We start from the raw sequence: 71,831 nt of genomic DNA on the forward strand, positions 1-71,831 counted from the left end.
ATCATACAGTACGTTTTAGACAAAAGTGTGCTGTAAGCTTTGTGTCTACAGTTTGAGGAAGGTTTTGGATAGATAGATAGATAGATAGATAGATAGATAGATAGATAGATAGATAGATAGATAGATAGATAGATGCTGCAGAAGCAGCATTACACACAGTGAAAAAAGTGAAAAATTGTGAAATAGGACTATAAAGAACAAACTATACATAATAAAAAATCAAAATAGCGAGCAGTAACAATTATTTACATAATAATAATAATACAGAGCCAGCCTTCTTGATGATCTTATCAAGTCTGTTGGTGTCGCTGGCTCTGATGCTGCTGCCCCAACATACAACAGCAAAGAAAATGGTGCTGGCAACAACAGACTGGTAGAAGATCTACCAGTTTGTCGCTACAAACAATAAGCTCATGCAAAAAGGTGGAGACCTATACATTTACACTTTTTTTCAATAACAAATCATTTGTTCAGTAGTTCATAAAAGTAATAATCACATTTCTACACTATGTTATTTAATCAATGTAAAAAGATGATTAATTGTCATGTTCCAGGTGACACATCCTTTTTACTACTTATTCTTTACATGGAGAAACAGTAAATGTTAAAGCAGTGGACAAATGAATTAGTGGATGGAATATAATTTAAAAGCCTCAGAATATATATTACAAACATGCAAATCACTGCTCATATGATAATGCATCAGTAGTAACGATCCAGTAATGTGCTATTTTAACACTGACATGGCTCATTCTGCATAGTGTGTACTCATACATCTCATACTTCATGTACATTCTGCTGATAAACAAATAAGTAAAACCTGAATCCAAGACTTTTGTATTTGTATTAGTACTACTGCTGTTTTTGTCATAATGAGTGAATGATGAAACATAAATGATGGTGATTGTTTATAGTGCAGTGGTTACTTTGATAACATTATGTTGATGTGAATTTCAGTACATGTGAATTATTTATTCTGCCATTATTTTCCCAATTGTAATGAGTAACTGCAAAAGTTTATAATCTGTTTAATGTGATTTATAATCTGTTTTTCAAAAACAGCCCCAGTATAGTATAGTATAGTATAGTATAGTACAGTAGTGTATATGTATAGTATAGTACAGTACAGTATAGTATAGTATAGTATAGTATAGTATAGTACAGTAGTGTAGATGTATAGTATAGTACAGTACAGTATAGTATAGTATAGTATAGTATAGTACAGTAGTGTATATGTATAGTATAGTACAGTACAGTACAGTATAGTATAGTATAGTATAGTATAGTACAGTAGTGTATATGTATAGTATAGTACAGTACAGTATAGTATAGTATAGTATAGTACAGTAGTGTATATGTATAGTATAGTACAGTACAGTATAGTATAGTATAGTATAGTATAGTACAGTAGTGTATATGTATAGTATAGTACAGTACAGTATAGTATAGTATAGTACAGTACAGTATAGTATAGTATAGTACAGTAGTGTATATGTATAGTATAGTACAGTACAGTATAGTATAGTATAGTATAGTACAGTACAGTATAGTATAGTATAGTACAGTATACTATAGTATAGTACAGTAGTGTATATGTATAGTATAGTACAGTACAGTATAGTATAGTATAGTATAGTACAGTAGTGTATATGTATAGTATAGTACAGTACAGTATAGTATAGTATAGTATAGTACAGTATAGTATAGTACAGTATAGTATAGTATAGTACAGTAGTGTATATGTATGGTATAGTACAGTACAGTATAGTATAGTATAGTATAGTACAGTACAGTATAGTATAGTACAGTAGTGTATATGTATAGTATGAATAGTCTGCTGTCTGTAACTTACTGACACACAAAGTCCAAACACACTGATTGAATTTAATAGTTTATTAAGGGTCTGGTAGACTCGAGCATTTTATGATGCACATGATGCAAAATAATGTCACATTTGTATTGAACACAAATATATGATGTGGTGTTGTCATTACAGATTATATATTACATGTAACAAAGGATTGACACATGCTGCATATCACACCTCGCAAAGGATGTGTACAAAACCAGATTCTCCGTGAAAACACGTCAATCTGAAATTCCCTGCCAAAAATTCAGCAACTTATGAAATCACATGTAAAAAAACATGTTCTGTACTTAATTCATGTCACTGACACACATATAACTCCAGCTACGACTGTTTCCACAATGAAATTAAATTATTATTTAGCCTATCATAAAGGTTGGAGTTATATAAATACATCAAAATATATAGAGAGATAAAATAAATCTATTTATATAGTAAAAATTAGGTTGTTGCTGAAAAAGTGAGTCCTAATTATATGACCTATATATTAACTATTTTCTCTTCTACCTCTGCTGCTGTAACTCTAAGTGCTCCGACATGAAGGACTGATGCTGGTCCTGACGTCCGCTGGTCATTGTTGCTGCTCACTGACACACGTGCATCCCACAGCCAGCCTGTAGGGACACCTGCACCACACGGAGCCGCTGCTGCGGACGATCACCTTGTAGACAGAAATGCCGAGGTAGATGGGCTTGGCGATCATGTTCTTCACGGTGCAGTCGGTGCACACAGCATACTTGATGAGAAAGGGCTCCCTGCCCTCTTCAGTGTCATTACTGAACAAATGAAAAACAAAACATGTGTGAATAAACGGAGGCGTACGTGGAAGGCTGGAGGGTTGGTTGATGTGAGCTCTGGATTTCATCTTTAACACATTTTCTTGTTCCAGCACTTCATTCAAGTTCTGACACAACTAAGAGATTATTTCAGCTCTTATTGCTCCGCGCTTGCATCGACCTCTATCATTTTATAGAAATTACCTGCAATTATCACCATATCTTTAGTAAAGTTAGTGTCAGTGGATCTGATATCAGCAGCAGTCGTCCACCACTTCAACATACAGCAAATAAACCACACTATGAGTTTACATCATTTCATGTCCAACATATTTCATAAACAGGCTTTCAGCCTTCTCTCTACAATCTTGACTCGACTATTTCTGTCAGTTTTCTCGAGAATAATCAAGTACGACACCATGAAGACGTCCAGGAAAGACTGTTCTCCCTTATTTAAACAACACTCGCTGACTTGCAGAGCAGCTGTTTGGAACAATTATAACCACTTTTGATTTGTCACACGGTCGAGCAACTCTTCATTTGAACTAGTTCTGTTCAGTCATAGCCAGGCTCTCAGTCCTGCTGCAAGCTTAACATGAAAATCGACTCAGTGACTTCCAGACATTGTGTATTATATCATGAATTCACACAGCACTAATTGCAGCCCTCGTTAAAAAAAGCTTCGACAAAGTAACTCTGCTCCTCTCGTCCTTCCTGGCCGACAGGAGGGAAACTCACCGCAGGCTCCAGGGTGCAACTGAAGAGCTTTGGAGGTCCCATATGTGTTTGAAGAACTGCTGGTGATGTGTTTTTGCATCTTCACATTCACCAGGACAGACAGGGCTGCTGCCCGCTGTCGCCATCAGTCCGAGGAAAACCTTGACGCACAGATACACAGATGCAGCACATTAGAGTCGAACTTTTTGAGATCAGCGAATCACCCTTCTGAATGAAACAGCTTCCCAGGTTTTGTGTATTAATAACTTCTGCAGTTAAAGTTAAACTTTCAGGTGTAGCACGCCTTTGTTTTCAGGCGTCCTGCTGGGCTGAATCACTGCTCCCTCTGACCTCTCTCTGGAGGCAGAAAGCATCCCGTCTGACGGTACTCTGCTGCGTGCAGCAGCCACAAACAGCTCGTCCGTCATCTGATGTTGTTTTAATTATCGACTCACCAGCAGAGAAGTGAAGTTCATGCTGAGGCTGACACGCTGAAACGAATGCCGTGAAATGAGAGTGAAACGCGAGGCGTCCTCCTTCTTGTCTTCTGTGAGCGTCGTCTGGTTGGGTGGTAACCTCTGCCACACAGCTGAGCTGTCTACCTCCCTCAGTGCAGGTTAGCTGCTTTTATAGTCCATCACCGCAGTGACTAAAGACACATTTGCATCGAGGGGAAATCAATGGAGGCGGTTCATCATGAGCCACAGCCGACAGTATACTGTCACTGTTTGTGTGTGTGTGTGTGTGTTTTGTCTGTCTCATTCCTCTGTTTTGGCTGCACTAAGTTTGTCTGCAGGTCATTTAAAAATCATACATTTATTGTCATCAATCAGGGATTCACAGTTATTCAAATGTTTCACCTGTTCGTTCCGTTAATCGTCTTTATTTCCTCCGTTTCTCATTTTATCTGGTTTGATCATTTATTTTGTGAAGTATTTTGTAAAGAGAAGCGCGATATAAATATATAAATAAAGTTTATTATATTACTTAACCATAAATTATTTTTAAACAGAGATTTATGTTTTTACTTACAACCCAAACCTGCAGTGACCTCAGCTAACCTAACACAGCCATTATAACAGGTTAAACCATGCCCCCCCCCACGACATGTTGGAAGATGTCTTTGAAACACTGCACACACACATCATTCTGCACAGTGAAGCCCAGAAATGCAACTGGAGGAACCAGAAGAAAAACCTGTTTTTGAGTGACAGGTGACTTTAAATGATTACTAATTTATAGGAGCTTTGATTAATTTATAGATGCATTCATTTGTTTAAGTCATTACTGTCTGAAGTAGCACGAGTGTGGCGTAGCACACGCACACATAACCAGACAAATGCATGTGGAGTTGAAGCCTTGATGTCGGCCGCCTGGTTTCCTGCTTCCGTACAATAAACCTCCGCGGCCTCGGGGGAAACTCGCAGGGATTTCTCCTGAAGGAGTGGCAGGGAATCACGCTGCTTTCACCGCTGAGCCCTGTGTTCCTCTGAATTCAGCCGGGGAGGCTGACACGGACGCCCACGCGGCAGGCTTTCCCTTGTTGCTGTCAACAGGCGTGTGGCGACCAGTCCGCTGCCTACGCCGTCTCATGCTCGCGCCTGTTTTGTCTTCAGCTGGTCTGTTTTGTGGAAAGTCAATATGAAGGGAACTACTCAATAAGTACAGAATAAATGGATGGTAAAGCTTTCAGTGGCAGAGTTTGGACAGTAAGCAGGTACAGGTTGATTTGAGGAGGGTTGTGGTTGAAGCTGCGCGCTCTTAGTTTATATTCAACACACATCCAGCCGATCCGACAGGTTCCAGCTCTCAGGCAACAGAATTCACAGATAGTTTGGTTCTACTTGTCCAGGCTTTCAGATATTCTGCTCAAAACTTCTTAGGAAATAAAAAGCAGCAGCTCAGAGGTAGCCAGACTAAAAGAAGAAACCAGAGACTCACAGCTACACACAAACAGTTTACACATGAAGCGGACACATAGCAGCATTAGCGCTCGTCTGAGTCCAGTTCTCCCTCTGCTGGGAAAAGTACTGCACATGTACATTTGCTTCACCTAGTTGTTGACACTGCTGATGGGTGTTGGGGGGGTTTATCAGAGCCGGTTTGCTGGACAGAGATGGCTGGAAATGTTGCTGCAGGGAGCCTGAATGAGTCCTAAATGAGCTGCAACACCAAAGCAACACGTTCAAAGAGGCTAAAAACAGCTGGTCCAGCAGCAGCTGTTTGCTGACAACATATTTATTTGTTTTCCACCAGAATCTTGCAGTGTGCCCCCCCCTCGCAAACAACTCCAGCATTATTCCACTTCCTCCTGGTTCCTTTTAGGCCCTGGCAGCAGTTGCTGTTATTTCATTCAAGCCTGAGACTGGTGTAATGTTTCTGTTCACATTCAAATTCAAAGAACTTTATTTATCCATTTGTGCAGAGCGTCAGCGCGCGTACAGCTCACATCCCATCAACACGTCACAATGTACCACACACACGTCCAGCAGCAAGACGTTAGCAAAGCTCAACACATGATGAGGTAATAAACATGACAAAATGAGACGTGATGGTTGAATAACTCACTGAAACTGTTAGGAAACTGGTCAGAGCCGCTGATTCTCTGAATCTGAACCCAGGAGAGCGGGGGCTCGCAGGCCTCCCTTCAGAAGCTCAGAGAAGCTCTTGCACTGCACCACAATTTTTATCAATCGTTATTGATGACGGGAGGAGAAACTGATAACAGGAAGTTGAATTTTAGTGAAATAAAGGCCCCCTATGCACCTTCAGGACCTTCAGCCCCCGATTTCAGATTCTATTCCAACTGATTTAAGTCATATTATTGATTGCTGTTGTGCTTTGCAGTATTTTGAGCAGCTCCTGGCTCCTCTGTGCCTCTGAAACTAGTCTTACATCACATGCTCTGAGGGGAGAGTTTTGGCTGCTTGTGGTTTCTGTAAAATGAGCCGCTGTTGCCTCACACAATAAATAACTTCACACTGCAGTTTCGTGATCGATTGCGTAACATTAAAGATGGAGAGAAGGTTTTATTCTTTTTTCAGAGTCGACTTTCAGTTTTAGGTCCAAGTCTCAGTTTTATTGCTCATCTGTAGTGTGCGTGTGTGTGTGTGAAATGAAATGTGCTGGACAAGAAAACAGGTGAGCAGTGACGAACCTGCAGGGTGGACTGACTGCTTCGTCATTACATGTGGGTGAGTGGAGCTGCTGCTTCATGTAAAATTTCCATCTGAAAGTTTTCCTTTAGCAACAAGGAACCAGGATCCAGCCTCGGCCCCCAGCCTCGGCCCCCAGCCTCGGCCCCCAGCCTTGGCCCTTTGCTGCTCGTCTTTTGCAGCCAGTGAAGACTCCAGGGAGTTACTGCTCCAAGCCAAGATTGGTCCCGGTTCTCTGCAGGTCTGCAGTCCTGCACTCTGCATGGCAGCAGGACGCTTCACGCTGTCCCCCCTCACTACAGGACACCGCTTCCTGTGTTGGCGTAGAATATTTGCATTGGATGTAAATTGTGAGGTGCAGTAACTGTCCGCTATGGATGTAATTCCTCGGTTACTCCCCCGAGGCACTTCTGTATTCTTCTCCTCACTGACATCACGATAATCAGGTCGCTGACAGCAACTCCATTAGTGATGAATCAGCGTTTTCAAAGGTAACTGCCCGGGGGGGTGAAACCCTGACGATCAGCACACGAGTACGGAGGTGAAAAATGGCCGTCTTTCAGCTTTTGTGGGCTGTTTATTGTGGAGGTGGACACATTTTCCTACCTGTGAGCTGTGTGAAGCTGCCTGAAGCGTTGATTTTGTAACTTGGCACTCGGCTGCCGGTGAGTCAGGCTGTCGGGCCTTTCTCCCGCTCTCCTCACTTCTGACCTGGCATTGCTCCAACAACGAGTCCTGGTGTAGCTCAGAGACTGCAGCGATGACGGACAGAGCACAGAACGACAAGGAGATCACAAAGATTAAAGGCAGAGAGATAAAATGGAAGCGTGGCAGCTGTTATTAAACTGCACTTTGGCATTTCATCAAGGCCGCATGTTCTCTTTGTTGTTGTTGTAATCCTGTTTTTACAACCTTTTCACATGTATTATATTTGGCCATTCCTGGGGAAGACCTCGCATGCTTTGCATAATTAAAAGCAGAGCGTGGAAAGGTCCCACACTGCTGTTGTTTCTGTGTCGTTGGCCTCTTCATCTACATGGAGCAGCATTTCTAATTTTAATGTGGGGAGACAGGGAATCCCTCCACACACACCCACACACATGGAAAGTAGTCCCACACTTTATGACTGTTTGCTGCCTGAGTCACTGGACAAACGTGGAACTTCCTCTTCGGAAGTCACAGACAGAAATAACATCATTTAAATGAAAATAAGTAAATGTCTCCGGCCTACAACAGTCACTCAGTTCAAGTGTAGTCTGACAATCCAGCCACCAACACATGACTCACCTCAGTTTTCACTCACGAGGACGAACCCAAACACAACTCATCTGTTATCAGCGGCAAAGCTGCAGACGAAGAGCTGCAGGGGAATTCAGCCAGAGGTTCACAGAGAGGAGCAGTGAGGGGCTGTGTTTTTAGAAGTGTTTGTATGGTTACTGACCGACTATCACTGCATTATTCTCTCATTATAAACATCCAGATGCAGGAAAAAGTCACTTCAAACTCTTACAGTTGTCATTTTTTTTGCTCTGTTGTTGCTAATTTGCACCTTGTTCTAGTTCTCCCTGTTGTTCTTATTAGCACCCTTATTGTCCCCCCCCCACCTTGTGTGTTCTGAAGAGTTTCTGTAAGAGTGAATTTCTCCATTGTGAGATCAATAAAGTCTAATCTAATCTAATCTAATCATTACTAATATCCCCAATATTACATTTTATTATTTGCATTGTGTTATATATTCTCTACTGTATTTTTATTATTTATTATCCATATCCTACCATGTGTAATTCAAAATTTCCCATTGAGAGACTGAGCCATCCTTCTGAAGACAACTTTATCTCTATACACTTTGTATGTGTGTGTGTGTGTGTGTTTATATATATATATATATATATATATATATATATATATATATATATATATATATATATAAACAAACTAAGTTAATTTTTTTTATTTCTTACTGATTTTAGCTTCTTTCTTTATTCTTGCTATTACTGCTGGCTGTAGAAACATAATTTTCACGGGATCAATAAAGTTTAACTTCTCTGATTAACCTTAATAAAGCTGTAAATTTGATCATTCAGTTACATGAACCCTGACTTGTTGTAATCTACAATTAAAATTATTTTCTGTTGAATGTATGAAAAGCAAAGACCACGAGCCAGTGAGGAATAAAAGGGTTTAATTTGGGGAATTTTGAGAAAAACGAAGTCAGTAATCCAAAAAACTACATACTGTATGTTTACAAAGCCACCATTCAGGAAACCCCGACGCCCTGTTCTTCATACATGGACAACCAAGTTATCCTGAGTCAGACTCACCTTTCTGGCCAAGTATGTGGACACAAATAAGGATTTTTATGATTTTATATGTTGTAGGTCGTAGCAGGTCGAGTCCAGGCTGTGATGGGTCTGCAGTGATGTCTCCTGCCTGTTTCCTGCCTCTGGAGATGTGCAAGTCCTGAATGGAGGTCCCGACAGTCCGCCGTGGTCCGATCCAAACCGGATCAGAAAAGTGCAGAGAACAGACCGGATGACTGGATCAGCAGGTCCTGAGGCAGGCCGAACCTCTGCTGGGCCTTTTTGATGATGGAGTCGACTGCTGGACGACCACTCCACTTACTTGCACATAGTCAAAGGTGAGCAAGCCTGAGGTGCGTGTTTATCTTGTGTCATTCTCCGGTTTGGTCACTTCTAAGACCACCACCTGTTCTGGGCTGCAACTACCTACCTACTGTTTTAGCTGATAGCCTGACTGATTGGACAGCCCTCCACTCGCGCCCTGTACAGACTGGAATCTGCGTGTTCTGCACAGGTGCATCAGGTGAGGCTCTCAGCACGAGTCTCACCTTCTCCTGCCTGTAGGCCAGGCCGATTCATTTCATTGGTAGCTGGAGCGTGTTTTTTCCAAACAAGGCTATGTTGGAGAGGCAGTGGTGAAGACCTCGCCATCCGTGGGCGCAGTTTTTAACTTTTGAGTCCATCCTGAATGCTGTTGTTGAGGTGATCGCAATTTAAGCCGCTACGTGAGGCTTTGGTAATGGGTGAACTGGTCCCACCAACCCTTGAATTTTCCAGGAGGGTGGTCACGGCGAGCTTACAGAGGAGCTGATGATGGCTGCGCTCACTGTCTCGTGGGAGAAGGAAACGGAGGCAGCATTTGAGAGGAAGAAGGAGAAGCACAGGAAGCTGGCGGGTGCATGCACAGAAGACAGATGGAAGCAATCTACCGTGTAGAAGTCAGCTGCAGGAGCTGGACCGGAAACTCCAGCCAACCAGGTCCAAGCAGAGGGCAGAGCGAGGGAGCTTCTGGCTGTGGCTCAGCAGAGAGCACGCCAAGTCCCAAGGATCCTCCAAGGAGTCAGATGCCAGAATGAAAATATCAGGTAGTAAAAAGATGGTGGCACACACCCCGGCTTCCCCTAATTATGCTAGTTTGCATATTAATGTTTGTTGTCCTGTCAGATCTACAACCAAAAGACCCTTTTGGACATGGGTTACTGGAACAGCTATGGTACCACCAGAACCATCAACCCACCACACGATGGACACTGAAGCAGAAGCTGCACACCCTTGGTCAGTGGCGTGCACGGGGGGGGGGGGGGGGGGGGGGGGGCAGTTTTTGAAAAACGCGCGCTAAAGTGCCCTCTTGGGAGCCAAAACACATGCTAAAGTGCCCCCTGGGAGCCAAAACACGCTCTAAAGTGCCCTCTTGGATGCCAAAACGCGTGCTAAAGTGCCCCCTGGGAGCCAAAACACGCTCTAAAGTGCCCTCTTGGACGCCAAAACGCGTGCTAAAGTGCCCCCTGGGAGCCAAAACACGCGCTAAAGTGCCCTCTTGGATGCCAAAACGCGTGCTAAAGTGCCCCCTGGGAGCCAAAACACGCGCTAAAGTGCCCTCTTGGATGCCAAAACGCGCGCTAAAGTGCCCTCTTGGATGCCAAAACGCGTGCTTAAGTGCCCTCTTGGGAGCTGAAACGTGTGTTAAAGTGCCCTCTTGGATGCCAAAACGCACTGTAAAGTGCCCCCTGGGAGCCAAAACATGCTCTAAAGTGCCCTCTTGGACTCCAAAATGCGTCCTTAAGTGCCCCCTTGGAGCCAAAACACGCGCTAAAATGCCCTCTTGGATGCTAAAACTCGTGCTTAAGTGCCCCATGGGAGCCAAAACACGCGCTAAAGTGCCCCCTGGGAGCCAAAACGCGTGTTAAAGTGCCCTCTTGGGAGCTGAAACGTGTGTTAAAGTGCCCTCTTGGACGCCAAAACGCACTGTAAAGTGCCCCCAGGAGCCAAAACACGCTCTAAAGTGCCCTCTTGGACTCCAAAATGCGTCCTTAAGTGCCCCCTTGGAGCCAAAACACGCGCTAAAATGCCCTCTTTAGTGGCGAGGATGCGCTATATGTGCCCTTTTTTTCCTTTTCGCCCCTGCCCTTCAAAAAGTCCGTGCACGCCACTGCCCTTGGTATACCATGCAGGCACAGCACAAGCTCTTTGACACCATCAGTAAGCAACAAGTGGCCCATCCTGATGGTTTCTTCACTGTCGTAGGCCAACTGACAGGCCGTACCACCCCAGTTCTACCAGCACATGAACTTTATGGAAGGAACCTTGGCTACTCAGACCACCTATCTGTCATCTGTGCTACTCCCAGCCTACAGACCACTTGCAAGACGGATTCGTGAACACAGACTGGAACGTGTTCAGGGGGGCAGCTACTTACGAACATGTGCAGAGGAGTACGTAGACTCTGTGACAGAGAGACGTACGTTTTGAAATCTATCACCACGTGTGCTGACCAGAAGCCGTGGCTGACCGCTGAGGTCTGTAGTCTCTAGTTTCTGTAAAACCAACCCAGGCACGGACTGGACTCTACAGCCAAGAAGGCACAGCACTGCCTTCACTTCCTGCAGAGACTAAAGGGGGGCCAGACTACCAGCGCCCATTCTCACCTTCCTCTATAGATAAGATCAAACTTTATTAATCACCAGCCGGGGAAATTTGGGTATTACAGCAGCATGTGATAGCAGCTGGAAAGAAAAATAGCAACAGAAGAGAACAGCGTCCTGTCCAGCTTCATCACCATCCAGAGTCCCTGCAACACACAGCTGAGAGGAAGACCACCGAGTCCGTCTCCCTGCACCCCCACATTTTTCAGAGGCGAGGTGTATGCAGAGCCACGTCCTCCCCCAGCCTGTTGGCCCCTGCTGCCATCAGTAGTTGTAGTTGCACTGGAATTCTTATTCTGGTTTATTCTTTTAATCTTATTTTCATCTTCTATTTTATTTCACTCTTAATTTAATGCATTTATGTTTCACGTGCATCACTTTGCATCGCCTCACAGTTGAAACTTGCTACGTGATGTGATGGAGTTTTCACGTTTCTATACTTTTCTATTTTGTTTTCCTATTTTTATGTAGTTGATCTGTAGTCTGAGCTGTTTCACTGTTGTATTGAGGATGATCAGCTGTTACAACCCCACTGCAGTTAACCCCCTGGGTTCAGAGCAAACGGCACGAGGAAATTATACCTGGCTGCAAAATCCTGAGATCAGGACACCATCAAGTTTTATTGCACACAACAGTTTTCCTGTTGCCATCTGTTAAACCAGTTCTGCTAAGTTCAACCAAAGACCAGAGGCATGTCAGGGTATGAGAATGGGGTGAAAACAGAGAGCACAACTCTGAACCGTGTGGTTCTGTGTCTGTGTCTCCTCTCTATGCAGATTAAACACTTCGTGCACGTTACTTGCTTTTCAGAGCGGTTTGTTTGGCTCTCTTTAGGCAGACCGGGAAAACTTTCCACAACAGTGAATAAACTTATTTTGCTATTTTTGGTTTTGCTGTCTGCTTCGTAAATCGGTGAGTAACTCCACTTTCCTGTCTCAGGTGTGATGAGGTCAGTTCTATTTGTGGATTGTAATGGCACAACCAAATCCAAACATGCAAGTCTCCAACTTCCTGATTTTTAATCACCTGCTGTACGTGAAGACAGAGCAGATGTGTCATTGCCGTCAGATTATGAAAGCTGTGTTGAAACCTGCCTTGAACAGCCTCGAGGATGGTGCAACCAAACAGTTTCATTAGACCTGGCAAGAATAAAAGTTTGGTGGGAAACACTTCAAAGATATTTAATATCACTACAAAATGTGAGCAACCAGAATGCTAAAATTATCACAGGTGTTGGTTTAACCTGAAAGAACCACGCTGAACCTGCCAAAGCCTTCTTAAATTTTAGTTTCCCAGGTCGATAAAACTCAGTGTTCAGAGCCGTAACATTAGTTCATATTTCTGTCAAGTCAGGACCTCGAAGGATTTCTGATTTCAAGAATTTATTTAATTGCAACAATCCCAGCAAAATTTTTAATTAGCATTTTTTCAAATCGTCACAATGAAACTACAAGAAGTGTTCAACTCAAAGACTTCTGTTGAATCTGGTGTACGACCACGTGACGTGGCTTCCTGTCAGCACGAGACGTCACGCAACAAAACACGCAGAGCACCTTAAAACTTCAGCCAAGAGACAAAACTGTCTGCACTTAGCTTAGCTTTGTTTCGTCTGGCTCACAATGATGCTAACATGCAATGTGCTACATTGGGCAGACTGTGTGTGTGTGTGTGTGTGTGTGTGTGGGGGGGGTGGTGGGGGGGGGGGGGTTCATCCTCTGGTCACCATGTATGTTTGTACAATGTCATAGCAATCTGTCAAATAGTTGCTGAGATGTTCTGAACAAAACAGTGGACCCCTGTCAGTCAAGCTGCTAACACATGAGCGCCGTCGTGGTCCCCCCCCCCCCATCATCTGAAGAACTACAGATATCGTGTCTTCCTCTTCGTGTGTGCAGGCAGTCATGTTAACTTCATGGATACTGAAGTCAGGGTTTGTCCCCCAGCTGTGAATGATGGCACTTTCTGTAGGAAAAATACTGTTGTGACAGTGAAACGATGACTGAATAACGTCGACAGTTCTCTGAACCTTCTTCCCCTCATTTGGTTGCGTGTGATATTTTAGTGATGATCTAAGGATGACAAGATGCAGAAGAGTACAGAATCATCCTCATTAGACCGTGGAGAAGGACCGGCTCCGCCTGTCTCAGCCGACTTTGAGGGGCCGCTGACGAGTTTCGCTCCTCTGGACAAGAGTCAATTTACCATGCAGGCAGTTTTCGTGGGGGACGCCACATTAGAAATTCCCTCAGATTGATCTGGAATTCGTTGATTGAAAACAGCTTAAATGACCGACCATGAATCCGTCTTCACACGTCTGGATTTGCTGCTGCATGCTTTCTATCTGCTGACTCACAGACAGAGAGCTGGCGTGGTTAAACTAACGTTCATTAAACCTCTCGCTGTGAGGCCGGCCTCGGTGAGGACGGTTCTGCATAAAACAGGAGTTAGGTTAGGATTAAGCTCAAGCTTAGGGAAGGCATTTACCTGTGGTGGGTTTAGGTTAGAGTTAGGGGCACGGCAGTGCATTATGTCAGTGAGGAACGAAGAGGAGGAGCAGCTGAGAGCACAAACACAGGCACAAAGTATTCTAATCATCAACTTCAGTGAAGGTACCACCACCACATACCTTTAGTCCTGCACTGAAGGTATGTAACTATAATCAGGCAATTAAAGCACTAAAACAGTGAAACCCCCCCACTGTGAGTGCAATACTGTCGTATATCAGTACTGGCTTATTGTTACTGATGCAGTGGAAATGCAATGTGTTTCTGAAAATAGTGAGAAATGTCACCATAATGACCCAGAGCCAAACATTAGCACAAACACACTGCGTGCTAACACTAAAGTCCATATTTAACCCAACTACAAGGAGTTCATGTAAAGCTCCCGAGCTCCAGCACAGCCAGCAGAAATCCTTCCTGCAGTGGCACCTCCCAAAGCTCTTATTGTTATCATTATCATCATCATTACTTTTCTTTTGTGCCATGCAAATGCACATTCTGAATGTGCTGCACACACGTCCAAAGGATTCTCCTAAACCCTGAATAACATCAGCATCCACGTGTCTTCATCAGAAAAAGCTCCATTCATTTAAAATCCATCCAGCTGTTTCAGATTTTTTTTAACATTGCCGTTTCACATTTCTCAATAGTGGAATATTAGTGTGCATGTGCTCATGCAGAACTGGCGCGTGCGCCTGAGTGAAGCGTCGACACGAACGAAGAAGACGAAGTCAAAGGATGTCAGGTTGTAACAATTTTAATTTCCCGTCATGAACTTGATTGAGCACAAGAAAAGCCTTTCACAACACAAGGAGAGACAGAAAAGAGCATAATATCACAGAGATGATAGATGGCATCTGGTTTCACCTTCATGTCACAGAAGGAGGAACAACGACAGAAAAAACAAACAAAAAGCGAGAATAAAAACTTGGTTCGATTTGTTGTTTCCATAGTGACAAAGCTACAAAAAACTACCGATGCTCAAATCCCCTTGAGAATATATAGAATTATAATACAGAAACACTACAATACTCTATCTCCACCTCCCTCCCGCTAACCCCCACCCTGTACGTGAGTCCTGAAGCCGGTGTGATCACGGATGAACAGATATCGAGTACTGTACAGACACGAGTCGTCACAGCGCCACTGAAACCAGAACTTTGTCAGGAGAGCGACACCTGCAGCCCCAATCTGCGAAACCCTTCGACCGGCCGCCGCGGCCTCGACGCCTTCGGGCGCGATGGTGGTCCAACCGTCACAGCATCGACGGGGTAGGCCAAACGGAAATGTCACGGGACGCCGCTGCGGCAGCCAGTCGGCGAGACGGCGAGAGAAGACTCGACTGAACCGAGTCGGACGGCAGATTGGGGCTTTCAGCAGACGTCACTTCTCTCCTGTACAACCATTCAGAAGGTTGTGTTTGTGTGAGTGTGTGTGTGTGTGAGTGACCGAATGTGTATGTGTTTAGGTGTGTTTGTGTGTATATGTGCGTATGTGTGCGTGTGTGTGCATGTGTGTGTGCGTATGTGTGCGTGTGTATATGTGCGTATGTGTATGTGCGTGTGTGTGCGCATGTGTGTGTGCGTATGTGTGTGTGTGTGTGTGTGCGTATGTGTGTGTGCATGTGTGTGTGCGTATGTGTGTGTGTGTGTGTGTGTGTGTGTGTGTCAGGGGGGCTGCTGGGTGGGTGTCACAGGGGGAATCATACATTCTCTGGCTCAGCTCAGCAGGAGTACAGGTGATAGAGGAGGTGATGGAGGAGGTGATGGAGGAGGGTGGATGGGACCTATAAGGTAAGACACCAGCTTCATCTGTCCAATGCTGTCACAGTCCTCCCGTTCTCGACTCGACAGCGACCCTCTCGCGACCCTTCTCGCCACGTGTCGGGGTCGCAGAGCGTCTCCGGCGGCCGCGGCGGGTGTAGGGATCCTTCGTCGGGAGGCTCGCTTGTTTCTGGGGAATGTTGGTTTCTGCTGCGCTGACAGAATCAGCTCGTTTGGATCACCTGTCACCTGTCCGCTAACGTGTCGACTCAGCTTTGATTTTTTTTCCTTTTTGCAACTTTTTGGTTTTTATAAGAAATCTTAAAAAAAGAGAGATGTTGAGAGTTTGCACCTGATCTCGTCGCCCAGCTCGTCACCACGTCGACTCGTCTCGTCTCGCGTCTTTTTCTGGTTGTTCTCGTTTTGTTTCCGTTCGTTGGTTTTATCGGCGTGTTCGTGTTCGTACGAGTCTTCGTCGGTTTCATGAATGGAGCATTTAACTGCTGTCTGGTCATGTGAGGTCATGATCTGTGTTTCTTTTGTTCTGACTGGTTAACAAACAGTCTGTTAAAAAAGAAGAGGAGGAGCTTCGCCTGGCGCCGCGTTCTCTGTCCTCGTGTTCTGACAGAAGTCACCTCCGACCACATCCTCCCAAACCAAAACTGCCTTTTTTGGTTGTTTGTACAGCAAAAACAATCCCGGACGCCTCCGAGAAACTTCAAAAGTCACCGCTTCTTCACTCCTTCAGGCGTTTTGAGACGTTTGGAAACGATGAAGATCAGCGGGGGCAACAGAGAGGTGAAAATGTGACGGACTCGGTCAGCAGCTGTGAGCTGAGCGCTTAAAGACCACAGCGCCGATCTGCACGCGGTTATTAACGAGGGAAACAATGTGAGGATGACGAAGCGACGCTAACGATGAAGAAGAGTTTTACTTTCTGTCTCCTCTGATGAGCTCACAGACGTCACGGTACTTCCTACAAACTATCACCCATAATTCCACTCTCTACGTCCCAGCTCGTCCACAGGAAGTGATCACATGACGCTGAACTCTAAGTCCAATATTTCCGATTATCTACGATCATTTATTCCAGAAAAGCAGCGAATCGTTCCGCTCTGGAAGCTGGAACCGGCAGATGTTTGGCAGTTTGCTTTGAAAGATGAAACAGTGACCCGATTATCTAAATATCTGCGGAAGAATTTTCTCGCGGCCATAAGCGCGAACACCCGCGAGCTTTGGGTCGGAGACATCGGGGTCAGTCAGGCGGTCTGAAGACGAGGGGAGCTCGTCCTTCTTTTCGTTAAAAACAGAATGATCTTATTTACAATGTGCGCTCTGACCGACGGGAGAAACAGTGAGTGAGCCTGAGCGGTCACAGGTGTGGTGGTGATGCTGGTGATGACACCGTGAGACGGAGCAGCGAGCACGCTCACGCTGCACAGCTGGAGCACCGAGCTCTCTGCGAACCCCCGCACATCAGCCTGGCTTCACATTAACGAGGCGACTGAAGGACACGGAGGCGAAACATCCCGTTACTATTTACAGCTGCTGCAGAGTTCATGTTTCCTGGCTGGTGGCAGCAGCTTTAAGACAATAATGTAGTTTTTTATTCTTATTTTCATTTTGTACAAATAATTTGTCGAGCTGTAAGTTTGAGGCGTTTTGTTTCTGTGCACGTTCCTCTCAGGTGGTCGCGCCTGTCAGAAATCACATTTTCACCTTTGTGTTCGCACCCCGGGGAATTTCTGACAGTAAAGAGGGAGAGCGGTTTTAGATGCACTGAGTTGAAGAGGAGCCGGCGGAGCCGCGAGCGTTCGGAGGACAGGTTGGGATCTCCTCTCTCCCCGCTGGCCGGACGGTGGCTGCGATGTGCATCCGGGCGGTGTCGCCTGCTCTAGGTGGTCTGCAGAGAGGATCAGAAACGAGGGTTTCACACAGAGAAAAACCTGCACAGCTCATTTTCACATTCTGCAGAGAGGACGTGACTCGTCTTTTCCTCTCCGACGCTCGCTCTAACCTTTGCTTTGCATAGCTCGCGCCCTGAACCCAGACGTCTGTTTTGTATTTTTTATTGTGAGCATGGCAACCTCATGACAGGCTGACATTTACACAGGCGACTCTGTGCTGCCAATAGACTGTGTGATGATGAAAAGTGTTTGCTTTGCAGCGGGGGCACAGAGGCGTGACACGCCTGAACTCTCTCATTTGTTTGCTTTGTCAACGGCGGCGTGAAGCTTTAACAATAAACAACTCTCACTGCTCGCACTGCCTCAACAATCACATTTATAATTCATTAAGAAGAGTGAGGCGGGGGGGAGATGTGGCACGGTGCAGCAGGACACTGCCCCCCCCCCACGCTGCGGTCAACAGGTGCTTCATCACACTGATGCAAAAACCAGACAAACAGCAGTTCTGCTCATTCCTTCGCAGCGTCGCTCTAATACAACAAGATATCAAATTACAAAAGGTGTTAAAATATTATGTCATGGTCTACACTCAGCTGCCGGTTTATTAGGTACACCTGGCTAAAACTAATGCAGCCTAATGCAACAGTCCTGCAATAAATCCTCCTGTCATGCAGGTTTGAGGACAAAAGACGGTAAAACACTGGAATATTCAAGAGGAAGACTGAAGAGCTGCCTTATTTTACCGTCCACGAACTCTGTGAAATGACCAAAACCAACAAGATCCTGTGAACAGGCATCACCAGTCGAGCTGAACTCTCACATATCTGATATTTCACCGTCCTGCAGCCCCAAATACTCACAAGAGCAGCAAACGTGGATCAATCCACCGCTGAAAATAGTTCCCAACAAATACCCAAAGTCCTCTGTTTTGAGTAACATTTGGTGAAAAACTACAGACCAGCAGTTCTGAAAAGGAAACGGGACATTTTCAAAATAAAACTATGAATTCATGAGCTCTGAAGGCAGGAAAGCGCTCAGATACAGACTGGATCATTGTTGGTTTTGGCTGTTTGATGGACTTGTGGACAAAGATGAAACTAAAGCCTCCTTTAAGTTCATAGAGACAAAATATGTAAAATTCAGCTTCTTCTTTTTGGATTATTTCAACAATATCCAAAAGCTTTGAGCTCTCAAACACATACAGACCACATTTTCATCCCATAATGAGCCATCCGGACAGTTTTAATAGCACAGGAGCCACAGGGTGACTTTAAAGTGCCATTAACGACACTGGGTGCTATGAAGAGGAGCCTGACCTCAGCACTCTGCCTCTGCATCTTGTGAACGGAGCAGGACGCCGGATCTTTCTCCCCCGACCCTTCGCGTTCCGACTCGCGCTCCCTCTTTCCTGTGATACCTCTGGTGTGCAGAAGGAGTCCTGAATGTCGCAGCAGGGGAGAACACAAACGGCATCATTATCTGAGCACCTGACGCAGGTGAATGCTAATGTGGAGGAACACAGTCGCCCTCTTGTGGCAGCATTCACACACACACACACACACACACACACACACACACACACCAGACAAATGCCTTGATTTCTCCATCTTCAATTCTATTTTTATACTAAGCTATGATTTATTGTTAATCAAAGACAAACTGGTGATTGATTAAAAACTGCAGGAGGTTCATTTGGAAGCGGATCCTGTTTCCTACCTGGGTGTTGAGGCACAGCGAACTCGTGGTAGAGTAAGCTGCTGGTGATGGTCTGGCTGGCGTCTGGCAGTGAGTGGTAACCTGCAACGAACGCATCGAACAGACACTCTGAGCTCAGAAGTTCCCCGTCACACACTCATTATATAATAAGTTACTTAACACTCAGCTGAAAGCGCTAAACAGGTCAAACAATACATTCATTGATTTGAATATGATATGAATATCTGGTCCAAAAACACCTGTTTGGATCACAGGTTGATTAACAGGTGATAGTGTCATGATTGAAAGGCTCAGTGGTTCACAGCGAGGATGGAGCGAGGGTCAACACTTTGTGAGCACGTGATTGGATGAAGGATTTGACTGCATGAGGACGCTGTAAAATGCAGAAGCTAGGTGCAGTCAGGAATGCCAACAATAGCATTGTGGTGGTGGTGGGAAGGGTTTCGATACACAGACTGAATGTAAAATGCTAGACGTGCTAACAGGAAACACCAGTTGCATGTGGCGTACCGTGCTGCTGCTGCTGCTGCTGCTGCTGCTGCGGCTGCTGCTGCTGCGGGAGGGGTTGCAGTCGTTGTTGCTGTTGTCCAGCGCTGCTCGGCCTGGTCTGTTCTTCATTGTCAAAGTTGAGTAGGATGCTCCCGCTGCCGTTACCCGTGGCGACAGAGTTCCCCGACACTCCAGGCACTGAACACAGACGTGTGACTGGTTGTAGATTTACAACATTTCTATGACCGACCGTATTTCCACCGGTTTATCATCAAACTGACTCACGGTGTGAGTTGTTGCTGTTGTTGTTGGTCCCTGGCTGCTGCTCTCCGGGAGAGTAGGCCATCATTCCTCCATTTCCATTCCCATTGGTGGACGGCACTGATGCCAGCAGGCCTGAAAGACACAAACGCATAATCACTTTGCTTTTCTACCTTGAGAAGAGAGGAAGCGTATTTTGAAGAAATATTTTACAATTCCTCGGAACACAAACATCCTCCATGTTGGGAAAAACTGGTTTGGTTCTCGTCATCTTTGCAGTTTATTTAATGCAGAGAAACTATTCGACTGCACTGCACCTGAAAACTCCCGCGGCGAACATTAGCATGCTGTTATAAATGCATGCACAAGCAACACAATACTCTGTCCTACCAATGTTGCCACACTATTCCAACAGGGGGCACCATGACATGCAGGCAAGGACAGAGAAGAAGACTGTTGGCTAGTGACCATGGATGTAAACAATGTTGGATTTGAAATAGTTGAGGAAGGAAAACAATTAGCACGTCTGTCATGAGGCCTGCACGATGTGAGGAAAGTGACCCGTACACTGAAGGTTAATATTAGCCTTCCTGTGTCTTTCTGCTAGGTACACTGCTAACATAGAGCCTAAACACTCGTTAGCCTTTGCCCACTGATTAAAGGAAAGAAATCCACTATTTTAAACACCCTCATATTGAACAAACTGCACATGAATATCATGCTAGCTAGCATCTCGCCACCAAACTGACAGCAGCTAATCTGAGGGTAGCGACGGCTAGCTGGGGCTTCATCTGACTGACCACACGGTGTGAATGCATGGCCCGCGTATCCAGGGCTCCATCAAACGTTCAGATGCCGACTGCTGACTGAATGAGCCGAGGGGACCAGTAGATGTGAAAATCCAACCACCGAGCATCGTTTTTTTTACAAGCACATAGCCTCACGAGTGGAAAATATACCTGCTGGCACGAGTCAATGGACCCATGAAAACACTCGTTTGCTAGCGCTCAGCTACTTTTCCCATTATCAGATGTTAATTATCGATCTCTTACCCAGTCCCCTGTATCGGCTAAGTTGCTGGTAGATCTGCTTCATCCTCTCGATGTTGAGCCGGCTCGCTTCCGCGTGGTGCACCATGGGCTTCGGGTAATGGACGCCGATTATGCACTTGGCGGCCGCCTGCACGGACTCCGGGGCGTTCCACGGGTCGTAGATGTACTTAGCGGGGAAACCTCGGAGGATAGGTAAGTATCGTCTGGCAGCACAGGGAGACATAGATTTGCTGGCTCGTGTCAACAGAACGAGGAAGGTTCAGAGTAAATCGGGAGGGGGCAGGAGTGATGACAGAGACATTATTCTTTTCATTCAGGTGAGGAAGAAACATCTCATAGGAGTTTGCTATGAGAAATAAATATCTCATAATAGTCAAAAGTCAAACAGTTTGACATGCATCATGTTTTAACGGTCACATTTAACAGAATCTGTCTGATGAGTCTTTTCTTGTTGAGAACATTTTGACCGAATCTTTTCAGTTTTAATCTTACAGCCTCTGTATGTCCTGTAAGTGACAGGGGCATGCTGGTCTCCAGCACTTCATGCTTGCAAATATTATGGAAAATGAAAGCTACAAACAACCACGACATGTATGGCTACATGAGAGTACATGTACAGAGTCACTGTGGACGTCTGCGGTTCGGGCACTGACGGGAGTTACCATCGCAGTGCACCGTGAGGACTTCAGCTCACAACGAGGGTCTGTGGTCCCGGACAACATTTACTGTAAGTTGGTGTGATAGCAGCCACACCGCAGACAGAAAGTGAGCCAATGAAACCCTGACTGTGACAAGCCAACACCGCTCCGGCCCGCCGCCGCCGTTTCCTCCCCCGGGCGGCCGTGGATTTGCTCCATGTGACAAAGAGAAGCCACCTACCTACTGCGCTTGGTCCGACCTTACCGAGTCCGAGGAGGGGAGACAGACGGGACAGACGAGGGGGGGCGAGAGGTGCAGCGCTGAGAGGCAGAGGGTGGGGGTGCGGCCTCGTGGACGCACACGCGACGGACGGCGCTCCGGTTTCTACGGAGACCGCCCCCGATCGCTGCCGATTGGGTTGATGATGCTAGGAGACGTCTACTGTAACACGCGGTTAGAAAGCAGAGTGTCTTGACCCCTGACCCCCCCTCCCCCCACCCCGACCGGAGCAGGTGTACAGTGGAAAAGTTCTGCCATCGAGAGATCTGTTGCTTCTGTCTTTCACTCCGTAGAAAAAACAAATCTGCTAGTCTTTGATTGGCCTTTGGTCTGGAACTGGCTGACCCTCCATCAGGGACTGGCTGAGGACAGCCCCCCCAGAAAACGTCTGCACGTCTCTTCTTCTTAAAGCTCGGCCTTCACACCCTGCGTCCTCGTCAGCGTAGAAAAAAAGAGACTGATCAAAATAAAACTGAAAGTTTCTAACGATGACAGAAGTCTTCCATTGTACCTCACAGCTCCGGCCCCCAACCCCCATCAGACATTGGTGGACTGAGAAAAGAGCTCATGCCTGCTCCCCCTGTCCCTCAGACTGTGGTGGTTGTCTTTTAAGTGGTCTGACTGACTGTCCCCTCCCACTACCACAGCGCCACACTCTGGGCTGACCCACTAGAGGGCCCCCTCATTTCAACAAAAGGGACGACAACCCTTTAGCAAGGAAGATCCGCGACCTGCCAGTAACAAGCGGCCCTGCAGAGGACAGCGGGTGGTGTGTGTGCGTGTGTGCGTGCGTGCGTGTGCGCGTGTGTGTGTGCGTGCGTGCGTGTGCATGTGTGCGCGTGTGTGCGTGCGTGTGTGTGTGTGTGTGTGTGCATGTGTGCGTGTGCATGTGTGCATGCGTGTGTGCGTGTGTGTGTGTGCATGTGTGCGTGTGTGTGTGCGTGCGTGTGTGTGTGTGCGTGTGTGCGTGTGTGCGTGCATCTCTCTTGTTTTTTGTTCGACTTGTTTCATCAGAATATTTGAATATTGTGCTTTTGCCTAAAGCAAACGTGCATCTGTTCACACCTTCTCACTGACTCTGGGCTGCCACGATCATGAAATCTTAGTTGACGATTTGATGATTTAAATGTTTTTTATGTTCATTTATGCAACTATTTCAGTCTAAGCCTAATATTGGTTTAATACACGCAGACCGTATGAAGGAAAAGTGCCTTTTATTGGCTCGAATGTTGGAACACATAAATGTAAATGACACTTTTGGACATTTCTGGCAGGTTTCCATCCACATGTGGTGCAAATCTGAACCAAATTTAGAGAAAACGGGCAAAAGAATCCATCCACTAACATCGAGCCCCTGAAACAGAGGACAAAGACGTGGAGATGTGACATGTCTGTTAGCCTCATCCAGCTGTTTTCATACAGGTGAATGGGAACGATTCTATTGGTTAAGGACTGATAACTATGACAGGCCTGTTTTTCTGTGCTGCAGCTGTTTGCATGTGTGTGCTGGACAGAAGTGCTAATAAAATAAAATGTGTGTGTGTGTGTGTGTGTGTGTGTGTGTGTGTGTGTGTGTTTAACCAGCCACTGCTCCAGGTCCACCTGAACCGGCAAGGCTGCATTCACATAAGCAGAGCACCACTGAACATTTCACAAAGGGCGGGACGAGGGGCTTTGCCCAGCGCCTGGACAATGGACCGGCTCCCACGGCACGGCACAGGTAACGAGTACCGGGGCGCCCGCCGTGGTTCACCGCGGCGGCAGAGCAACAGCTGGTCCAACGCCTCTCCTCACCACCCTCTGGGGAATGCTTTATAGTCCCCTACCTAACGAATGCAGGCGAGGCGTTTGCATTTTCCTACCAAGCGGCCAGAATCCCTTTTGACGAAATGAGACGCCACCGAGTTACAAACCCGCCCAGAAGGTACCGCTGGGGCACGAGCAAAGTCCCGTCCCTCAGGGGTGCACAGGTAAGTAAAAACAAATCGCCACCGATTTCTCAACTCGGCCCCCGACCTCCATCCGAGGCAGATCTGGCCGGCGGCCCGGCTCCGCCTGGGTGGGTGAGGGGGCGGGGGGCGAGAACGGCCAATCACCTTAAAAGCAATCATCTACAATCTACAAAGAGGAGGGGGATAGCTGAACTGTTCCACCAATCCCCCAAAAACAAACACAGAGAACATCCACAGACAGAAGAGTTCATCTGGGGGCAACAGTTACGCATGTTTTCACTAAAGATACCACGAGCACCAAAGAGACATTCACAAACAGTCAAAGGAACGCAGAGAAGTTCACTGTGAACACATGATGACAGAACACAAGCCTGATTCCAGAAACTGAAGCGCCGAGGAGCGGAGGAAGGATGGTTCTCGTTCAGTCACTTACCCAGAGATCTGGATGGGGTGACCCCTTGATCCCTCCATCTCTCTCTGCTTCTGTGTGTGTGTGTGTGTGTGTGTGTGTGTGTGTGGGACAAGTTCTATGAGATGATACAAGACTAGAACTGACTGAAGGATGACTGACACGTCTGTCCTGTGTTCCTGCGTCTGCCTGCATGTCTGACTCAGTGTTTGCCTGAATGTGTGTTGTCCAGAGAGACGGGGGGAGGAAGGGTGTCATCCAGGTGGAGGGTCAGCAGTTGGCACCAAGGGGCGATGCCGGGAAAGGTACCCACCTGATGAAGTCCCCGTTGGGGTCGGTGCGCCGGCCGAAGCCCACGGGGCAGTAGCAGTGGAAAAACTGCTGGAAGAATGAACTGCAGGACAGCCACATCCAGCTGCCCGCATTCACGCTCCAGTCCGCGTCCAGAAGCAGCTCCTCGAAGACCTGCAACACCAGGACGGCACGTTATCCACCTGCAGACGTTCCTCTGCCTCTGTCTGTCATGCAACACAAACTCTGCTCTGGATGAAAAGGTGGAAAATGATGCAGATTTTTGCTCCATTTAACATTAAAAACCCCAGAGCCGACATCGGCTGCTAATGTTTGATCATTAGCATCAGATCAGAGCCAGCGACACCAACAGACTTGATAAGATCATCAAGAAGGCCGGCTCTGTACTCGGACTCAGACTTGAGTCTTTTGAGACTGTGGTGGAGAGGAGGACGCTGAATAAACTGTTATCCATCATGGACAATGATCAGCAGCCTCTCCATCACACAGTGGACAGACAGCGGAGCACCTTCTCCCACAGGCTGCTACAGCTCCGCTGTCGAAGGGACAGATACAGGAAATCTGTCCTGCCACATGCTATTACACTGTACAATAACAGCTGAAGATAATAATAATAATACAATACTTCTTACCACGACTGTTTGCTTTTGATATTTTATTATATATAGTTTGTTCTTTTCCAATTGCTTTTGATATTCTTATTTCGATATTCACTTGCATTTGATATACTTTTCTTTTTTGTGCAATACTTTTTACTACTGTTTACTATTTGGCTATTTTATTAATATGAATATAATCTTTTTACTGCTCGCTATTTTTATATTTTTATTATGTATAGTTTGTTCTTTATAGTCTTATTTTCACTTATTTCAGTGTGTGTAATGCTGCTGCTGCACTGCAATTTCCCAGCTTGGGATAAATGAAGTCTGTCTGTCTGTCTGTCTGTCTGTCTGTCTGTCTGTCTGTCTGTCTGTCTATCTATCTATCTATCTTAAGGAGAAGTTTGACTGAAACAGGGAGCTTCGTCACCCATTACTCCAGATGAGGTGTAGTTTGATTGGTGATGGAGGGTTTGAGGATTGAACCACTCAGAAAAATAAGTAAAATAAGACTTAACAGGACTTCAGACATCAGACGATCCCTCCTAATAACTGGAATTAGCTCAGTTTCAGTTTCAGAGCTCAAGTGATGGACTGTGACGCCTCTTTAAACATGATGGCGGCTCACTCTTCACACACTTCTCTTCACTCTGCTGCAGTGATCTGTCTAAAATGTAAGATTATCCTGCTGACTCAGAGAGCAGCGAAGAATATATTTAAATCTCTTTTTTTAGTTTTAGCTGCAGCTTCCTCTGAACAGATGATGGGATGTGAGCGCCTCGTGTCAGATTAAAACACACTGAACGCATCCTGACCTTCATCCCTTCCTCCCAGCTGATCCACAGGTCCCCCCTGGTGAGGAAGCAGGCCACCGCATGCCTGGCCAGGTGATGGATCCAGCCTTCCTGCCTCAGCTGGGTCATGATGGCGTCTATCCAGGGGAAACCTGTCTTAGCTTCGGCCCACTTGGCGAGCGCTTCTGAGTTCTTGTCCCAGGGGATGCGGACGCAGATGGGGTTCCCCTCCATCTTGTCGAAGCGTGGGTTGTTGGTCGCCGCGGTGTAGAAGAACTCCCGCCACAGTAACTGGCCATACAGGGAGAGGGGAGGGGAGCTGTTCTTTTTCACCTGGAGAGAAACGAACGACAGGAGAACATCAGGCCAGACACACGTGGCAGAAAAGACACCCCCACAGATGCTGGTGTACGAGCCTCCTGCTCAGCTGCTTTATTTCATTAATATCTAAATGATTCAGTTCATTTGGATTGACAGGTGAAGAGCAGCAGTGACTGTGTGTCTGACAGTTAACAGACTGATGATGTTTATCTTGCTGATACTGGCACCAGTCACAGATGTACCAGCTATAAATACTGGCCGATCAACATCTTTACCTGCTGAGCTTCTGAAGCATATATGAAAAGCCTCATTTAGATACTGAAAACATCCAAATTCAAAATAAAAGTCCTTATTCTAAGCAGGCAGTCCTTCATCAATCCATGTTTCACTGCATTAACAGGTGCAGCCGAGCTCCTGATAACTTTCAGGATGTTTGACATTTAAATTGAAGGAGTTAATTAAAAACCAGCTTGGCCCACAGCGAGCTGCGCCGGGGGAGTCGTAAGCTGACCTTTCGGTAGAGGTCGGTCAGCTTGAAGTAGAAAAGGCGACACGAGAGGCAGCCGAAGCGCAGGTATGGACTCAGGCCTGTCGGGCTGGCCAGCAGCGAGTTGGCGTTCATCCTGGGACGCTCGAAATTAGCCACCCAGGCCTGGAAAGAGAGAGAGAGAGAGAAGTGCAGGCATGTTAGAGGGAGGGAGGCACGGCTCTAATATGACAAAAGCCATTTTAAAGAAAACGATTTAAAAAATGTCAATACTGGAATGAAACTCTTAAATCAGTTTCTGGATTTAATCACGTGATACTGGCTTTATATCAAATGTCAGATATCAGCCAGCTACATGCTACAAGCTACAGCTCCATCAGTCTGAATTATTTACCCGAGGGCCTAAATGTTCCTAAATGTTCTCTTCACGTCAAGGAAAACAACAACAAATGTGAAATCCCCAAAGCATCGTTTCATAAAGTTAGGTTGTGGTGTCTCAACAGGAGGCGCAGCACATACTTTTCTCTCCAGATGGCGCTCTATCCTCGTCAGAGCCTCGGTCTCTCCTCCCGGCCACACGGCTGAAGGCAGGCCCTCGATGTCGAAGCCTGAAACATTGAATCACCTCTCTGGTTTACAAACAGTTCAGCACCAACTCCAACCGGCTGATAAATCCTGCAGAACGTGATCACACGCTGGTTGTTTGGGCTGAATCCAGGAACTAGTTGGTGACCGTCCTGCTTTTTATTTCCAGTTTACACAGACAGACTTTACAAATACGACTATGTACTATATATACATGCATATAAATACTTGAACATGGGTGCTGATGCTGAGTTTGAGTGGAGAGATCAGTGAGGCAGCGTCAGCTTGCTGCACACCAGTGAAACAGATTGAGGAGGTTAAAACGAGCAGTTCCATTCATATGATAGTAAACGATGCATGTATTCACTTAATTACACCATGAATTTATCCTAATACTCTCTTCAGAGATAATGCAGTCACAGCTTGTTGCAGCTGGTACTGTTTGCTGAAACGTTCTGAATGAAACAATATTTACTAAACTCACCTTTCGTAGCCTTTAATTAATTACTAATTTGCATATCTACTGAACTCTGTGGTGAATGTTTCAAACTGTAGGCGCAGTTTTATGTTAACTATGAGTCCTGGTAAACTGGACGGGCTCTCTTAAAGCACGGGCTCTCAGCAGGTGACCCGGTTGGTTCATTAGGAACGCCGGGCGCAGCAGGTGGCTGCGGCCCTGTCAGTGTGAATGGAAACGACGGATCACCCGTTACCTGGTTAATCTGGGGAACAAACAACAGCCTGTGTGGAGTTAACCTTCACAGAGGAACCAGGAGTTAAAATATCTCGTATGAACGGGTGCACAGGTGCAGGCGGCAGATGGCTGCAGCTCACCTGTATGAATGGACTGAAACCTCCTGTGAGCGGAAACCAGACATGTGGTTAAAGAAGGTGAACGTGTGACCTGATTAATGCTGCAGCTCGAGACTTTAAAGGAAGAAGCTGGATCGAGCGTTTCAGCAGGATTATAAAGAACACGCAGTTTAATAGACAGATTTCTTTTTATATTTGATCAGATTCAATCGTAGTTAAATTTAATTCTAGTCTTTCAATGACAAGATCAAATGATAGGGTTTTAGTTTTATGGAGCCAAAGTTCTTCTGAAGTTTGTCTTCCCAAACAAGACGATTAGAACACGATAACGTTTTCTGGAGATCAGATCTGAAAGAGTGGAGGTCATATTATTCAAACCTGATTCCAAACACACACAGGATGAGATCACCTGCTGATCCTCTCTGACATAAACTGACCTGAAATCAGCACAAAGTCAATATATTTACTGTCTGAGCTCATCAGCTTCATTGATTTCTGTAAATATCTGCTGATTCTGGATCTGATGCAGCAACACGTTTCAAACACGTTGAGACAGGAGCAACTAAAGACTGGGAAAGATGTGGAATGCTCCAAAAACACCTGTTTGGATCATTCCACAGGTAAACAGGCTGATTGGTAACAGGTGAGAGCATCATGATTGACAGGCTCAGTGGTTCACAGCGAGGATGGAGCGAGTCTTTCAACCTTTATTCTAATGTGGAAACACACCGAGGTGAAGGCCTTTTTACAATTAGCTGAGTGAAAAAACTGAAAATGGTGATAAAAAGTAAAAAAGCTAAAAACCCAAATGAGTAAAATAAACCGTAGGAATAAATAAAGTAAATAAAACTTAAAGCAGATGAACCAACTACAACAAGAACTAAAAACCAGGTTAGATTTAGATGTTCCACGTGTTATTCCAGGTGGAACAATGAGAATTTATTTTCCATAATAATAATAATAATCTGATAATGCAAGCGCATTTGAAAAAGAAATCAGATAGATTATCATAGAAAAAAATCAGCGGGGGGCCTCAGAAATAAATCAAAGCCAGTGTGGATAACGCCTCGCAGAGAGAGATCACACTCTGCTTTTTAACTACATCTTTAAACTACATCGTCTATATTTGAGGTTAGATGATAACGTTTTTACATCAGTCATCCCTTTTGAATGAGGACTGCAGTGGATTGTGGGTCGTCAGTGGACTGAGTCACGTTTAAAAGTGTTCAGGAGATTCAGTTTGACCTCCAGGAGCTTCTGACGCCTGTGTCAGTGGCTTCTGGGGGACAAAATAAACCGTAAAGCAGCAATCACACCTAAAAATCCCAGTTACAGGCTTGTGAATTCTCTCCAGGTGTGTATACACGGGGGTGTGTGTTTGGTTTCTCACCCAGCTCCTCCAGGGACGGGACCCCGTACTTGTCTCCGTGGTCCTCAGAGATGGGGGTCACGCAGCGACCCATCAGGGTGTCCGAGAGCATCTCTACAGGCATCTCAGGAGGATCCAGTCGACTGATCAGGGTCTGGAAACGCTTGTAGGTGAGAGGAGGCTGCCCGCCGTTCAGCTCTATGATCCTGAGGGGGGGCAGGGATAATATGTCTTAATGATGACGGCACAGGACGACATGTCCACATTTCTCTCACAGGAGGTCGTTTGTCTCAGCATAAAATAAGTTACGATATCGCTGAAGATCAGACTAATGTCGTCAATCAATTCTTCTCAAGTGGTCAATCTGTAAAGTGTAGTTCCTGTCTTTCTCCACATGGACTCAAGATGGCGCTGATGGACACAGCGGGACTCCTGTCAGGCAGGACGTCTGAAGTCTGCCGCCACCAAACCACGTGCTCGCGGGCGAATGTGGAATTTAACGGTTTCAGTCGAGTTTCATGTCGACGGAGCGAACAAATAATAACAAAAACAGTAAAAACAAGACGACGAAGATGACGGAGCTGGAGATGCAACAAGTGGTCTGCTGGTTTTGTGATGCCACCTTCTGGTCGGATGCTTTATAAGGAGACGGAAGGAGGAGGAAGACCTGACTGTGAGTATCTGGATATGTGGACCACAGTGGCGTGCAAGGGGGGGGGGACGACCGCCCGCCCCCCCCTTTTTTTCCTTTTCGCCCCTGCCCTTCAAAAAGTCTGTGCACGCCACTGGTGGACCATGCAGGGAGTACGATCAATAATCATCTGGCTGCTCGAGCGTTTACTCACTGAAGCAATCCAACGTGTGTGTGTGTGTATTTTCCTCACTTGTCCAGGTCGTAGAGGGTGTGTGAAATCTTCACGATGACCTCCACCCCCGCCTCCATCGCCAGCTTCTTGATGGCAGCGTCCCTCTCCTTCCCGAAAGGCTCTGAATCGTACTCGAACGTCAGCCGAGAGATCTTCCACTCCTAAGAGAGAGAGAAACACCCGTCAGAGGACAAAGTGACGCCTTCAAATGCTCGTTTATCCGACCGGCAGCCCGAAACCCTCAAACATCAAAAAACTGCAAATCCAAACATTAAAGCAGCTGGAAACGGTAACTAAACGGGCTTTAAAATGAGATTACGAAAGCTTCTGTCGGGCCGACGCTCACCTTAAAGAGCCGCGGGAACACGTTGGCCGGTTGGCCTCTGATGACAAAAAGGCGAGAGTTGAGCTTCCGGAGGTTGGCGTCCAGATCCTCCAAACACTGGAGGAGGAACCTGAAGAGGGACAGGTGAGAGGACAACGTTACCAACGGGCGGATTGTAGCTCTCAGAGCCTTCACTCTTCCTCACTGCATGCTTCCTCTGCACTCGTTTGTAGGGCTGTCACGATTAGGAATTTCTGGAGACGATTAATTGTCAGACAAATAATTGCGATTGACGATTATATTGTCTATTTTTTTCTGTATATTCTACTACCATAGTATAATTAGCTCTAACAATACACATGCTGTACTGTACACCTTAACGAATAACAGCAATTTAATGAAGAACATCAAGAAATAGACAAAGACGTATGTGTTGCCTGGTGGGTTGTACTGCTTCTTTAAATGCTGGTTTTTCTACCGTGTTGAACGGCTGCATTTCCTCAGCGATAGACCTCGTTACGCTGCCTGTTAACGAGCGCCGTCTTTCACTGTCCCGTTTATACTCGGAGGGTCGTCCGAAAGATTTGCCAAGAGCCAGCTGACGGGCGGCACCGACTGCTGATGCACCGGCTCGTGAGGTCAGAAACGACACAGTGGGGCTGTGACGTCATCAAGCACGATGACGTCGGACTCTGAGCTATTTTATATGACTTTGTTGATAAAATAAATAATTCACGGTAATCACGAATTTGAAAAATAATCGCGATTAACGATTATTGTAATAATTGTGACAGCCCTACTCATTTGTTCACTATCAGACTTCATAACAACAGTCTATGTTAAAAATACCCTGTGGTTAAAGTGTGTGTGTGTGTGTGTGTGTGTGTGTGTGTGTGTGTGTGTGTGTGTGCTTTGAGCTTCATGACGCATTAGACCACCCAGTGAAAACTGATTTCCCTCTGCGTCAAACACACGTTTGAAGCTTTTAATGGATCACACACATCAGAACAGACAAAGTAATGAGTCTCTCCTTGTGTTTGAGATAAAAATGAAGAAGTTTTCACTGAACTCAAACATCTGCAGTGAATTATTTTATTTGAAGCATTTCTATCTGAACAAACTCTGAACTTGTGCTCTGATCGAATGTGTTTTTCCAGTTTCAGCGCATCACGTTTGTCCTTCTGAAGCAGACGAGTGACGACCCTCACTGATAAGAACAATAACAGGCAGTCATCGGTTTATTCTCCAGGAATTTAAAAAATCGTCAAATATTGACTCTCCGCAGCCAGATCCTCATCTCGTTTGTCGGATTACCATAATGAACACGGGCAGGAAAGGCGGACGACCTTTATTTAAATGAGCTTGTGTTCAGACACTCGTGGGGACACAAACCACTCCAAACTGAACGGTTACAAGGTTTTGGTGTTTCTGCCTCTGAAGGACTGCATGAAGGTCGTGTGTGACGCACACTTCTGTCTGTTCTCCAGACGGACCAATCGCAGCTTGCGGTCAGGATTTATTTTCTGACGCTGACAGGTCTCTTACACGTATGTGACCTGCTCAACACTGGAGATGGGCTGGTGATAAATATCGGAGCATTTAGCTGCTGAAGTGTCTGTTTTTATCCTCCTGGGGGCAGTAGAGACCAAAATGGAGCTAAAAGACAGTGAATTTGGACACAAACACGACTCCAGATGAACAATGTTTGTTGGATGTGTAAATAAAAGGTCACATGTTAACACTGTGTTCAGAGCTCGTTTTTGCTGCCCCCCAGTGGTCAAAAGAGAAAAATCAGTAATCGCAGGTTTGAATGACTTTTATCCAGAAATGAGTAAAAGATAACTGGTGAAGATAACTGGTGAAGATAACTGGTGAAGATGATAACTGGTGAAGATGATAACTGCACGTGTTTTTTGCATCATTGTTTCAATAATACAACAGACAAGATCTTCTTTAAGATCCTTTTATCCAGCTCATGATCACTGAGCACCTCTGCCTACAGAATCTGTGTGGGCCCGGGAACAGCCATCACTCCATCACCACTTCACTCCATCACTCCATCACCACTTCACTCCATCACCACTTCACCACTTCACTCCATCACCCCATCACTCCATCACCACTTCACTCCATCACTCCATCACCCCATCACCACATCACTCCATCACTCCATCACTCCATCACTCCATCACCCCATCACACCATCACCCCATCACACCATCACTCCATCACCCCATCACACCATCACCCCATCACTCCACCACTCCATCACTCCACCACCACATCACTCCATCACCCCATCACTCCACCACTCCATCACCACATCACTCCATCACCACATCACTCCATCACTCCGTCACCACATTGCTGCATCACCACATCACTCCATCACCACTTCACTCCATCACCACTTCACTCCATCACTCCATCACTCCATCACCCCATCACACCATCACCACATCACACCATCACACCATCACTCCATCACTCCATCACTCCATCAACCACATCACTCCATCAACCACATCACTCCATCACCCCATCACCCCATCACTCCATCACTCCTTCACCCCATCACTACATCACTCCATCACTCCACCACCCCATCACTCCACCACCCCATCACTCCATCACCACATCACTCCATCACCACATGTCAAACTGTTGAGCATCGCCCATCTGGACTGCGTCTGACCCACAGTCCTGATCATTAGCGGGATCACGGACTGAGCAGACAGCGGGCGGCGAGCAGACGGACCGGCAGCCAGACGACGTTCTGCTCAGTTCTGCTCCGTCCTGTCTGACCCCGTTAGCCCGATCGCTAAACCAGAGGAAGGCTCGCTGGCGGCCAAAGCTCCGTTTGCTCCCAATCCGCTCGCAGACGGGCAGAGCCGGGCGGGAAGGTCGCGCTGGCTCGAGGCACGTGTCAGCTGGTTTATGAGCTTCACAGTAACTGAGCGTCTGAGTCGTCTATTAGTAAACCAGCTCAGACTTAAACTCTGATTCTAATTTAGGCTTCGGGTTAAAGGAAATAAGCTTAAAGTAGTTATGATATGCACACAGAGGTAACAGAGGGTCGTCTCCTGGGTAACAACCACAGGTGAAACTTTTTTTGGTTTGAACAACTGAGCTCATTTAAAAAATTAGAATCTGAGGGGGAAAACACTGAAAATGTGGCTCCACGGCTCAAACGACATCATTTGAGTCATGAGATCAGGTCACACACAAACGGCCCCCGAGGTTACACCAGGAACAGCTGAAGCCAACACCCCCCATCTGCCTCCCTCTTCATTTACAAGCCTAACAACATAACAAACCACACGTAGCACATTACAACCTTATACTCACTAACAGTGGCCGGGACTGAAGGCCAGGAGGCAGCTGTTTTACACTCCCACCCCCCCCAGAGAAAAACTGGGGGCCAACACACACACACACAAACATTTGTTTAATTCTTCTAGATACACTGAAACTGTCCATTTGTTCCACCTTCTTATTAAAAGCCTTTCCCACACCCCCCAGAACACCTTTCTGGTAGAGGAATAATACGTGTTTTTTTTTTTTTATTGGTATTTTTCCCCAAAAGTCTAAAGTCTTAAAAAAAGACGTTACGAGGAAGCTTCACGTCATTCCAGCAGAACCTCCCCAGGTAATAAAACCTCTCCCAGTAACAGTGCTGAGGACATGACCAACACTCGATGTGAAAAGTCAGTGAGGCCGTTTTTCTGAAGACGTCATCCGTCGCCATGGAAACAGTGAGCAGCTTTTGCATTTCTCTGCTTTTAGTCATGGACAGTTAGCGCAGACATGTTGACTTCATCTCCCGCTGCGTCTGTCCCAGTGGACAAAAAGCATCTGAATACTGTCAGAGATGTCAGAGAATACTGGTGTGTGTGTGCGTGTGTGTGCATGTGTAAGTGCATGTGTGTGTGTGTGCGTGTGTGCATGTGTGTGGTTGTCTATTTGCATGTGCATGTGGTTGTGTATATGTGTGTGCATGTGGTTGTGTATGCGTGTGTGTGCATGTGTACGCGTGTGTGTGCATGTGCATGTGCATGTGTATGCGTGTGTGTTGGCTGGCTGCCTGGTCATGCATCAGTCCTTATATAACTGCTCTGGCCTACATCCGTCAGAACACACACTCAGCGAGGACTTACCACAACACAAGCACTAAGCCTGGTAACCTCATTCCTGGCCGCGCGCGCACACACACACACACACACACACACACAGCAAAAAGGACGCCTTCTCCCCCCTACCTGCCTCTGCCCCTCCACCTGTGTCTCCCCCTCCACCTCTCTCCCTGTCTCTCCCCTTCTCCCCCCGACCTCTCTCTCTCTCTCCCCCTCCACCCCTCTGCCCCCCCCCCCCCCTTTCAGTTTGTAGCCTCCGTCACTGATGGAGAACTGATGATACCTCTGACCTCTAATCTCAAGCATCTCTGCAGATAACGAGAGACTTGTGTGATTTCCAAACACACACTCTGTGTGTGTGTGTGTGTGTGTGTGCGTGCGTGTGTCCTATCGGTGCATCTCCAGGGTTTTCCAGTGCGTCTCCGCCGGGTAACGAGCCACGCGAGAGAGCCTTTCCACAAGTAGGTCACGATCACATAACCGCTCACAAGTTTCATGCAGTGGCACACTAACCTACATCTGCTGCAGACTCTCACATTTTCCCCCGACTGAAAACAATTGATTACCCTCCCTTTCATTGAGCTCCTGTGTTATATATCACCACGGCAGGGACACAGACTACTTCCTAATCTGTCGTCTGCTCGCTGTGGCTCTTTCTAAAATACACATTCGACTGGAACTGCTGTGCTAAAAATCTTATTTATGTTTTAATTTTGGGTTTTATACCATTTAACATGCTGACATCTTGTTTTTGATTGATTTTGACAGTTTTCAGTCCCTTGTGATCCTACCACTATATCTAGAGATGTTAAGTGAAATTTGAAAAGACAATCCAGCCCGAATTTACAGAAAATGTTGGCAGCACAGTATCATCAGTACAAGAAAACGAACATACAGACAGTTCAAGGACACGTTCTTACAGAAGGTCTGAAGCTAACAGATCACCTGCTGGTTCCTACTTCCTTAAACTAAACAGGAAACAACATTTTTTCTTACGTCAATGAGAAGACACTGGTTTCATAAAGGTTAGACCTTGTTTTTCAGTCACGTAAGCAGAACCTACATTTCAGAGATCTCTTCCAGCATAGTGGCCTTTTAATCATCTCTGATCCTAACATGAACATGAGATGCTTCAAGGCACAGAGGAAACGGGTCAGCAGCTCATAAAAGGTGAAACATTAGCAAACGAGTGCTTGGAACACAACTCGTTAAATCTCCTTCAGCATTATTTACCGACATTTAAAATAAGAAGATAATCACGCTGTCATTCATGACAAACCTGCAACAATTTGGGCGTCGAATTAATGATGAAAACAACGACGGAGCAGTCAGGCTGACTGAGTCATGAAGGTGATGACGATGATGATGTTTCCTGGAGCGACTGAATGACAAACACCAGCAGCCGGTCACAGTGCAGCCACACCGTGGAGGCAAAATCAATCATGATGCTACATGACTAATGACATCTTAATGAAGATGCTCTTTTACTTTAACCTTTTATTGATCCTTGTGGTTGTGATGTGGACACTAGAGATAAATGCACCAGGCCCATATATGGGCTGAAATGTCAGCATGTCAGGAGCAAAGCTGCAGGCCAGAAGTGCTGAACACTGTCACTGTTACATAGTTTGTCCACCAGAGGGCACCGATAAGTTGAATTTTCAAACATCCCATCTGTCTGGGTACAATTAAAATGAAATGAAATACAATAAAATACATTTTTAGCCTGTTCAGCAATTAACTGGAAATAATTAATTGCAAGTGTTCCAAATGAACCTGTAATTGCAGCATTCATTTTGACCTTTCTTTTTAATTTGTCACTTGCAAGCCCCCAAACTTTATGAAAGTGTAGTAAATCACTCATTAAAATTTGATCAATAACACAGTCAGAAGCTGCTGTGGTGATTGTGTTTGTCATGTCAGTCACACACAAAGAAAAAACACTTTCACAAGCTCTAATCCAAATCTAAATGTAAACAGCAGTGAAGATTTTTGGTTTTTAGGTTCGTCCTGATTGCACGTTTGTACTGAAGCATCAACTGAGCAGCAGTGAACAAGACAGAAAGCTAACTCACGATTAGCTTCCCATTCATCAGATGGGACAGCGCCTGGAGCATTTAAAGCCCGGGACAACAGACGTAGCAGAGCAGTTTAAGGTAAAAATAACGGTTCTAATTGGATGCTGGTCTGCTGCACACGGGCCTGCAGGTGTCAGGGCAGCTGGACGGGTTTTAGTGTCACTGCATGTGATGAGCATTAATGCTGCAGACGTCTGTTTGGTCTGCATCACCTGCTCAGTATCGATAAACGGGACACATCAAACTTTTTCTCACATAACAGAGGGACAGGAACATATAGACCATAAATAAATATAACTTGAAATATGACTGTGTGCTGGTGCAGAGATCAGTAACCTCAGTCCACCTCAGTGCATCATCTGTGACGCGTTATGTCGTTTTTTAGCTTCTGCAGATAAACAGGGTTGTTGTAGCCTTGAGTCTGACGGTGCGTCACTGCCGTAGCTCAGATGTGTGGGGGCACATTCTGCCCACTTCAACTTGATTTAATGTCGCAGCTATAAAAACAATATTTCACTGAGAGACACAGACCACACATGTTTTGTTAAGTGCACTATTATAACACACTCACTGAAAATATACTACAGAAGTTCTTGACAGCAGTTATGTTAAAGTGTTCTTCACATATTGAACTTCAGTTTTACTAACAACATTTTACTGTGGTATATTTATTAAAAGCATTCTTTCAGTCTATTTAAAGTGGGTACACATTTTAAGAAGTGTACTGGAAACATACTTTGCAATATTTAAATATACTTTAAGTAACTTTGGCAACCCCCCCAAATGAAACCAAAGAGATGCTCGTTCAGCTGACCTGCTGTGCACTCAGAGTTCCAGCTCAACCTTTAATTAGAGCAAAATGACACAGATCTTTTCAGGAATCCTTCTTGAACATTTCTAAGGAAAATATAAAATACAGCGCGACCAAAGTTCCTGATTCTGCATCCTGTTGCCGTCGGTGAACGCCGCCGGCTTCGTGTCGTCAGCGTGTCAACATCAAGACCCGCTGACAAAACCAGAAAGTGCATCTGCTCCACCGCTGACCCACCAGGTTTACACGATTAGCATCACCATCAGCTGGACACGACGCGGTCACTGACCTCAGTATCGACTTTTCCTGTGCGGGGGCTACAAATAGCACTTCAGAGCAGAAACGGGCCAGTGAGCAATGACTGCCGGGGTGATATTTACTCCCCCTCCCCGCAGAGCAGATAGTTTACAAAGTCAACGCTCACATGCAGCCCCTCCACATCGGGCCGAGCTTCACCTGACAGGACGCACCCCCCCGTCTGCAGCCACACACACATCCCTGCCGCTTGCACAACTTTTCTTATAACCTACTTCTGAGACTCCCCTCGAGCCGGCTGAGTCCTCCTGTAAGCCGCCAGGCCCTCAGACTACCTGCCGGCTGACCCCCATCAGGAGGATTACTGTAGTGACAGGAGACTAAAACAAAGCGGTGGATCCAGCTGAGCAGGCGTATCCAGGTCAAAGCTGAGTTACATCCACTTAAATTAAGGAGTACTTCTTTAAACAATCTCTGGTTGGCGGTGCATTTAAAACCACAACAAACGGCCAAAAACAGGTCAAAGATTCTGCTCTGAGGAGCCGAGGATCTACAGCATCCTCCAGACATCGAGGAAACCCGACCATTTAAACTCAACGAGGTTTGAAAAGCAGAGAGATGCTGACCCCCTGCTGTGTGTTGAAGCACTGCAGCTCAGCGCTTCATCGTTTCCCCCCCTCGTTACCCATGAGTCATAGCTTCCAGCAGGCCGGCGACCGACTGTCACCCCCGCTGGACAAGAGGAATAAAATACAATTCACAGTGATGACTGTATTAAATGCACGTACTGTGTACGGACCTGCTTCTTTTTCCTCTCGCAGTTAGAACCACACACGGTGAATGTGGGGGGGCTCATCTCATCGTCACCTCTCAAGTTGAAATGGTGAACTTGTCAGCAAACAGTCGCTCATTCACACATCCCATAAACACGATCATCCATTCAGAGTCGAGTTCGTGTCACCTGATGAATTTAAGTCAGTGTTGAATCTCTTTGAGCTCCGAGTTTGGTCTCCACCAGTCGCTCCACTGTGTTCACCTGCTGCGGGCAGCAGCTGTCCAGATTCAGACGATAATTCATCACTACAGACGACACTCTGACATCGTCATTTCACGAAAACATTGATTATATTCTTCATGAACTTCAGCCGACACGTAACAACTCAACCGGAGCTACTTTGTCGTTAGAAAACATTAATTTTCTGATTTACTGATGACGTCCAATCACAGGGCAGCGTGAAATCAATACAGGACTCTGATAAGGAACATTTTTCTGATAAAGATACATCGCAATATGGCAAACGTAGGCAAGACTGCACGTTAAAATATTCAATTTGATGTTTAATGCGAGTTTTAAAACACTTGGAATCACTGATTAAACTTTTTGGGTGGCGGCCCCTTCAACCATCAAATCATTGATCACGTCTGTCTGACTGACGACTTTCTCTTTCTTTCTTTCCTTCCCGTCCTCTTATTCACGCCGTGACCTTGAGGCTGTCAGAGGTTCACATGCCGACCTACATGTGAGGAACCACAAACGTCGACAGAAGAAGAAGAGGGGGGGTCATCTGATCTCGAAACAAACTCAAATAAACGACAAAGAAGAACACCTCTTACCGCCACCTGTTGACCCCGACGTTGGAGGAGCCTGCAAACCACGGGTCCAGGAAGTAAACGCAGCGAACCGTGCCCGCCCCTCTGACCGCCTCCCGCAGCGCCGGGTTGTCATGGAGACGGAGGCCCTTCCGGAACCAGTGGATAGAATTTGGGGCCATCTTATTCTGAAAGGACAAAGAGACGAGGAAGAAGAGGAATCAGTGACGGGCTGGAGAGGACCGGACGGCGGCGAGCGGCATGTGCAGAACGTGACGCCGTCGGCTCCTCGGCACGCGGTTCAGTCACGGCGAGCACAAAACTGAATGAAAACAGGACACAGAACTGAAGTTGTAGCAGTTGCCAACAGCGTGGGATGAGCCAGTAATAGAACAATCTGAGCAGAACGCCATCCCATCGCTGAGGACGAACACTTTTCATGCTTTCTGTTGTCAGTGAGACATTTTTAGGCTTTTGGCGCTTCGTTGAAACTGATCAACGGTGAAACTCGACGTTCAGCCCGCGACATAAATCATTTAACAATTCTGTAGAAAGAATAATTAACATATGATCACATTAAATGAAATAAACATGTAGATTTATTTAGTGATGCAGTGAATCTTCCAGAAAAACAAAGCATCTATTGACATTTACTGATCAGCAACATGAACAATGATCAATTACTGTACACAAACAATGTGGCGAAATCTCTGTCAGCTGCAAACCTTCGATTAATCTGATATAAAATGTTTTATATACGACGAGAGGTCAAATACTCTTTGGTTTTGGAACTCTGATTAGATATCACAACCAGTTTGTCAGCTTGCACTGCGGGAACTTGTGATCAGCAATATTCTATGACAATTACTTACTTCAGTGGCGTGCATGGAAGGGGGGGGGGGCAGTGCCCCCTGGGAGCCAAAATGTGTGCTAAAGTGCCCCCTGGGAGCCAAAATGCGCGCTAAAGTGTCCTCTTGGGAGCCAAAATGTGTGCTATAGTGCCCTCTTGGGAGCCAAAATGTGTGCTAAAGTGTCCTCTTGGGAGCCAAAATGTGTGCTAAAGTGCCCTCTTGGGAGTCAAAACGTGTGCTAAAGTGTCCTCTTGGGAGCCAAAATGCGTCCTTAAGTGCCCCCTGGGAGCCAAAATGTGTGCTAAAGTGCCCCTGGGAGCCAAAATGTGTGCTAAAGTGCCCTCTTGGGAGCCAAAATGCGCGCTAAAGTGTCCTTTTGGGAGCCAAAATGTGTGCTATAGTGCCCTCTTGGGAGCCAAAATGTGTGCTAAAGTGCCCTCTTGGGAGCCAGAATGTGTGCTAAAGTGCCCTCTTGGGAGCCAGAATGTGTGCTTAAGTGTCCTCTTGGGAGCCAAAGTGTGTGCTAAAGTGCCCTCTTGGGAGCCAGAATGTGTGCTAAAGTGCCCTCTTGGGAGCCAGAATGTGTGCTTAAGTGTCCTCTTGGGAGCCAAAATGTGTGCTAAAGTGCCCTCTTGGGAGCCAAAGTGTGTGCTAAAGTGCCCCCTGGGAGCCAAAACGCGTGCTAAAGTGCCCTCTTCAGTGGCGAGAACACGCTATATGTGCCCTTTTTTCCCTTTTGGCCCCTGCCCTTCAAAAAGTCTGTGCACGCCACTGACTTACTGACTGAAAAACTGAAGGAGGGGCGAGGAGGAATGAAAACAGTCCGTATTTGCAGGTCTGTACATGTTGGATCACGAGAGGAACGACATGCAGTCGTGCGGCTGCTGTTGCCGTGGCGGCTCGACCACATGCGGCGCGCTGATGTTGGCTGAAGCCCAGCCTTGATCGCCGCCCCCCTCCTTTCTGTCTTTCTTAATATAATATATAGAAACAAAGCTCAACTGTAACAGCTTTAGTTTTACGGCTTCATGGTGGGTTGTTGCTGCGGTGGGCTCTGACAGGACTCCAAATGACTGTTTCTACAACATCACAAGAACTGTGCAGAGGGCTGGAGGTGTTTCTCAAAAGACGAACACACTCTTTACCTGCCAAAGACGAGTTTCAGCCGTGCCTATAATTAGGATGTTCTGTTAAATTTGTCCTCGTACTCACTGTCAAAGCTTTTCTATGTACAGAACAAGCAGCCTGTCTGAGCCTGTGTCATACGAAGCCACTGCACTACCGATTTGATTGGCTCGTGTTCAGAGGGAGAGTAATCTGGACCGCAGTGAAGTCGGACAAAGCCTGAGCAGAGGCAAAACCTGAGGCGTTAAAACATTAAAGTCTCAATAATGTGGCAGCCAGCATGACAGCTGACACTGAGGGATTTACCTGCCGTGTACAGTTCAACTCCAGCTGCCGTTTGGTGCCTCACAGGTGTTTGTTTTAAACCCCTCAGGTAGATCTGAGGACTTCTGGACCGTCACTACTGCAGCCTTTGTTTCTGTTTCTTATTACAGAAGTCGTTCAGTCATTCGTTCTATCACAGATCTCAGCGGCTGTGGAAGAGAAACACGATGTCCCCGACAGACCAACGGGCTCCGACTCATTTAAGTGGCTAATTAGCTGGGAGGCGGGCTGACTTGCCTGCAGGTTACTGCATGTGTTGAATGGCTGATCTGAGTCCAGATTTAACCTCCATTCAAAAGAAATAATGTTCACGGAGCTTTAAATGAGACTTTTACCCTTTGGACTGTCAGCAATGACAGAAAACTAGCAGCTGTTGTGCAGCTGAGCTGAGATCCATTCATAATCGATCGCTTGTCTTTAAACCATCTCTGCCGGCGTTCCTGCAGTTTTCTGAAACTGGTGAAGCTGATCTAACACGGCTTAACTTAAATCAGCCAGGTTTATTGCTGCCACAACTATAAAAAGATCTCTTTCTTCTCGTCCCCCTCTTTAAAACACTGTTGTATAACCAATAAATGGATATTTAGTAAAGGGTGTTGACCTTAGATAGTCACAGAGCACACACCTTGACTTCAGTAGTCATCAAAGGAATATCCGGATTATTGACACAGATCAAGTAAGACCAGCATCATAATAAATAATAATAAGACCCCACATTCAATCAGCTGTTATCACGTGACTGGACTGTCAGCCTTCGATCACCTGATGACACCTGAAGCATCTCCATCCATCGATCACGAGAAGCTGCTGAAACACTGCAGTTAAACTTCTTACAGTTATTACTGATCGATCTGATTAACTGAAGAGCAACACATGAGGACTCTAATATCTGTAAACCAACATCTGAACCATACTATGGCAAAAAAAAAAACAATGTTTGGAGCATGTAGAGTAGATCATACTGATAGACACGTGAGAATTCACTGGATTTCACTCTGAATTTGTTAAAACTTTAAAGGACAAATTTTACTCCTCTATTTTCTTTTTGTCTGACATTACTTCCTGTAATATAAACTTCATTTGTATAGAACATCTATTCATATTCTTCATTAGCTCCATCCAGTTTTTACTGAGTGCAATTCAAGGTGTAACCAGCTGGGTGTAATCTGCAACCTCACCACTAGATGCTGCTAAATCCTCCACAGTGGAAGGACTAAATACTTATTTCCTCTGTGGAAACTTTGGAAGCTCCAGAGGAACATTAAATAAGATGCTGAACAGAACGAGTTTGTCGGATGAGACTGCACCACTGGCCACACGGGGGGATTGAAAACATTGATTAGTAATAAATCTGTGATGTCATGTTAATTAACCACATTAATTGACATCAGGAAGTCTAACTGAAGAGTTGTTTCACAGCTTTTTTCACAGTGAAACTGGGTCCCACTGCAGTGTGTATTAAATAAAAAGCATAAGAATCATTTTAAATTAAGTTCAGTGTTCACAGTTTCACCTTTTGTCATTAACAGTGACCTGGGAGAGCCAGCAGGGCTCCACCCGACGGCCTCAGTACTCCAGAGGACACGTACAGGATCATTAAATGAGAGATGTGCTCAGGAGCAGGACTGTTCATTCAGCTCTGAGCCTAACGGGGGCGATGTGATCGGGCCTCGTTTGTCACAAATACAAACACAACACATCACGTTCTCTGCCACATTGCCGGTTTGTGCAGGGTGACGCGTAAATGTGTCTGTTCTGGCTCGGCAGCAGAGAACCGACAGCCGGCGAGCTGATCCTCAGACGAGCCTCTGTGACGCATCAGTGTCGACTGTACCTATTATTCACAAAACTGCAATTTACAACACAGCACTTTCAATAGGTGAGAATGGTTGACTGGGGTGGAGGGAGGGGGCAGAGGGAGGATGGGATGGGACAGCTGGAGGGCCTCAATAATGTGAGTGTAATTACTGGAGGACACTGTTATCGGCCAAATCACAACTATTAATTTAATTAATGATTAACAATTTGCAAATACAGCTAAATAAGTAAGTTCACTCAATGTGACCTTCAGGAAACATCGTATTAATGACAGGTGTGCTGCACTGTAAACAGGAGCATCCTCTACTGGCTCTGATTTTTCCATCAGTAATTCATCTGTCCTCCCCCCATCGCACCATCATAACATCTGCAGAGGACAGGTGATGTTCGGAAAAGGCAGTTTGTTGCCTAACACTGAGTCTGAAATCTCAGTGATGGCTCCTGTCACTTCAGCAAATGGAAATTAGGTCACACCGTCTATTCTGAATGGGAGGATCATAATCAATCTACCTCTAAACTTCCCCCCAGCATCGAAATAACGCCACTAATGAACACGACAAAGCGCAGTTCATGACTGTAAAAAGATCTCCGAACTAATAATGGACTTTAAGTTCAAATATCTGGCAAGGAAACAACATCTCCGAGGACCAAAACGGGGTCACCGGAGCACCGCTTATGTAAGCGGTGGCGCTGTTTATGAAAGTACGGCCGAAAACTAAACCCGAAAGATGCCAAACAGACCCGTCTTACCTTGAGCTGGCTCCCCGGAGGTGTCGTTTATGTCAAGCCCAAAGATAGAAGCATTTCTTCCCTTGGTTTTGAGGTGTGGGGAAGTGCTGTGCGGCGGGTAGGTGTCTCTTGCCTCTGAATCTGTCTTGTGTCCGTCTACCTGTTTTCAGCCGCTGCACTACTTTGTTTCATAAGAGTTTCACTCACTGCGCATGCGTCGGCCTCTGCTCTCAATCCCGTGCTGCGTTCAAGGAACAGCGGTGGACGAACAATGGGTGCGATTTGACGAAAGCGTCCACACGTCAAAGCACGTATTGACCTTATTGGTGGCTAATAACAGCAAATACGAAGATAAGTTCACGTAATATTTATTTGTATCAGTGGTTACAACTAAATATGAAATTCGCTGGTTCTGTTCCAGCGCTTTCGTTTTATTTACAGAAATACATGATTTTGTGTAACTTTACGTATATTATTTTCACGACAACGGTGAAAACAGAGTAATATGTCTTAGATCAGATTACGTAGAAGCTTAATACTTCATCTGAGAGCCCACACGAACTGTAAAAAAACGTTGGAAAATTTCGGTTCGTCTTATTTCCCACTATAAGTGAATGCAGCACTAGCCCCTGTCCAACGTGAACAGTGACGTGTTCCCAGCACCGCGCTCCCATTGGTCAGTTTGACATAACATCTAAGATGCCGGGTCACGTTTGAGCGGCATGGAAATGCGGAAATCCATTCACACAGCAGCGAGAGGCAGCCACCCGTGTAATGAACAGTCAGAGAAACTCAGATGAAAAGGAAACAGCCTTTGAAGCTGTGATGGTGAAAACAAGGCGCTCTCAAATTATTTTAACGAGTAAATGAGTGAAAACTGCAAAAAGACCGGTACAACTGCTGATTAGGACACTTTCAGACACTCCATGGGAATAAACGCCTTAAACGAAGATGATATTTACTCATAACTTCTCTCCTCATGGCTCAACTTTATGGAATAATAGAGCCATCGTAGTAAACAAAAAAGTATATTTAAGAATGATTGGTTTGAGCAAGGTATAATACTTTGATATACTGGACTCCAATGGCAATTTACTGGATTACATAACCTTTGCCTCTAAATATAATTTAAATTGCTGCTACCGAGATTTTAATAACATCTGTGAGGCGATTCCCCTGCCTTTGATCCAGATGATTCAAAACAATTTGAAGTATGCAAACGTGAAGGCTACATTACAACTTTAGTTATTAACGAATGTAGTTTATCTGACAGGAAACACAGCAACAAGTTAATAAATACTACAAATCCAGGACATTTCATGACTTTCATAGAGAGACACACATACAGGCTCTGGAGTCAACAAGTGTATCCTTTAGGAATAAGGCTCTCGCCAAATTTATAAAATGTCCCAAAAGTCAAAGAAACTCATTTTAAGATAATCCACAGGTTCTATCCAACAAGTGCATTTCTCAAGAAAAGGTTTGGATTTGAAGTAGAGCCCTGTGCCTTCTGCCATGAACAAGAAGAAACGCTGGAACATTTGTTTTTTATCACGTCCTGTGTCTCAGAAACTTTGGTCTGATGCTGGAAACTGGTATCGACTGAGATTAACATCATTCCAACCCTTGAAATCCTTCACAATTAATGATTTTAAGTTTTATTGCCTGTTACTCAAAAAGTCAAATTCCAACACACCTGCTAAAAAGTTAAGTGCTGACTTTCCGAGTTTAATTCTGATCCAAGATCAGATGATCAATAAGGCCACTGCCCTTTGTGTTGCTTATTGATATGCCTGGACTTTTACACATATTCCTAACACCCCCCCCCCACCCCCACCCCTTTTCCTTATTCTCTCTCCTTCTTCTTTTTCTTCTTTTCTCATTCAGTTCCTTCTCTGTAAATTGTTTTTTTCATGATTCTTATAATGTTATGTGCTTCGTGCAATGTGATTTAATGATTTAATGTGCGTCCTCTACGAGACCTCGTATGCACTTGTTCTGTATGTCTCCATTTGTTCAAATAAAGGAGAATAAAAATAAAAATAAATGCCATCACTGCTTCCTGTCTGACTGCACATTTTATTTTTTCCTTTATATTATCTACTGTACAGTTCCAACCATTGTCATTTAATTCATTGTTAAACTGCAGTAACGTCACAAATTACAACTCATTGGATTGTTTTAGAAATAATAAGAAAGAAATAATTTAAAGAAGTACTCAGGACCTTTCAGTACTTTATTAAAGAACCTTTGGCAGCAGTTACAAGTGTGACTCTTTTCAGGTAAGTCTCAGATCACATATAGTTGTAGGCCTATGTGTGATTTATGAATGATTTGGTTGCATCAACTTGTTTGTTTGTTATGATGAACCATGCAGTTGTAGTTATGTACAATGTGCCAACCATTTGTTATCTTTCTTATATTATCTGTCAGCAATATCGATCGATCGATCGATCAGAGTCACTGAATCTTATCATAATAACACCAGTTTGAATGTCAAATAAATGAATTACATTAATGTTGCACCTGACTGATGCTTTGGCTTGATGTTTACTATTAACTGCGGGTATTTTATGAACATCAGTGAACGTTCCAAAAGGCATCGTATTTTAAAGAATCAGACGTTGTAGCACCATAACAAGTGCTGGAATGAACACAGAGAAGATAAAATAATTATAACACTTTTTAATGGCTGCCTTCCACATTGGAATTGCAGCATTTGTGGCATATTGATTGTTAAATAAGTGTAAGATCCATACGCCTGAGTAACGAGGGACGATAACACCACCATCGTTTGGCTTTGCTCATTTATTTGCTTTCACTTCACGCTCCTTCTGTCTCTCTGCTACAGTCGTTCTCTGCTCACCTTATATGTTTCCTGTTTTATTCTTGTTTTTTTTCTGGTAAATCCAGGAATCCTATGAATAAATGTATTTATGAACCTTTGATATGACGCCATCATTTCTCTCTATTTCCAAAAATTACTTCATTAGTCCTCCAACAAAAAGTCCCTGATCAGACATTAGTTATGGGATGGAAGGTGTTTGCTTTCAGTGCTGTCAGAAATCTAGTAAAAACCCTGAATGAAGCAGCTACGCAGCTGCCACATCCTAAGACGCAGGGTGTGTTATTCCTACATGTAACTACATGGCACTGTTTTACAGGCAGCTCCGTCTCTGTTTTCACTCTGTGGCTTGAAGTTATCCTTTATTTTTAAAGACGCTCCCTGATGTTGTTACAGTGCCAAAGCCCCCCCCTCGCTAACGCTCTGAAACCAAACATTGGTCACACTGTGTGTCATCACCATCTCATTAAGACGTCGTCAGACACGGCGTCATCGCTTTGCTTTGCTGTGGCGGCGTGTGTTCGCTATCAGAATCACAGTAAGAATCAATATTACTGCGTTAGTACATCGACACACACAAGAAATCTCACTCCAGGTTTGCTCAAAATTACACAATGCAGGAAGAAATAACCGGGTATGTTGTCCCGGGCCTCAGGACCATAGGGGCCCCTGAAAGACTCTTAATTTTATTTTACTTTACGTTCACATATTTCTTTTTAATTAAATCATTGCCTGATGAATTAAATATTATTTCCTACTCAACATATACTTAAAAACTTTAACATATTAAATATTTCAAATATATATATTTTCCTTTTTTTGCACAACATCCCTACCCCCCGTCTTAGCAGAGAATGGTTTGACCCCGCTCTGGCGCACTTAAGGCTACGCTACATACGTACCCTGAAGCAGGAAATTTACGTAAATCTGTCATTGTTATAAACTCTAAACACGGCGAGTCGTCATAAATCGGGTGCGCAGAAAAGAAAAAGAGAGGAAGATCGTAGAGGTGAACGAGAAAAAATGATTTTTTTTTTTTAGATTTTAAAAGGGGGACAAGAAGCCAGAGAATTAGGGCTAGAGTTGGGGGCCCTATGATGGTCTCTTGTCCCCGGGCCCCAGCAAGTCTGTTGACAGCCCTGGCTGTTTCAACGCTCCACATGAAGAGTCTCAGCTGTTCTGCTAACTGTCTCAAATGCTCTGCTCGTTTTCTAAATAGTTTTAACAGACTCCCCCCACGCAGTGTTCTTATTCAGTTTTTAAAGTTAAAAAGTTGAACTATACCCCAGCCTCTCCGTGTGCCCCCTGGTAACGACATATTACAGTACCAGCACAGGCGGAGCTACAGCTGATCGGGTTGGTGTTTTCCTCTTTAGCAGATCCAGCAAAGGAATTTAGTTTGGTCACTTTCTGGTACTTCAGGCTGTAAATCAGGACGTCTGGCCGGGAGTAAGAGCATAATGTTTGCACAGACCAGCAACGAGACCACTTGACCTGGATAACGTTCGCCTCTTGGTCTTTTGTTTTTTCCGTGTCTACTTGCTGTCTGTGTGACTCACCGTCGGCAGATGGTCGAGGATCTGCTGGCTGAAGAACCCCGACGCAAACAAACCCCAAAATGAGACTTCCTACATTTGTTGTGCTGGCGTCATCAGACACATTGTCATTCGGCCTACTCGTGAAGCGTCAACCCCCGTGAACGATCACCAGGCTTTCAGTTTGAACCTCACAGAGGAAATAAGCTGTGAGGAAGTAAAAGAAATCATTTTGGAGTATTCTGGAAGAATAAACCAACACAAAGTTTAGTTTGTGGAAACTTGCGTCACTGCATCATTTCCCGTTCATCAGGAAGATAAGATTTAGGTCATGCTACCTTCAGCAGAGTGGCCTTCACCTGCAGAGGATCCAGATAATGTGCCCTCTTCATCACTATCGTGTAATCCGTGATGCGACCGTCTGTTTGCTCGAGCTTCAGAGGTAAAGGGAGTAAACGCCACCCCTCCTCCAGCGACTCCTTGAAGGGGCCGCCGGGACGCTGACGTCCCGTCTCAAGGCCTCGCGGAGTTTTGACGTTACTTCTGCAAAATCAGCAAATTCTTCCACTGAAGTGTTGTAGTTGACATCTGGAGGGGACCTCCTCCTCCACCCTCTGTGGTGTATTCAGAAGTCCTGGCTGAGCAGAACTAAAGCTACCCTGCTGGCTCAGTTAATAGTGAATGTCACAAAGCAGCTGCTCTTGTTCTGTGTGTTAAGTGCATTGATCCTGAAAAACAAACCAATACGACTGTAGTTCTCTGAAATAAACACAAACTTGGACACGAGTTTCATGAACTTCTTCATCTTCATCACTACAACTCCATGAGCACTCATTAACAGCTGCAAAAGAACAGGTCTGATCACATGTACTGCGAGGCCTGAAGGGAAGTAGACACTGACAAACAACAGTTTGATCTTAAACATCGTGTCGTATATTTTAGCTTCAATTGGACGATGATGTCCTGAAACGTCTTGTTTTGTCTACAACCCAAAGACATGCAGTTTACTGTCATAGAGGAGTGAAGAAAGTAAAAAAATGTCCACATTTAAGAAGCTGGCATCAAGCAGTTCTGCCTTTTTTTGCTCAACAAAACACACTGATTCAATGAATGGGTTTATTTTATTATCAAAGTAGTTTGGGATGAATTTAATAAACATAGCACAAAAAGTAAGGAAATTTGTATTTGGTAGATGATTTCTTTGTTGTAAAATGCTTCTTGGTAATAAATTTATAGCGTTGGAAAGCCTGTTTATTTCCCTTTAAACGCAGCCTCATCTGTAAGGAACATGCAGTGGTGGGACGAGCAGCAGAGCTCAGTTTGTGGGTTGCACACATGAAAAATTTGTCAAATCTTCTCTGCCAATGATTTCATGGTTGAAGTCTGAAAAAACAAGACATATTGGCATTTAACAATTTATTCATTTGACAAACAGGAGCCTCAGTAACGCGTGGAAGAACCAAACACAGCCACAACAGCCCGGCACCTCGTCCTCATGCTGGTCTCCAGAGCAGCAAATTTGCTTTTACTTTTTGTGCTATGTTTAGTTTGAATTGATGAATTGTTGCAGCACTAAAGTACAGTTATACAGTAAATCTGCTTAGTTACTTTTCCCCATTAGATGACAGTAAAGACACAACATGAGAGGCTAAATTCAAACATATTGGCCATACGTACAATAAAAAAAGTTCAACAGGTAATAGACTGGAGGAAATAAAGCCAACATACGAAAGACTAAAAAAAGATGGGATTTTTGGAGCAAACACGTTGCGGTGGACTGGATCAGTCAGTGATCACGACACGGGAGGAACAGTTCCTTCTATCTCAGAGCAACAGGCAGCTTCGACATGAGAGAGTCCACTCAGTCCGTCGGCCCACAGGAGGCTGGTGGGAGGCCTCCTACGCCGCTGAGGCCAGGAATAGAGATGTGCTGATGCCAGCCTGCATTGTCATCATCCATTCTGCTGCCCGGCTTAAGAAACGAAGCTCTAAATAAATGTTTGCTGTAGTGGAGATACAAAGTTAGATTTTTTCTGAATGAAGTGTTTTGGTTGTCTTCTGAGTGTTAAAATGCAGAAGCACTTTTCATCTGTGTTTGCTTCAAAGACATTTTTAACCTTTATTTATTCAGTTGAACTAATCAGGAAGCATCACCAGCAGCATTGAACAAACGTGTTCACTGGCGACCCCAAATGGCAACAAGGGAGAACTGCAACTTTAAAACTTTAAAACAAACGTGTTTTGATGGCACCTTTCAGAGCAGACCTCACAAGGTGCTTCACTACTATAAAAGGTAAAGTGCATAAAGATATAACAGCTGACATGAAAAACACAAAAACTAATTCCTGAGCCTGTTGTGGCGTTTATCAGCAGCGCTGAAGCAGACGTTAACGTAGAGATGATTGGTGCTCCCTCACTTCATACAAACCACAAGCTACAGCCAAACACTTACGAGGACACTTCAATGTGTTGTCTGGGATACAGAAGTGAAAGAGGGAAACTTCCAGTGTCCATTTACAGCTAACGAGCCCCCCCCCAAAGTGGCTTTTTACGAGCTGTGAGCTGCAAAATTATGTGAATAGGAAATAATATGATGAAAGTAGCTTGATGATTTACTCATTGTGTCGTGACTATCACATAATCACATCCTGACAAATGTCCACACTGACAAGAGTCCATCTGTCCAACATCCGGTCATTTGGTTGAGGCTCCTCCAGGACGCCCCCCCCCCCCCCCCCCCCCCCCCCCCCCCCCCCCCCCCCCGCTGAGGGGAGGAGAAGCCTCCACACACAGACACACAGAGTGCAAACACACACACCAAACTGAGTTTCCTCAAACACACATGCACCTACTGCGAGCTGCAAGTCACACCAACACTTACTTGTGTGTGTGTGTGTGTGTGTGTGTGTGTGTGTGTGTGTGTGTGATGCTGCAAGATCGCCATGACTAAGGATTGCGACACAGGTGGTTTTTGAAGAAGAACTTTGCCAATTTTGAAAAGTTTAAGGAAAGAAAACATCAATAGGAACAGTTACTGGGTTGATGCAATTTGAAATTACTGTTTTAGTAAAAACGTGTTAAAACGGCGTATCAAATTTGATACAGCAGGTATATAAGTCATCCAATTCTACATCAGTCAGTTGTCATTTTATTGCATTTCATGCATTATACACAACATCAAACAACAACAACAAAGTTTTTTATTTTACAAGTCAACTAATTAAATATTTAAATGACATAATTTGGTGAATTTAGAGCAAAAAACTTGCTGCATCATGATGATTGATGACTAGTTGGGAATTGGGATGGTGCGATTACGACTAACTTTTTACTGATTTTTACTAAAAACTGACCAATTCAAAGAAAAAATACACTATAATCTGTTTTTTGTGTGCATGTGTGTTTTTAGATGGTAAAGAAATACAGTGATGAAGATGCTCTGAACAGGATTATGGAGGGGAACTCAAGTGACATGGAGCAGCTAGGGGAAGATGATGATGATGATGATGATGATGATGATGATGACTAATTTGTTGGATTGGTTTGTGTTTTATTATGTTTTTATTTGTTGAAGAAAAAAGAATCTTTGAGCGTTCTTACCCAATGTATCAAAGATGATACAAACTGAAACTCATATATGGAAATTAATATTTAAAAAAAAAAAAGTGTTCAGAAGGACCAATAAAGGCTCCAGCTTCAAAGAACTGGAATTTTCTGTCAATTATTTAATGGTTTGGACTTTACAGGGTTAAACCCAAAATATCTTATGATCCAACAGGCAGACTCATGTGAAATGTACTAGTTTACACTCTGCTCTGAGCGGCTCTTTGGATTTCAACGAGCGGAACAGTCAGGACGCATGTCTCCAGGAACAAAGTGAGTCTTAGAGGTGCTGAACTGAGCGGATGCAAACTGAGGCAAAGGAGTCTGCACGAGTTCAACGTTTCTCAACTTGAGTGTGAAATCAGGATCACAGATCATCTTCAGTTCTTCTGCTGTCTGTCCTGTTGCTTCAGTTCAGAGTCGCAGTGATTATGTGAGCAGTGGATGCAGCTCTGACATTAATAAAGACGGTGCCGCGGTCTCATGTTGAGAAATCAGCAGCTCACACACATCCTGTCGACAGGATGTGTGTGAGCTGCTGACGTGTCCGGGGCACATGCACATCCATGTGCCTTCATCACACACACACACAGAAACACAGCACACTGTACATGCACACACACACACACACACTCAGCCCTTGTTGTTAGCACGGGGACGCCATGTGTCCGGCTGACTCAGCCTGTCGGAGGAGGAGGCTCGGCGGCTGCACTGAGCACGCTCCACACCAACAGGCGTCCCATTTAATAAGCTTGCACACACACACACACACACACACACACACACACACACCTCCCCTCTGCTCCTTCTGCTTTCCTCATGTCTCTCTCTCTCCTCCTCGTCCTCACTGTCTGCCTCTCTCTATCACCTGAACGACGGCGGCCAGTCGGCCTGCAGAGGACTGTAGGGACCGATGTCCGTGAGGTTTAGGTCAACACTGCACAGAGATCAGTTTTCTTCTGGTGGACTTCACATCCATGCTGGTTGAGTTTCTGAATGTGACGCACATGCAGAACACCCCCTCCTTCTTCTGGTCACATCTGCTGAAGAAATACTGACCGAAATGACGTTTCCTCAAACAGAAAGTCCGTAAAATGCTAAACACAACAAATCACGAGGATAGAAGGTCTCTGACGTCCTAAACCCTGGAGCTGGGACCTGATGTGGGGCAGCTGAACACTGATTTATTGATGAATGATTAGAATAGTCTTACTCATACAGTAAGTTTCTGTGATTATTAGATTGTTGGGTCCTGAAACTGTGGTTAAAGGGCCAGAAAAGAAGCTTAGAAACCCTGATGGAGGCTTTGTGACTTTAAAACTGGTGGTGGAGTATCATCCACTCTAAGTATTTCTATTCGTAGATCAAATTGCAGACCTCATTAGAGAACGTCTGTACCGGCAGCCTCGTGGTGCCTCTTCTGTTAGCGAACAGCCTCATTATTTGAGGGTGAAGTGGCTCCTCAGTCAGATAATGAGCGGGTCTCGGCTGACTGACGAAGGCGGCCCCTCAGCAGCAGCTTCCGTCTCCGCCGCTGCTCTCTGAGTCCAGCTGAGGGTAAACGCCGTCCTGACGTCTGGGTTGGAGCTCCAGTCCGGACCGGACCGACAAAATCTCCTGCACCAACCTCCTGAAACACAACAGATTTGGTGACTTTATTCAAATGTAAAGTACATGAATCATTGTAGTTTCTGCATTTAGGAGCCAGCCCTTCTGTGTCAGTGGCATTCGGGGCGCCTACAGCGATACACTGACACCTGGTGCTCTGACAGCTCTTTTCTTACTCACATACAGTGGGGGCAGGTTGCACAGCCGCCTGTGTCTTCTATGTCCATTCATTGAAAATCACTCTGGATGAAACTTAAATGGTCCCATGGGGCCAAATCCTGATTTAGTGCCTGTTTTTTCACTTTTGCCAACATTTCTTCTTAAGCATCACTGACGTGAGTCATTTCAGGAGAGCACACGTTGTTACTGTACAGCAGGTTTTCCAGCTTTCCTGTACGTGACGACCAAGGCTAACACCCCCCACATCATTTTATTTTGGTGGTCTACACCCACCGTAGACCCTTTGAGACTTTAGGCCAAGCTTTGAAGAAACTTCCTAAAAAAGTGGAAACTTGACAAAGTTGACATCAACTCTAAAACAACAAGTGTAGATGTTCGGCACTTCTCACCCCCCCGCAGGATATTGCAGAAGCTGAACACCACAGCTAACACATGTTAGCGGAGCATCATTCATCCGGTTCTGTCTACTCTCTCTAACTCAGTTCTTACTAACGAGGCTGCGTAGGTAAGTCAAGGTGCCCCAGGCAGCCAAACATTTTAAACCCAGCAGCTTAAACACGCTGCTGAGCCTCCTTGTTTTGGTTGTGACTTTAATACAAGACGAGACGTGTTGGGTCACGACATTTGGGTTGTGAGAATATGTTATGGCCTCCCAACACAGCATCATCATGGGGGGAGGAGGTCTGACATTTTGGAGAAACTGCAGGTAAAAAGAATCGTGTCACATCCTGGACGCATGTATTTATTGAGTAAATGAAGGACAAACTCTGGAAAGTAAAGAGGACCTTAAACCCTGCTGAAGTGGTTCATTTCATGGTGAATTAAGTGAGACCAGCCTCAGCAGATGAAACACAGAATGACATACAACAGGACATCCCATAATAATTAAGCATTCATGCCCACGGTGTGTTTGCATGAATTTAGTGGGTCGTCTTGTTCTTCCTGTCAGTACACTCCAGTCTGCACTCCTTCATCTGCACTCTGTCCTTCGTCCTCCTCTCGAGTTACCTCATCGCCTCTCCGATGTTCTTGTTGTCTTTGACCGACGTCTCCATCCACGCAACGAAGCCGTTGGCCTTGCTGAACCTGTCGATGCTCTCTGCTGACACGGCCCGCTTAGCCAGGTCACACTGCAGATGGACGGACGGAGAGGACAGGAAGACAGGTTGTTGTTGAAAGGTGAGCAGCTTGTGCTGGTTTATCAACGATCAGGTGTGCTCCATTCAGGATTGTCCATCTGTGATATGACTGATGAGAAGCAGTCTGACCTGTTTTTATTGTGGCATTAATCTACACAACAAAGCCCTTAAACCTCAGAGGTCACAGTCTGTAAGTTAATACTTTATTCTCGCATTTCTATTAATCAGTCATCACAGATAATCGTATGTTGTGTGCACGAATGAACCACTTCTCGATGTTGTGAAATGTGGCCTCGACATTTTTTGTCTTATCATTTCAGTTGATTTCTATTTTTCTTTCTATTCAGTGAAAAGGTGAGGTTTCTGGCCATGAACAACAATCTGATCCTGTGTTAATGCTGTAATGATCTAATAATTTGACTGGCTGTGTATTTATTTGACTCACAGAACATTTCTCTAATTGCTGGGATCCATCCAGCAACAGCACATTGCTCATTCAGGGATGCTGAGCCAGAAGGCTGCCATGATAAATTCATGAGTTACAGTAGATGCACTGAATCACCTTGTTGGCCAGCAGGATGCAGGGGATGGACTCTCCGTTAGGCAGCATGGCCTTGTTGTCCAGGTCCTGTTTCCAATGGCGACAGCTGAGGAAGCTGGACGAGCTGGAGACGTCAAACATCACAACGCAGCCCAGCGCGCCTTTATAATAGATCCTGGTCATGGAAATGAAACGCTCCTGGCCTGGAGGGAGGACAGAGAGTTCACATCCGCCCGTCCGTGCATACGATAAATCCAGCGACTGAAAACTGTTTAATACCTGCGATGTCCCACAGCTGCAGCCTGACCTTTTCCTTATCCGACCACTGCAGCACCTTCACGGAAAAATCCACTGAGTTCAGAGACAGAGAGGAAATGAATCAGTGTGAACTGAACTGCAATAGAAACATCTGTTTGTACAGAGAAAGCTCCAAATAGGAAAGAAAAAAGAGGAAAATGTATCAGCAGAATTCATTCTTAGAGTTCAGTGAAACAGTTGGTCTTTTCAGGCGTGACGAGCTAATTTCCTCCTCCCGCCTACTCACCTGCAGCCAATCCGCTCATCAAATACACCTGCGTTGTATCGGCTCTACGTTGTGCCCAGTGGTGTGCACGGGGGGGGGGGGGGACTGCCCCCCCTCGTGGCCCAGTTTTTGAAAAATGCGTGCTAAAGTGCCCTCTTGGAAGCCAAAACACATGCTAAAGTGCCCTCTTCAGTGGCGAGGACACACTATATGTGCCTTTTTTTCCTTTTCGCCCCTGCCCTTCAAAAATTCCGTGCACGCCACTGGTTGTGCCTGTTTCCTCTTGCCGTCTTTGAACCTGACCGTATTTTACCTGTGCTCCAGGTGCGTTGTCTCCCGGCTTCCTGATTTACCTGCTGCGCCCTGAATCAGTCTCCACTCTCCACTGTTGGCCTCTGACTCATTAAACACAATCCAGCCTCCATCGCTCCAGATTTCCTCCACGAACTAATCTGATCAGAAATTGCTCTTGGTTGAACTTTAACATGGTCTCTCAGTCTGAATTCTACCTTTAGGTCTTCAGTATTTAGAGGACTTACTTAACATGCAGAGTCTTTTTTGGACAGGATTAAGCTCTGTGTGGCACCGCCGTGTATAAATGCCAGTTTCAGCGTGCTATCATGCTAACACAAATGCTAATGTTTGAGTCTTGCCTGAGCGATGGGAAGGAAATCCTTGGTTTTAGTACTTTCATGGGATTTGTTGGTGTTAGAACATACGGAGTACGTCCAGCCCCGTCCTGTTCGTGTTTCCATGTGTTCACTACACGTGTTATTTATTTCTCTCTGTGGCAACAACAGCATGCCGATCTAGCAGCAGGTTGAATGTTAGAAAGGTTTTACCTTTGTGACAGAGCACACACAATCCAAACCACAGAACGGTGAACTGAAGCAGCCGTACCTCCCACCGTCATCTTGTACGTCTTGTTGAACTGCCCATTGACGAAACGATGCACGAAGGAGGATTTCCCGACATTTCCATCGCCAACGATCAGTATTTTCAGCAGGTGCTCGGTCATTGCTCTCCTCTGGCGAATGGCAACGCGTGCCAACGGTTCAAAGTTCAAACGTCGCGTCAGGAAATGTGATTCATGAGGCAGAGCTGTTTCTCTGTAACTAAAGAAATACTCCACCGTGACCTACCTGGGCTTCACTTCAGCTGAGCCTTTGACTCTAAACATGTTAACTACCCCTCGGCAGTAAACCCTCATGGATCATTGACCCTGTTTCTGCACGCTGTGCCAACTCTCAGCTCACTAAAACCCCACAAACTGCTGCCGTCTGCTGCTTTTGCTTTCTGGAGGGAAGTTCTTAAATGCCATAAATAGTTCTGTGTCATAAACCACGTCTTCATGCAACAGATTAGTTACACGACAGGAAATGAGTCATGGAGGGAGCTGTGGACTGGCAGAAGTCTCTCTGAGCTTTCGTCCATCACACTTGATGTCTTTGTGAGGCTAGCGGTTGTTTGAGGGGAGCTTTGGCACCGCTCTGTCGGTCGTCCGGTCTGGCTCCACGCGTGATGAATTTAAAGGAGAGTTTGTGTTTTTCATGCTTCAGTCAGTATTTCAGAGGCTGTCGGTCTGATGCTGCTGATTCTTGAGCTGGATGCATCCTCCTGCTGAGATCTTCACGCTAACTTTGTCTGCATGCACATATCTGCAGCTGAAACGCGTGCTAAAGTGCCCTCTTAGGAGCCAAAACGCGCATTGAAGTGCCCTCTTGGGAGCCAAAACGCGTGCTAAAGTGCCCTCTTCAGTGGCGAGTACACGCTATGTGTGCCCTTTTTTTTTCTTTTTGCCCCTGCCCTTCAAAAATTCTGTGCACGCCACTGCTCTTCCTGCATTGGCGCTGATCGGTGGCATTGGACTAAAAATCTTCCTCCTCCTCCTCTTCCCGTTCTTATGCAATATCTGTTTTGTTGTACACCCTATTCCAACTCCTCCTCCCAACCCTCACCTCCTCTGTCCCATCCCGCCTCCTCCTCATCCTGCGAGTTCCTGCAATGTGACTGTGGAAGCAGAGTCACGTCCCCACAACGTGAGTGGCCACACACACAGAGGCTGAGTTTAACTGGTCTGCCAACTGGGCCACTGTTACTGGCTCCTGAACATGTTTCAGCCCCCCCACTGGTGCTGAGTCACCTCCATGACGCTCTTTCTGTGTGTTTTTGTGTCTTGGTCCTTTTCCCAGTATCAGCGGCAGAAACACAGTTTAAAATTAGCTCGTCCTGAAAAACCCAGCTCATTGTTGACAGACCCTTCATCTTCGCTTGAGCCTAAAAACCAGTCAGGTTTGGAGCTTTTCCAGTTGGGGGAGCAGTGGACCGTGAGAGTGGGTCCTTCATCATAATTATCACCAAGATAACAAACTGGAACTGTAAATGTGGTTACGTTACAGGATTAACTAAACTGTTCATTGTGGTTGCCATGACAGCTCAACGCTCTGCAGCTGAAGAAAACTCCTGCAAACAGAATAAAGCTTTCAGAAAAAAGCAGGTTTATAGTTAATATGCAGACGTCCGTCAAACATGTGCAACAAGTTGGTTTTCTGTTTGGTCTGAACCAGAGCGAGCGACGTTTCTGTTTGTGGAGAATCACAGACGAGCATGTCCATCATACCCTAACCCCATCACGTTTCTCCACTTTTACTGGACACATCCATGATCCTACCTCCTGACGTTAACTCCAACAGAATGTTTCATGTAAATTTAAATAAGGCATCTCGAAACCCTCGTGGTCTGAGATCATGAGAGCTACAAATAGATTTCACACAGTTTCTTCACTTAATTTTCAATGTTTTTTTGTGCCTTTCTGAAATTCTCTGTGATCGTGTGTCATTTAATTTGTGTTTATACATCAAATTTCTTTAATTAATTCTTCAAGATAATTAAAACATTTTTAACTTAGAGATGTAAAAAATAAAATAAAGTTCATAGAGAGGAATAATGATCAGTGCAGAAGCCTCGGGTCTGTTTGTAGCCCCCCTGAAAAGGCCTCTGAGTACTTTGACAGGTTATTTACTGCACAGTTCTCAGTCTGCAGAGCAACAGAAGAGAACCTGCAGGCTGGAACCTCGCTGTCACGACACAACGTTCAATTAAAAACAAAAGTGAGGATGCAGCAGTTTGACTCATCGCACACCTTTCAGCTGTTCAGCTTTTATCTGACTTCGGTTTTATAAAGAAGGTGAGCGCACTTTGACTTCAGCTGGACCTTTAAACACTGAGGCAGAGGAGGGTCAGACAGGTCAGTACAGTTATAGACTGATCCAACACTTCCTTCAAACTTTCTTTCTTTCTGAATTTCTTTTGTCAAATAACAAATGAGGTTTCACTCAGGGTTAATATGTATATTCTACATTAGAGGATGGACAGATTTAAAGCGCATTTTAAAATCATTCAAGCTAAAAATAAGACTTTCTGACATGCTGTGTGTTGCTTAGAGATTAAAAAATTATCAAAAAACTGCAGGATGAAATACAAAAGATTCTCAATTTAATCACAAAAAATCAATTCTGTGTTTCTTTTAACTTTGTGCATTCAGCGGAAAACGTTTTACTTCCAGCATCAAAATGCAACATGTGACTGTCAGGCTCCTCCTCCTCCTCCTCCTCCTCCTCCTCCTCCATCCTCTGACCTCGGTTGACCTGGAGGAGGTGGACGAAGAGCCGGTGGAGGTGGAGGTCATCGTCAACAGCTCCTCTTGCAGCGCCACCTGTGGGCTGGGTGTGAAAACTCAAACCCTGTGTTTGCTGAGAGACGGCATGACAGCGATGGAGGAAGGTGGAGCAGAGGTACCGCGGAGACGTCTTAAACGTGGACGCTGTTCCACTGAGAGACAGGAAATAAAGGCTCGCTGTCGTCTGCGTGTGTCCAAGGTGTCGCAGGAGTGTCGCGTCCGTCAGGTGAAGTGTCTGGAGTCCTGGCAGTGTGGCCTCAGGACGAGGACTGTGACCTCAGGACAGACGGTGGAGATCGACTGTCTGGGAGAAGTCGTGGAGGCGATGGGGAGGTTCTCATGGAGGTACGGGTGGAGGGGAGGAGAGAGATTCAAACATTGGGAAAATAAACTCTACAGTTAGCTCGGAGTCTTATCCTGCGTCCTTAGATACCCGCTGCAGGACAGGATTTAATGCTCTGTAATGTTGAAGTGACCTCAGCCTTGTGTCCTCAGCTCAGGGCTTCATTAACCCACGAAGATAAAATCAGCTGTGGATCCATAATGAGCCTCCTCAATCAGTTTTCATATTCCCAAACTGAGTATGTTTGTAAGTTGACTACATGTTCATCTAATTTGTGTATGTAATCATGTATTTTACTGTAACATCATATTGATGGAAATGTTAATAAAGGTATTATTGTATATTATATTTTGTCAGGTTTATCAGGTAAAAATATAGGAGCCACTTCATGAGGAGCCACTTCATGAGGAGCCACTTCAGTGGCAGGCATTTGATTTGATGTTGCTTTGTGCAGTTTAAGGTTTAAATCAAGCGATCAACGACTTCACAGCAGCAGCGATTCTGTCGATGTTCCATCTCAAACAGGCAGAACAGCAGGGGCCCGTGTTCACTGCCATGTTCTCTTGCTCGTCTCAGGGTGTCGTGGCGTTACGCCCGAGGAGTAATCAGCTCTGATGACTCTCTGTTCACTCGCTGGGATGCTCCTCTGCTGGACCGGGTGGTTCTGGACCCGGTCGGGGAGGAGGACGCAGGTAGACACACTGATGCTAATCTCTATGTATTGTGAATCGTCCTGAAACGTGGCTGCACAGTCAGACACAAACATCCTGAACCTCCTGCTGCTCAGCTGGTCAGCGTAAACACATCATTCATCATTTTCAGGAACTTACCGCTGTGACGTCCAGGACGCCACCTTCCGCAGGGTGAAGAGGGTTTACTGGGGGATCCGGGTTTTGCCCGTCGGGGTTCTCAATCTGGACTACGAAAGCTCTCTGGCCCAGTGGGACTCTGCAGGAAACCAGCAGAACCGGACCGTGTCAGACCAGCGTGACCACAGGATGCCTCTTCTCTACGCAGTGAGCTTCGCTTTAGGAAGTGATGGATGCAGCAGAAACCAGATTAAACACAAAAATGACTAAATGCTTATTTCATGGGTGATGCCAGAATAATGATCCTCCTCATCAGCAGTGTTTGTTCACAGGTGCTGATCAGCTTGAGCCTCGCAGGTGTGGGGGCTGGACTGATCCTGCTGGGCCTCCGCTGGGCAGTGAAGAGCAGAGAGCGGAGGCCTTTTTAACTCTTCATTTCTTTGACAGTTCATGAATAAAAATGTCTGGACTGACAGATATCACCTCTCCCCGACCCGTGATAACATTCAGAGGGTGTTCAGGTATGGAAGGAACATAAATCAATCAATCAATCAATAAACATTGATACAGAAAATTCTAAATAATCAGAATAATGATCATCACGACAGACTGGGATGTAATTCTGTCTCCCACTGAGTCTTTGTGACAGAGGCGCCAACAGTAATACCACTTGGAAACACTAGAGGGGGAAGTTGTCTGTTTCCCCTTTAAAAAAAACAAACATAAAAAAATACTTTATGTGGAAACAAACTGAGTTTCCTGACATCAGTTTCCTGAAGTGTGTTCAAAGTGTTGAACCTCGCTCCATCCTCGCTGTGAACCACTGAGCCTTTCAATCATGATCCTCTCACCTGTTACCAATCAACCTGTTTACCTGTGGAATGATCCAAACAGGTGTTTTTGGAGCGTTCCACATCTTTCCCAGTCTTTAGCTGCTCCTGTCACAACGTGTTTGAAACGTGTTGCTGCATCAGATCCAGAATCAGCAGATATTTATGAAGCTGATGAGCTTGAATATATTGACTTTGTGCTGTTTTCAGGTCAGTTTATGTCACCATATTCTTTTTTATTTGTGTTTTACACAGTGACCCAACGTTGTAATTAAATAAATAAATGAATGACAATAAGTTAAAGTTTGTTGGGAGTTGAGAGCAGTACATCCTGTTGTTCCAGGTGGTATCAGGGACCGTCATGGACGACGTCTCCCAGCCTCTACAAGGTGTTCTGGTCAGCCAGAGGAGCTGATTCAGCCAAAGACTCAGAGTGACCACGTGCTCCACGGTTATTATTATCCGCAGTATTTTTGACTACATTGTGTTTTTTATATTTACTGCGTTTACTCTTGGCTCATACACATTTGCATTTGCTAATTTTTACTTCTCATCTTTACAGGAGTCTGTAACATTATAGTTTTTTAACTTTGTTTTTTTTTTTACCCTTTAAGGTATTTTATCTCTCTTTCTAACCGTGTGTTCAGCAGCTTGTACTGCAACAAAGCAACTTCCCTGCAGGGATCAATAAAGTTTTTTTGAATCTGAAATCTGGATCTTTAATGAGGGGCAGTATGGCCCTCTCTCTCTCTCTCTCTCTCTCTCTCTCACACACACACACACACACACATTCTCCTTTCACAACACACGTGCAGGTGCATGAACAGCAGTTGAAACACTCCGGCCAACGGTCTCACATTATTTCACAGGTAATCTACAGGTAACGAGACCAAGGGACACACCTGCAGAGGCAGGGGTGAAGAAGACTAGGACGTAAACATGGATGTAAACAATGCTGATTTCAAATGTTATGGGATGTTTGGCGGCTGAATGTTCACTTTTCAGAGAGAGCACTCTGACCTGCATGGGGCCAAGCTGTACTGGAAGTATGAGAGCTCACTGAGATCTTTGTATGAATAAGAAGGAGAGAAAGCTGGGACGAGAGCAGGACCCACAAAGTCCCGAGGAATGGTCTAATCAACGAACGCAGTGGAAACACCTGTGCAGGTGGACCATGGCAGTTTGGATTTGAGATGTCATCTAACGTTGTGCCAGCAGATGGCAGTGTTGCTTCATAAAAAGCTTTGAAGGACAGCATGAGCTGGTTAGGCATGAACTTCCTCTGTCACGACCACGCTGCCACAGTGGAGCCAGTCTGACCAAGAGGGAGAAGGAGAAAAGGACGCTTGAAGAGTTTATGCTCATTACACACCAGGAAACAAAGCAGCTGACGGATGAAACATGCACGGTAGAAGCAGCTCATGTTTACTGTTGAAATGCTTGTGAGGTTCACACTTTCTAACAAGGCTTGTTTCATTTGTTCCTTCACCGTGTTACTGTGCTAAATGTAAATTAGTTCCAGCTACTGTCCAGATAAAATGTTCTGCTGGTGGAGGATCACAACCTGGCAACCCAAGCCTTATCAGTGAGGCAGAAATTATGAAGCCATTAACTAATGAAGCCACGTGAGTGGTGAGGCCACGCTAAAAACTGCAGCCTCTGTTTCACTGATCATCTTCATGAAAATGACTTTGAGTATTTGTTGAGATGAAAAGTACAGATGTCGTTGAAAGAAGCTTGAAAGTGGACTTAATTTTAACACAGCTCACTGGGGTTAACAATTGGAAGTAACTAATTACATTGACTTATTTTGAAGTACTTTCACTTAATTTTAGTTTTTTCCTTCACTACATTGTCTGTTTTACTCCATGATGTTTATTTGACAGCTGTGGTTCTGGTGCAGCTGATGATTTGAGATACAAACATATTACTGTGATGAAGGACAGAGTGTGAGAGGTCACGGCCTTCTGGTGGATCGATCGGTGATGGCATTAACTCCGGTTTGTCACAGTGTGCAGGATGTTGCAGAGGCCGTATTTGGAGAAAAAGAAATTACAGCATCAATATCATCCTGTTGAAAAATGAACCTGGTTTCTAATGTGACAGCAGCGCTGATAAGATCTGGCTTCAGGACAAACGGGTCGGTTCGGTGGTCATTTGATCATTTTGACTCGGGTCAAGAGTGAACTCGCTCATGTTGTGTTTGTGATTTCATTTAGTTTGTTGCAGTGAGGAATGAAGCTGGACTGGAAAAAAAAGTATTTCTGCTTCGTTACTTCTGGACCAAAAGTGCAAAATGTTTCATGACAAGAACGGATCAGAATTTAATTTACTTTATTTCTTGGTTTATATCTGCGCCTTCTTTTCTTTTCTACAGCTGAAATTATAGCGAGGGTGACGTGCAGAGGGCGCATCAGACGACTGCTCGGCGTGCATATGTAATGTGTTTACATGCATCATTCAGCGTATTACATGATGACTGAGTCACGTTCAGTCACAGTTTAAATCCAGAATGCCCCCCCCCCCCCCCCCCCCCCCCTCGTTCCATGAATGTGCTTTGACACACAAGTTGGTGCAAAGACGTTCAGTTTCTTTGATATGTGTGAAATACCTCTGGGCTCCCTCGTATGTCAGAGGGAGTGAAGCTGAAAGACTGAAAGAGGAATGAAAATCAGAGGCGATGTCTTCAGTCGTCTTCATCTTCTCATGGACGGAGTTTCAGCAGCGCAGCGTGAGTTCATGGAGAGTAAAAACAGAAAGATTCAGCTCTGCTCAAACATTATTGGATCCATCAGTGTTAATGTTTTGGTCTTCAGGGCTCAGTATAGTTATAATACTCAGTTTCTGCTAAATTCACTGGAGTGAATAATGTCCTCAAGCACACGTCAAGTATTTCTATATCAGAATGAAGCTTTAGGGCCATGAAGCCATCGTTGAAGCTGCTGCTGCTCGATTTTAAAGCAGGTGACTTGTTGCAGCTTCTGGACAAACCAAATGTCAGCAAAACAACATGCACAAGTTCAGTTTTACACGAGAGGAGCTATGTTTTCCTGCTGCCACAAAACCCCTGAACACAGCATCGGTTAGCACTCGTAAGCACTTAATGAAGATTTAAAACGAGTGCCTTTATTTACCGTTTATGATGTAATGTTGCACATGTGGAAGACGCGCTGTCCCTGCTGATCAATTTAACACAACACGAGACAAAAGAGCAGCAACGCGACGACCTGTCGGCTAATTTCTTCACAGGCTTCGGCTTCCTGTTTGTCGAAACAATCGAGACAGTTCGAGTTTTTTTAGCCAGATCTTTTAGTTTAGCTGTTTCCTCGTGTGTAATCTTCAAAAGTGATATCAAGCAGCAGAAGACGTAAAGTGAAGAAGAGTAAAAGTTCTCATTCAAACAGGTCTGTGATGGGATGGAAACTTGGTGCTATAAGACATATTATATTATATTATGTTATAATATATTATATTATTTTGCCATTAAACTTAAACTGTTTGGAGAATCATCCAAAGTAAATGTGAATTCCTGGAGAACAGAGGAGTTGGATTTCCTCCAGTGGAGTTTTTCTTGGACTGTAACTGTAAATTATTGAATATCAATACATAGAAACAGTCTAGATGCATCGAGGTCGGCCTCGTGTCTGCGCTGACAGACGAATCCTATTGAACTGCCCTCGAGACCGCACAAGAAGCAAACTTCTGACGGTTTCCGAAGTGGAGCCGAGCCTTTTAATTTGGGAGTGATTCATTAATGTAAAGCCCTGCACGGCTGCACCCTCATCCATACTCGCAGGTCTCTCTGCTAATCGAAGCACAATTGATTTTCAGCTGATGGATGAGCAGCTGCTGTGGGCCTGAGGTGGGCCGAAGCTTTGACATTAAAGCAGAATCGCTCAGGGCCCCGCCTGCTGGTGATTGGTGGGCTTGAAGTGAGGATCCCTGCAGAGCGGAGCACAGCATCGCAGCGACCCACCATGACTGAGTTAACGCTGCAGTAATCTCTCGTACCTCTGAAACACGAGACTGAAGCTCAGAAGCAGCAGCGGACGTAGCTTGACGATGCTGAACACCACAGAGCCTCTTATGGAGGAGCTTGTGCTGGTCTGACACTGAAGCTGAAGGTTCACATCCAGCCTCTTACTTCCAGCAAACAACAGTTTTAAACTTTAGCTGCCTGAACTTCTGGGCTCTTTATCGTTATTGTGGCTGATCGGACGTCTGCTGGGGTCGAACTATCTGGGAACTACGTGACGTCAGCACGCTCCACATACGCCGACAGATAGAGGCGTCATTTGTCGTTTGTCTCCTCTTATTTTGGACAATTATCAACTTAAAGGCTCGTTAAACCGCTCTAGAAACAGTAAATGTTGATTTGATCAAATCAGCCGTCTGTGTCATCTCTTTTCTGATGCTTTTTGAAGATGGAGCCCTGCTTTATGTCATCAAACAGGCTTATCTGCATGTAGAATACTGTCTGATCTCTGTGGCTCCACATGCACCATGTCGTTCAACTAACTTAATTAAGTGCTAATCAGCTGAGAGGCAGGCCGGGTGGTTAGTGACAGGGTCGGCAGTGAAGAAAACAAAGCTGAAATGTTTCTCCTCTTGTTGTGGCTAAGATGAAGCCCGGCAGCATGAATGTTTAATCGTCCCCTCCTCAAAGTCGATGCAGAGTATTGGGGGGCTGTGAGAGCTCTTTCCTCACGTCTCCTGTGATCAGGATCCAGGAGCGCCGTCCACCCCTCCCTCTGCGCTGACGCTGACGGTAAACACGTCGCACAGCTTTGCGCTGTGATCGATATCCTGCTGATGAACGAGCTCCCGGCGCGAACAGAGCCAGCCCCTCCCTTTAATAAGCTGTCCCGGCCCAATATGCTGCTGCTCAATAACAGTAGGAAAAAAATCTAGCGCCAATAAATCTGCGTGTATGTGTGTGTGTGTGTGGGGGGGGGGCAGAGTCCCTCCTGTGAGGCAGCTGGTGAGAAAAACCAGGTATGAAAAATGTCTGAAAAAGGTCGTTTGAGGTCTGTGTTTCCAATCAGTTTTCAGCTTCCTCCCTCTTCAGGTTGTTATCCAAGATGTTTATTAATGATCAGAGCTATAAAGTCTTTGCTGTAAGGAGACGGCTGGCTTTTCTAGGAGAACAACATAAAAGGTTTCATTGATAAAAATCCTTCAGTTTCATCTGAACTGTGAACTTTGTTTCCTCCCATGCTTCACCGGCCTCTTCCCTCCTTTCCTCTTGAAACAGTCGCCGTCCCCTCTTTGTCCTCTGCTTCAGGCTGAGATGATGCTCGATGGCTGATGAAAAGAAATGAAATTTATTTTTGAACATGAGAATGAGCAAGGAAGCATTTTTCACATGACATTTCTCATTGAAATAAATAAATTAAAGGTCTCTACATGTTCAAAAAGGAGAAGGAATGAGCTAACTTATAGCTTATATTATCTTAATTTTCTAACATGGCTACTGTTTATTTTATCAAAGTATCGCCATTTGTCCAAATGAGGAACTCTTAATTCATCTATATATTCATATACTGAAAATAAAATGCAAGAATAATTTGAAAAAAGGAAAAAAAATGCAGACTTTATGACTAAACAATTCAGTACAACCTCTTAAAGTGGAAATGAAACATTTGGCCCACCTTCACCTTCACCTCACCTTGTTCTAGTTCTCTACTGTGAACATTTTAAAGCAGGGATGTCAAAGTCAAATACACAGAGGGCCAAAGAAACAGATTTGCTACAAGCCGAGGGTTTCAATGTTTATTAAAACATATTTTAATGATTGCACATAGCCTATTAAACTAAGATCTAACACAATGAATATTATTTAATGATTAAATGAACAATCCAATATTCTTTTATGGCTCTGTCAGTAATTTCAAGTGTAAACATTTTTCAACAAAAACAAACTTCCTTTAAAGAAAAATCACTCGTCCTGTGCATTAAATCAATCAATCAATCAATCAATCAAAATTTATTTATACAGCACTTTACAACACTCAAGGTGACCAAAGTGCTTTCCAGTTAAAAGCAAACAGTGAAGTTAGAAATGAAAAACACATTAAAAGATAGCAACAATAGAACACATATCAGGGAAATAAAAAAAGAGATTAAATGCAAATAAAATAAGATAGAATAAAATAAGATATGATAAAATAAAATAAAATAAAATGTCACCACATTACTGTGTATTAAAAGCCAGTCTGAAAAGATGTTTTGAGCCGAGTTTTGAAGAGGCCAAAGTCTGTGATGGTGCTCATGTCAGCGGGCAGTTTGTTCCAGAGTCTGGGCCCAGCGACGGAAAAGGCTCGATCCCCCCCAGTGTTTATACCCGGCCCTTGGGACTTCCAGTAATAACTGATTTGTGGACCTTAGCGCCCTGTTTGGGTTTCGGACGGAGAGAAGCTCTGTCAAATAAGTAGGAGCTCGGCTGTTGAGGGCTTTAAAAACAAAAAGTAAAATTTTAAAATCTATTAAATGAATAAAGCAATACTTTCTTATGGCTCCGTCAGTAATTAAAGGAAAACATTTTCAACAGGCACACAGACAAAAACAATAAATATCCTTCAAAAACAATAGAAATAAAAAATCTAATCAGTTGTATTCCTTCTCATGGCTCTTATCTGCAATTTTTTAACTGAAAAATAAATCTAAATAAATAAAATAAATTAAAATACAAAAATCTATAGGACACAGACAAAACAATACTTTCCTTTCTGGGGGGTGGGTAACTGAAAGTTAACATCTGTTCTGGCTGCTGATGGATAATGAAGCCGAGGTCCGTTTGCCGCGCTGCAGTGAGTCTGTTGCATTGTGGGGGATGTCGTATTGGTGCGTGCAAAACACCAGCGGGCGGCTGCGGCCAGTTCTAATACTAATCAAATATCATCTGGGGGGCCACATATAAATCATTTGCGGGCCGCATCCGGCCCGCAGGCCTTGACTTTGACATATGTGTTTTAAACTGTATTTGGAATGGAGCGACATGTTTGCTTTCTTTGGTCGTTACAGGTAAATTATTCCACAACTTCACACCTTTGACAGAAATGCTCATGCTGTTGAGTGTGGTGTCACCTCGGACTGTAAGAGAGTCTTAGATTATAACCTCTTTCTCTGTCTTTAAACCATCTTAGTATATTATTAGGGGGTAAGTTGTTTTTAGCTTTGTGAATCATTTGTGTCGTCGTTTATATCCATAAATTTTAATGTTTGTAATTTTAAAAATAACCGTTTGTTTCTGCATTAGAGCCAACATCACTAACTGTTCTCACTGCCTTTTTCTGCATGGTGCATGTTGTCCTGAGGGTGGGTTTGCAGGTATTACCCCACACCTCAGCACAGCAGGACAGATCAGGAAGAAAAGCGAGCAGAATAGAATGTGCACTGTTTTCTGATTCAGTTTGTGTCTGACTTTATAAAGTATACCGTTAGTCTTTGCCAATTTAGAGCAAATGTGTTTGACTTGCGGTTCCCAGTGTGATCAAGTATTACTCCCAGGAAAGAAATTTCTCCTCCTGATCATCAAACGTGATGAATGACCTGGAGGGGCTGCATCACTTCCTGCCCGCAGTCTGGAGACATGTGTGCACACTGTTCTTAATGCATTTACACACTGTCTGAATTAGAGTCAAACAAGAGGTAAATAAACCTTTGAGAATATTAAACTTTCATTCTGTCTGAGCGCGCCGTCATCTACTGGACACTGGTGTGATGAAGACGTTTCATTTCCAGTCATTTATTTATTCAGCTTCCAGGTGATACAAGTGCAAAGAAGTCAAATCAACGTCAACATCAGCTGCTGTAGAACAGAAAACTCCTCAGCCTGAAGGAGATGTGGCATCTCTGTAATGAACTCCTGCGGTCGTGGCATCACTTTGCAGCTGAGCAGTGACAGCTCCCCCTACTGGACAATCTGCGGCTTGCTCAACATAATATGTGACTTTCTGTGCTTTTAGTGAGTCGTAGTTCCAGAGAAATAAAAGCTAAACTAAAGATAACAAGGAGAGAGAGAGATAAAGGAAGAGAAACCGGGGAGGAAAGTGGGAAAGGGGGTAAGATTGGAACTCCACCATGTGGAGCAGGCTGATTAGAGCAGGACAAGGTTAAAGAAACCGTTTCCTTCCATTGATTCTTCTCCCTCTGGACACACTGATGAACTCTGACAGACTCTAGAAACACAAACATGTTAGCCTGCATCCACAACGAACACCAGAGCTGCTGAATTAAAGATATTTACAGTGCAAACACACATTAATGTTCGCTTCAGGTGCCGCCTGCTGCATCGCTGGCTCTGGTGTATTTATAGAACTCTATTTATAGAAAATCATTTCCTCAATCATGTTATTCTCACAGGGACATCTGGAGCTTATCAAACCTTTTCTGCAGACCGGTTTCGCCTTCCAACACTAAATACTGGCCTTGGAAAATCAGCTTTCAGGTATGCTACTCCATCCATCATAATCAATTCATGTGTTTCTACACCCTCAGTCAATGGAAGAAACATAAAAAATAAGAAAGAAGAGTCCGTCGAAGGAGAAATCAGGCCTCCAGAAGTTAAACACAAGATATTTTGATCATCTTGTGGCTGTAGGTGCATTTAGATTGAAGTGAATTTGCATCATGTCGTGTCATCACCTTCTCATGTTTGCAATAATAAATATGCACCTTCAAAATAAAGGTCGCTGAGAAACAGTTTGTTTTAGTTTAGGCACCAAAACCACTTTGCTAGATTTAGGAAAAGATCGTTTTAAAACTACTTCAGCAACAATCAACGCTGGTTTCACACAGGAATCGACCTTCAAGCTCACCTGGTCAACGCTGGGAAAAGGTCGCAGCTTGAATTGGTTGAGGCACCAAAATGACTTGGTTAGCTTTGGGTAAAGGGTTTGGGTTGAAAACTTTTTAACTGTCATGTGACAGTTTTTAATGCATCCTGCCGACTGTCAGATCAGAATACGCTCCTACACAATCCAAACAGCACTGCCACGCTCAACTGACCCAGGCCTGTTTAGGAGATGCTCCAGGTAGTGGCCAGTACCGATGCCACCATTTAGCTAATGCTAATGCTAATGTTTACCGCTAAGAAGAACAGAAGAAGACAATACAGTTTTAATGCTACCATTTAGCTAATGCTAAAGCTAAAGCTAACCGCTAAGAAGAACAGAAGAAGACAATACAGTTCCGATGCAACCATTTAGCTAATGCCAATGCCAATGCTAAATGCTAACTGCTACCTGCTAAGAGGAACAGAAGACAATACAGCTAGATTCACCTATACTGTTAATGTTAACTGCTAGCTGCCAGTGCTAACTGCTAAGATACTATCATACTACCACCGCTTTAGCTATTGTTAGCTGCTACAATGCTACCACAGGCCTAGATGCCACATGTAGCCGCACTACCATCATCTATCCCTGCCTCTCACCAACTGCACCAATAAAAGCGTTTGTTCGATGTGTCGATCCTGCTAACAACCTCCAACATGCATCAAATGACCCAACTAAACAGTGAAAGTGGAGGAAGTTTACGTGAACTCTCTGGTTCCCTCAGTCTCCAGTCTCTCACACTCCTACAC

At 45.0% G+C, this 71,831-nt stretch overlaps 3 protein-coding genes across 3 annotated transcripts; 1 reads left to right on the top strand and 2 right to left on the bottom strand.

Moving 5' to 3' along the window:
• Positions 1-15,504: 15,504 nt before the first annotated feature.
• On the bottom strand, positions 15,505-44,782 carry LOC121613191 (cryptochrome-1-like). The gene is made up of 15 exons (XM_041946495.1): positions 44,632-44,782; positions 39,788-39,951; positions 30,918-31,026; positions 30,590-30,732; positions 29,727-29,911; positions 27,458-27,546; positions 26,963-27,103; positions 26,152-26,463; positions 24,739-24,890; positions 21,147-21,349; positions 20,119-20,229; positions 19,855-20,031; positions 19,345-19,425; positions 18,945-19,066; positions 15,505-17,624 (listed from the first exon to the last, which is right to left on the bottom strand). The coding sequence occupies exons 2-15, from the start codon at positions 39,943-39,945 to the stop codon at positions 17,616-17,618; spliced, it is 1,992 nt and encodes a 663-aa protein (XP_041802429.1). The 5' UTR covers positions 39,946-39,951; positions 44,632-44,782; the 3' UTR covers positions 15,505-17,615.
• A 7,459-nt stretch (positions 44,783-52,241) lies between these two features.
• On the bottom strand, positions 52,242-57,764 carry LOC121612958 (ras-related protein Rab-7L1-like). Its single transcript, XM_041946155.1, has 5 exons — positions 57,485-57,764; positions 56,341-56,412; positions 56,083-56,264; positions 55,390-55,511; positions 52,242-54,223 (listed from the first exon to the last, which is right to left on the bottom strand). Exons 1-5 carry the CDS (start codon positions 57,600-57,602, stop codon positions 54,103-54,105), a joined length of 615 nt encoding a protein of 204 aa, XP_041802089.1. The 5' UTR covers positions 57,603-57,764; the 3' UTR covers positions 52,242-54,102.
• Positions 57,765-60,156: 2,392 nt separating this feature from the next.
• Positions 60,157-61,843, top strand: tmem81 (transmembrane protein 81). The gene is made up of 5 exons (XM_041945006.1): positions 60,157-60,378; positions 60,463-60,608; positions 61,183-61,298; positions 61,429-61,622; positions 61,748-61,843. The coding sequence occupies exons 1-5, from the start codon at positions 60,157-60,159 to the stop codon at positions 61,841-61,843; spliced, it is 774 nt and encodes a 257-aa protein (XP_041800940.1).
• Positions 61,844-71,831: the final 9,988 nt, after the last annotated feature.

This window comes from Chelmon rostratus, chromosome 10, assembly GCF_017976325.1.
Source record: "Chelmon rostratus isolate fCheRos1 chromosome 10, fCheRos1.pri, whole genome shotgun sequence".
Classification (NCBI taxonomy): Eukaryota; Metazoa; Chordata; class Actinopteri; order Chaetodontiformes; family Chaetodontidae; genus Chelmon; species Chelmon rostratus.

Bases quoted from the DNA above. Each gene is read 5' to 3' on its own strand.
- LOC121612958 (XM_041946155.1), bottom strand. From the start codon at position 57,602: ATGACCGAGCACCTGCTGAAAATACTGATCGTTGGCGATGGAAATGTC. The intron at 56,413-57,484 runs GTACGGCTGCTT...CTCTGAACTCAG, and splicing joins GTACAAGATGACGGTGGGAG to TGGATTTTTCCGTGAAGGTG. The intron at 54,224-55,389 runs GTAACTCGAGAG...GTTGTGTTTCAG, and splicing joins AACATCGGAGAGGCGATGAG to GAGGTTGGTGCAGGAGATTT.
- tmem81 (XM_041945006.1), top strand. From the start codon at position 60,157: ATGCAACATGTGACTGTCAGGCTCCTCCTCCTCCTCCTCCTCCTCCTC. The intron at 60,379-60,462 runs GTACCGCGGAGA...CGTGTGTCCAAG, and splicing joins TGGAGGAAGGTGGAGCAGAG to GTGTCGCAGGAGTGTCGCGT. The intron at 60,609-61,182 runs GTACGGGTGGAG...TGCTCGTCTCAG, and splicing joins ATGGGGAGGTTCTCATGGAG to GGTGTCGTGGCGTTACGCCC.
- LOC121613191 (XM_041946495.1), bottom strand. From the start codon at position 39,945: ATGGCCCCAAATTCTATCCACTGGTTCCGGAAGGGCCTCCGTCTCCAT. The intron at 27,104-27,457 runs GTATGTGCTGCG...CTCTCTTTCCAG, and splicing joins AGCGCCATCTGGAGAGAAAA to GCCTGGGTGGCTAATTTCGA. The intron at 21,350-24,738 runs GTGGGTACCTTT...CTGTGCTGCCAG, and splicing joins CCCAACGGGGACTTCATCAG to ACGATACTTACCTATCCTCC.